Source organism: Callorhinus ursinus, unplaced genomic scaffold (assembly GCF_003265705.2).
Source record: "Callorhinus ursinus isolate GAN/ISIS: 27379988/994484 unplaced genomic scaffold, GSC_fseal_2.0 scaffold9, whole genome shotgun sequence".
Lineage (NCBI taxonomy): Eukaryota > Metazoa > Chordata > Mammalia > Carnivora > Otariidae > Callorhinus > Callorhinus ursinus.
Window position 1 is genome coordinate 31926164 of NW_027397071.1, and position 72089 is coordinate 31998252.

The following is a 72089-nucleotide window of genomic DNA, read 5'->3' on the forward strand; positions in this document are numbered from 1 at the left end:
CAAGAGGCACAGGCCTTATCTCCAGGCTCCTGGAATGTCCTGCCTGATAAGAGTGTCTTTGGCCACCAGACCATCTAACAATGTGATTTATGATTTATGATGGGGGCTTTGGGTCATGTGGTATCAATTCTCACCTCTGACAGGACTAGAAATCAGCCTGACCTCTGGACATTCTGGAGAATAAAGGACAGCCATGTAGGCAGTATGTGGTCAAACCCCAATAAGATCTCTGTACATCAAAGGCTTGGATGAGTTTCTCTGATTGGCTCTGAGTTTCTATGGTTCTCTGTGTATTGTCATACATCATAGCCAGAAGGAATTAACCCTCTCCATAACTCCACAGGGGAAGAAGGAGAACTGGAAGCTCTACACCTGGTACTCCCCCTGGACTCTGCCCTATGCATCTCCTTCCCCTGGCTGGTCTTAATCTGTATCCTTTATTTTGGATAATAATAAATAAATAATAATAAATGGTAATAAATGGTAACTATGAGTATCACAGCTTTCAATGAGTTCTGTGAGTCCTTCTAGTGAATTATGGAAACTGAGGGATTTTGAGAATCCCCCCAAATTGCACTTGGTATCAGAAGTGAGGGCTATCTGAGGGACTGACTAACTTCACAGGGGGCTAAACTGCAGGTGGTATTAGAGGCGAGGGCAGTCCTGGAGACCATGCCTCCCAATTCTCTCCAAGTTCTAAATAATCAGGCTATGTGTTCCTCTGGGCACAAAGGCGGCCTAATCAGTATGATTTTAGTAGAATGTTTGAAGCAAGTCACATTTCCTCTTCCCCTGGATATAACTGAAGTATCATGTCGCCACCAATGCTTACTGCAGTCATCTTATAGGCCTGAGAGAAGCCAGCCTCAGGATATAAAGCCTGGGAGGGCAGACTGAAAAGCCACGGGGAAGCACAGTCAGAACTCAAGTCGTACACCTCAAGTTTCCTCTGCTTCCAATCTTTTCAGTTATATAAAGTAGTGAATCAGCTTTATTACTTTATATCAGTTTGTCTTGAGTTTTCTGTTATCACTGAAAGCATCCTGACAAATCACTAACTTGACTCATCTACATCCTGAAATCATTTCCTAAGAAAGGGTACAAATGGGGTGAAATTTTTTTTTCTGTCTTGGAATGTTTTTTTACTTATTCAACAAAGACATATAGAAAGCTTACTTTGTGCCATGTTGTTTTTTTAAGTGCTTTTATGAAAATTAATTCACTTTAGCAACACTGAACTGGGGGGGCTACTATGATCTCCTTTTGACCGTGAAGGAAACTGGGGCACAGAGAGGTTAAGTTGTTGTCCCAAAAGCACACAGTTATTCATAGTAATCAGATCTGAACACAGCAGCTGGTTCCAGAGTCAATGTTCGTTTTGTCAGCCTTTTGAGCTACTGCTCAAAGGCTAACATGTCTTTACTCTTTGCTTCTGCTCTAAATGCAGTCTTACCGATGAAAAGTCTGATGGCAGTCTGGTTGTTGTTCCTTGACAGTTTCTGGTGGTTGTATGTTACTTCTCTCCTCCAATCTCTGTTCCTTTCCTGTGAGTTGCTTCTAGGATATTCTCTTTATTGTTAGTATTCTGAAATTCCACAATAAATTGCTTAAGTATGGATCTCTTTTTCATTCACTTTGGTCATTATTTACAAAGTCCTTTGCATTGGAAGATTCATATCCCTCTTCAATTGTGGGAAATTATTTTTGTTCTTTTCATTGAAAATGTTTTGCCCTCACTGTCTCTCACATCTCCTTTAGAATTCTTATTAATCACGTATTGAATCTACCATGATCTTACATCTCTTATCTTTTATCATGTTGTCTCTGTTTTTTCATTTATTTTATTTTATTTTTTTATTATGTTCAGTTAGCCAGCATATAGTATATCATAAGTTTTTTGTTGTAGTTTTCAATGACTCATTAATTGTGTATAACACCCCGTGCTCATCCCAACATGTGCCTTTTTCATTTATTTTAATCCCAGAAATACTGTATGAGCACATTACATCTGAGTGAGGGACACAGAAATTAGAGAAGTAAGCAAATCAATAATCTGATTTTAGAAAGAGGTAATTATATAAAGAAAACAAAGCACAATATTTGGGGTCACTTGTATTTTTGTTTTACCAACTGTGAGATTTCCTATACCTTATCCATTGCTACGTGGAATATTTTACTTTGACAATCATAGTTTAGTTTCCAAAAGTTCCCTTTTGTTCTTTTTCAAAGATACTTATTTTTGTTTTATAAATGTAATGATTTCTTGAATATCATGATATAAAATCTCTAAGGATAACAATTAAGATATTGTGAAACCTCTTTTTAATTCCTAAATTATCTCCACTTACTCTATTTTTCTCCCTTCTTATTTTTCTTATCATGGTACTTCTCTTTCAGATTTCTAGCTTTTCTCAAATGTCTTGACTTTCCATTTATTTAAAAATAAGGCTGCAGAGAGGCTGCCTGGGATTGTCAACTGGCAGGCCATGGTATAAAGTTAAGCATGAGTGCTAGGATGCCCAAGAGTTTTTTTCTGGGACACTGGGACTTATGCCATACCCCTTGTCTTTTCAAATAATGTGTTCAATTTATTTCAAGAATATCCCTCCAGTTTATGATGACTGAGATATAATCTTGTAGCTTTGAATCGTCCTGTGTGTATAGGTGAGGAAGGGATGTCAGAGGTGGTTCTGTTCCAAATTAACCCCATTCTCTACCTCTCTTTTCACTCCTGCCCTCAATTGTAATGACTACCTTTGCACATCAGACCTCATAAGGATTCTGCTAGGCAGGTGGGCTGCCTCTTTGCTGTGCTCTGCCATCAAGGAACCACAGCTTCTTCCACTCTGTTCCAAGATTTCCAGCTTCTAGACCATTTGAAAAATCTCTCATTTTTTATGGGCCTCCCACTTTTGTTATTTTTTCCTTGACCATACAGGTATTGGGATTTTAGAAGTGATAGGATAAAAATATCATCAGCTTACCATCAAATTCTCATAAATATTTTTAGAAGGTGGTGTTCCAAGGGTGGGTTTTATGAGTACAGGAATATGAGGGAATAGTCCTGGGAGAGGAGCTTTTGATGAAAAACAAAAGCATAGAAAGTCAGATCTGAAGAAAGACTTCCTGGGAGGGAGAAGCTGGTTTTAAGGGGTTTTATGGTTCTCAAGGAGCCAATGGTTTTCCACTGAACTGTGTCCCTCCAAGTTTGTATGTTGAAGTTCTAACTCCCAATGTGACTGTATCTGGAGAAAGGCTCTTTAGGAAGTAATTAAGGTTAAAGAGGCTATCAGGGGGGTCATAATCTGAAAGGACTATGGCTGAAGAAGAAGAAGTAGAGGAGGGGGTGGAGGAGAAGGAGGAGGAAGAACTAGAAGGACTCTTTCTCTACCATGTACGGATGTAGTGAGAAGGTACCTATCTGCAAGCCAAGAAGCGAGCCCTCACCAGGGACCCAATCCGCTAACACCATGCTCTTGGACGTTCCATCCTTCAAAACCACAAGAAAATAAATTTCTGTTGCTTAAGGCACCAGACTCTGAAATTTTGTTATGGCAGCCTGAGTTGATAAACATACCAATGATTAGCACAAAGTTCTAAGGAGAAGGCACAAGAGAAGTTGTTGACATGTTTATTGAGGTTCAAGGTACTCTTAATGAAAGCATTGAATTTGAGCCAAGAGACCTGCTGAACAAAATTCTGGCTCAGCTATTAACCTGAGTAACTTGGGCAATCACTTAACCCACTTGGCCATAATTTTCTAATCTATAGAGTGAAGCTAATAATTCTTATCTCCTGAGCCCTGGCATGAGTATAAAATGTTTTATTTTACCATAATCATTTATTGTACCTAATTATTTATTCACAGTTGGTTTCCTTGACTGATCTCTAACAGTCTTGGCAGTTGAGTCTGTGAGCTAGAAAGGACAGACAAGTATTAATGAGCATGGCCAGCATGGTGCTTAGCACTCAGTAGGTACTCACTAAATTCAAATGTAAAGTCTGTGTGTAACTAGGTAGTCATAAAAGTCTGTGGCGTTATGATGGTGATTTTCCCCTAGGAAGGCTCATGGAGACCATGGCAACCATTCTTTGGAAGGCTTGAAATTCCTGTCACTGTTTTGCCCTTGGCCAGGCCAAGGCAGCACCCTTTGCATCACCACTGCTAAATGTCCTAACTCAGCCTTCTGCATTCCTGGGAACTCTGATTTCTATCTAATATTTAACATTTTTAATCAAAGTGGTCTAGTTAACATTTACGTCCTCCTTTCTAGATCTTCTAGATCACCCTTGAGATCTTCTCAAGGGTGTGAACTATATCTGAATTATTTTTATTCACAGCATGTAGCCCCATTGCCCATCAAACAGCAGGCACTCAACATGTATTTGTTTCACTGGGAATTCTTATCTGGGAGACACCAGGACTTCAGCTTTCAGCTGCTTGCTCTTTAGAACTGTTTGAGGTCCTTCCATGCTCATCCATCTTCCTGTGTGTGTCTAGGACAATGGGTCTCATTTCTAGTTGCATTGACTTAAATGAGATCAGACTGTGTGACTCTAGGGCCATGTTACTGCCATTTTCAACTTTATATTTGATGTGAATTATGGCACAGTGGGGGATTCTGTTGAGACTGTTGAAGAAGCTATATGTGTCATGTGTGGCAGCATCTGGTCCCATTGCCATAGACCACATTGAACACAACTGCTATGTGATTGACCTTTAATCTGAGTCTGGAGAGGAAAGCTATGTTGACACTATGCTTTGTCAGCTATTCTCCCAAAGAACATCCTGGCCTTTTGCTACTATTTCCTACTTTGAATATAACACATAATCTGTCATTGTTCTCTCAAGGAAGTGAGAGCAGAAACAATATTCAAGTCTCTATTTCTAACAGCAATATTGGAACTTTTTAGTGTTAAGTGGTACATGATATTAGTTTCTTAGATAATTAGAGCATGACACTTTATAAGGTCTGCAAGCTGGTTTAGAATGGACCAGTTTGTCTCTGGTGTGTATGATTTCAGAACATTGCAGACAACTGTAATAAACAAACTCTTTCATTTGTATTCCTTTGTTCATCAAACGTTAATAAAAACCCTTCTCTGTCAGGTAGAGTGTGAGCTTCTGACCTTCTGAAACTTACCTTTCAGCTGAGTTAAAAGGTGAGCTTTAGCTCACCTTTTAGCTGATGATGTTCTCAAGCCATTAAGCTGAAAAACATATAGTACAACAACGTGGCTACTTTTAACATTAGCTCTCAGGTTGTTTTCTGGGTAGTAATACTAATATATTGCATTGAAGTATATTTGCATAAGTATATTCATGCACATATATGTATATATATATATATTGCTAATACTAATATCTCAAAAAGTGCATGGTGTTTTTTTGATTAATAAAGTACTTAAGCACATTTTTTTTTTTTAAACTAACCTGATCTTCAGTAACTCTGAGAGGTATTCAGGATGCTTGGCATTTCCACATGACTAAAATAGGTTTCAGAGTAGATAATAAATTGCCCAAGGGTATAGTACCAGTAAGTGGCAGAGCCGGGCGAAGTTGATTATTAAGGTGATCTTTGTTTTACTTGAGGCCTTTGCCCTCAAGCAGGTGATGGTTTAGATGTTATTTAAGACATGCATACCCACACTAATCAGCTGAACACTGCTTGGCAGTATGTAATCACATGCCCATTATAAAATAAATTCAACATGTTCAGAGACAAGGCAGAGTGGTGCTGGCTGGAATAACTGAAGAGCTTCATGGAGACATGGTAGATCTTGAAGAAAATACAGACTCAGGAGAGAGGAAATAAAGGGGGTTAACTACTGAGAAGAGAAAGTACAGCCTTGAATATCAGGCTGAGAACTATGGAGCTTTCTTCTATAATTAGCAGTGATACAGCAAAGGTATTTGAATAGATAAGTAGCTTGTCACAATAAATAGCTTCTCTGTGACAATTTGTGGAAAGGGTTAGAGTAAGAAGATTGTGGAGGGGTGCCTGGGTGACTCAGTCACTGGGCGTCTGCCTTTGGCTCTGGTCAGGATCCTAGGATCCTGGGATCAAGCCCCACGTCGGGCTCCTACTCAGCAGGAAGCCTCCTTCTCCCTCTCCCACTGTCTCTCTCTCTCTCTCTGTCTCAGATAAATAAATAAAATCCTCACACACAAAAAGAAGATTGTGGAGATTTTGAGTTTTGTTGTATTGGAGAGTAATGACAACGCTTGGCCGTCGAGTTCTTAATGTTTTCTATCTTCCTTTGATCCACAACTGGAACCATTTGGGGCCTGCTCTGGCTGCTGAGCCCTGTCTGGCTCTGGTGAAAGGCTGTGTTTTGGGTCTCCACCCTTTGAATGTATTCATTCCCGGTCAGTGAACCAGAGTGAGCCTGTGTCTGCCTGAAATATGACTGTGCCATGGACTTTGTCTATAAATACCAAGACAGCCCAAGTCTCAGTGTCTTGATAAGCTGCTCTAAGTATCCAGGCTAATTTACTAGCTGATAGATTCTTAATCTATCACTACTGACAAATATGACAAGTATACAAGCTTGAACATATTTTTGGTGGGTCTTATTAAAATGAATCCTAGCAGGATCTTTTTAAAATTTAATATTGCTAGATTTCCTCAGTATTACTTCAGTCAGCTTAATTTTCTTTCTTCTTTTTAAAGATAACAATACAATATTCTCAAACACTGGGGGCATTTGTGTTGCACTGATTTGCTAAAGAACAATGTGAGCATATATCTAAGTAATCCCTGTCAGTTCTTCTTGGAAGCCTTAGTCAGCAGAGATCATTTATACCATATAGAGATGTGGCAAGGAGAGGGGCCCTCAAGTAAACAATTACACTGTCACAATCTGGGGTGATGAGCGTTGAATTTGACCCATGTAGGGCCTGTTAGTTTACATGGGGAAGGACAGTGGTAATAGAGGACCACTGACAGGTGTGTCATGGGGTAACAGTGCTATCAGATTCGATTTTAGAAATCACTCCAGGTTGTGTGGATGAGGAAATAGAGAGGGGTAATAAGGAAGGGGTCTCGGAAGCAGGAGATCAGTTAGGGGCTGTATTCATTAGGGTTCTCCAGAGAAACAGAACCAACAGGATGTGTGTGCGCTTGTGGGTGCGTGTGTGTAGGTGAGACTGGCAAACTAGAGACCCAAGGAAGAGTTGAGGTTGCAGATGAGTCTAAAGGCAGTCTGGAGACAGAATTCCTTCTTTGGGAGACTTCAGTCTTTTTTCTCTTAAGGTTTTCAACTGATTGGTCTACTCACATTAATGGAGGTTAATCTGCTTAATCAAAGCATACTGACATAAATCTTAACTTTATCTAGAAAAATACCGTCGCAGCAACATCCAGACTGGTGTTCAACCAAACAACTGGGTACCATAGCCTAGCTACATTGACACAAAGAATTAACCACCAGAATAGCCAGTGAAATTTTATCCTCCAGGTAGGAGAAGAATCATAACCAGAACTGGGTGAACTTGTTGAGCAATTGGATGAGAGTTGTGAGAGAGCAATCTGAGCATCTGGGGAATAGATCCCTAAAACAGACACTTTCCTGCCAATTTATCCATAGAGATGATCCAGCATCCCTTCCCTCTTCCTCAGTTCCCTTATTCTATCCACTTATTGAGCAACAATGTGCTAGGCAGTCTGCTGGGAACTGGAGACACAGGTTGATGGAACACATTGCTTACCTTAAAGGGTGTTGCAGTCTATTCATAGCTCTTCATTGTAGCTTTGCAGACCAGACTAAGAGCCACTTCACACATTTAGCCATTCTTCATGCCACTCAGGCCTTTCCTGGAAATGAGGGCAAGCATGCATGGCAAAACAACAAGAGCAACAACAAAATGACACAAGCAAACCAAAAGCCACTCAACCTTGTTTCCGCTGTTTCCAGTACCTTTCCATATTTCTGGTGAGGGTGGAGCCTACTTTGCTTTGCTCTTAACAAGGTGGTCACAGACTAATTAGTCCTGCAGAGAAGACCTAGGATGGGGTCTGACCCATTTATGCCTCCTCATTCCTGATGACAAAACAGGCTTACTCCCTGAAACAGGGGTCATGATGTAGGGTTCTATGCATTTTCTGTAAAAATGGAAACTCCACAAACTCTCCTCCTGGTCCCTAAGAGGCTGGCAGAAGTTGCAATCAGAATGACAATAGGATCTAAGAAAAAAAAGCTTCTTTGGGGAATGAAATACTTTAAAACGTTTAGTATAATGTTATATGGGATTCCACATCTGGTTTTTCCACATTTATCATACCAATAAAACATGCACCTGTTATAGTTTTTCATCACAAGCCATATTTCTCATCTGTCTTGTTTGACCTTGTCACATTTCCTTTTTAGCACTCATTTGGATTTTTGTACTGAGTAGAAGTTAGAAGTGATTGCAAAAGAAGGTGATTTCTTTTGACATCTAGTGTATGACCCATTTATCTCCTTATGGAATATAGGGGAAGTATTAGAGGGGAGCACTAGAGAATAAGAGATGTTTGTACAAATATACAGGACTCCAGTTTCCTCTTAGGTCTGTCTTAGTGATCTTAGCCAAAAAATATGGTGTAATTGTGTGGACGTTTGGATCTGGAGATTTGGTATGCCTTATGGGAGGGACAGAGTAAGAGGCAAACTGTTTTCTGGATTCCTAGGTATAGGCCTTTTTAAATTCTGTTTTTCATTTTTGTTATGGAAAATTTCAAACATACAGGAAAGTAGAGAGAAGAGTATAAAGTACCTCATGTTTCCATCATATAGCTTCAATAGTCATGAACAAAGGGATAAACTTATTTTATCTATACCCTTTTTGCTCCCGCAATCCCCTTTGGAGTATTTTGAAGCAAATCCTAAATATGTCATTTCATCTGAAAACATACACACACACACACACACACACACACACACAGACATATACATATATATATATATACACACACACACAGACATATATATATATAGCCCTAGAAGATAAATACTTTTTTAATAACAAAACTAAAATACTATCATCACACCTAAAACACAATTCCTTAATATCATTAAATATCTAGTCAATACTCAAAATTTCCTTGATTGCATCATTTGTTCAACTCAGAATCCAAAGAAGTTCCAAATACTGCATATAATTCGTATTTCTTAAATGTCTTTAAATCTAACCCCTAATTTTTTACCACCTTTTTAATTTACATGTTGAAGGAACTGGGTCATTTGTCATGTAGAGCAACTCATACTCCTGATAAGCTGATTGAATCCTATGATGTCACAGAATGTATTTCTCTCTCTCCCTACCGGACCCCCAAATTGTATTTCCTATAAAGTACAACTGGAGGCTTGATCAGATTTGGGTTAGAGTTTATGACAGGAATACTTCATAGGTGGTATGGGGAATGATCTGCCAGCATCACGTCAGGAAGCATATCCTGTCTCCCTACCCCTCTTTGGGTGGCGCTGAGATTGATTGATGGGCTTAGGTATTGTCAGGCTGGTCCATTATTATCAAATTTCCCACTTAACAGTGGCCAATGACCACTCCCTAGCCCTAGATATATTTTCATTAGATATTGCGAAGTGGTCATATGCTATGTCTATCATTCCTTCTTTGGTCAGTGGCAGACTCTTTGGTTGGTTCCAAAGTCTTTTTGATGTGACCAGATTTTTTAACACAAAAATTAAGAGTTAAATGTTTGTAAAGGATGGAAACATACTCAACACTATAACACTGAAAGGGAAATTCAAAAGCATTGATAGTTTCTTAAAGCAGTGGTTTGACTTGCCAGGACTTCAGGGAAAATTCTAATAGTTGAATGTTAAAACCACAAATACAACAAAAGACAAAAAGTGGGAAATAAGATGCGCACTGATAAGAGGAACACTTGAAAAATAGTTCCAAGTTCTAATAGTTCTATGCTACTGAAAAAAAAATTAGCAACTCGAAACTAACTGGTAATTCAATTTCAAGGTGTTAAGCCAAATTAGAAAGATGAACATAAAACTCTTTTTACTGTTTTTCTTTTGATCCAACAGAGTTTGTGTCTGGATAACTCTAAAACAAAGGCACATTTTTATTTTGGTTTAAAAAAATTAAAGGCTGAAATGCATATATTTAGATAGTGATATCATATTTAAATATGATATAAAGGTAAGCATGATATACATGGCTTACTTTTTGCCTTTCTAAGTGATTTCAATAATTGTGGTTTATAGACATGTAATACATCAGAGTCATTTCCCAAGGTTTATTATCCTGACTTTGTAAATTTTCCTTTCAATATGGCAGCTGTTTACAAGATCTATCTGTGTCAACTTTTGCTAAAATGGAACCAAACCTTATCTGAATGTTCTTCTTCTTACCTACATTTATCAGATGTGAGGACAGCACTTTAGTTTGCCATTTAACACATTAGGCACTGGTGGTCACATCTGTAGTGTTAAGAAACTTGACTTGTTCACTCTAATGTTGTGTAAGTTGGGGAGAGAGAGGGAAAGACAGAAAAGCTGTTCAGTAACTTTGAAGCTCCATGCATGTTACGTATCCATTTAATCTCATATTTGGGTGGTTAGGATAACATTTTATAAATACCACTGAATTTCCACTCTTGTTGGATATTTTCACCACGACTAAGTGTTGAAGTCATCATAGAACCATATTTGGTAAATATTGTTGTAGTCATTTTGGAGACAAGGAAATTGAGACTAGGAGCATAATCTGTGCAAGTTCAAACAGCTAACAAGGAACAGAGCCAGAATTTGAAACCACACATCTGTCCAATTCACAAGCGGGCTTTTCCCCGCTATGTCATCTGCCTGCTAGCCATGTCCAAAAAGGGGGTGACAAGCAAACTAGATCAGTTTTCAGAAAATATGCTCTATTAATCATTTAGTATAGATTTTATACTTACTGGATGTCACCATAAGCTTTTTTCTTTGTGAAGAATACACGGTCTAGGAGATAGGGTCTGCCAAGAAGGTGCACACTGCCTGACTTGTGTCCTCATTGGAAATATTATAGAATGTAGAATTATATAAAATAGGGGTAACTTGGTATGGTGTTAGGTGAAATGGAATTCTGTAAGCTCTGGCTCAAGCAAAAAGTCAATACATTAAGAGCCAGGAATCACCAAGGAGCAATGTGCTTGGAAACTCAATACAGTAATAAGTAACTCAGTATTGTGTCCATGAAAGATCCCTTATTGTCCACCAAAAAATGTTAATGCACTGTTCCTTGGTGTCAGTCCTGCATCTTAAAATATCACATAAAAGATAACAGTGAGAGAATTTTTTCTTCCTTGAAATTTGCCACACAGCCTTGATCAAGGCAAAAACTCTATGGGATTATCTAACAATTCTGGATGCTTTGTTGAAAGATTGAAATTACATTGAGTCTATTCAGGATATGCATTTTTGTGTGAGGCTTATAATCACACACCCATAATTAAAAATTAAAAGAATAAACAAGAATGGAATCTTGTCATTTGTGACAACATGAATGGATCTTGAGGGCATTTGCTAAGCGAAATAAGTCAGATGAAGAAAGACAAATACTGTATCATCTTACTTATATGTGAAATCTAAAACAAACAAACAAATTAATAGACACAGAGAATAGATGGGTGGTTGCCAGAGGTGGGAGTTAGGGAGTGGGTGAAATAGGGCAGGGAGCGAAAAGGTACAAACTTGCAGTTATACAATAACTAAGTCATAGGGATGTAATGTACAGCATGGAGACTATAGTTAATATGATTGTCTTGCATATTTGAAAGTTGGTAAGAGAGTAAATCTCAACACAAGTAAAAAAAATTCTGTGACTATGAATGGTGATGAATGTGAACTAGATGTATTGTGGTGATCATTTCGCAATACATACAAATGTCGAATCATTATGTTGTACACCTGAAACTAATATAATGTTCCATGTCAATGATACCTCAATAAAAAAATAAAGAAAATAGACTCGTTCTCCCTATACAAAATACTTTGTCGCTATTATTAAGTCAGCATATATGTGGTGATTATGAACATAGTCAATGATAATAGACCCTTTGTGTTTCATAGTTTCGTACAGCCTGGCACTGGCCTACCTTAATCAAGACTCTTGATGATATCATGTGTTTAGGAGTGCCTACTATATGCTAGGTTCCTGCTAGGCTGTGGGCAAACAATGAGGGATAAGACAAAATGCTTCCTGGCCTTGGGTCACATACTACAGCTGAAGACAGCTATATGAACAATCAATTATAGTATTGTATAATAAGTGTTTTGACACTTTCAGAAACATGTAACCATCATCAAATGTAGCCTGGGGCAGGAGTGAAAAGAGGGTTCTGAGAAGGCTTGTAGGAGAGAGTGACACAAGTTATGAGAGAAGGAAGTTTGGAGCTGGTCAGATGAGAGAGTGTAGTTAGAAGGGGCAGGTAGGTGAGGCATGCATGTACCAGACAAAGTAAGTAACATCTGGGAAGGCCTAGAGGCTAGTGAGAGCATGGGGACTGTCAGGAAGGTGGGAAGGAGGGTGAGGGGAAATACATAGGGCGGGCCTGGAAACCGGTAAGTGAAGAGATAATCAAGAAGAGCCTCGTAGACCACATTTTGATGACTGGACTGACCATGAGGACAACTGAAGAGAAGTGAGGAAGGGGATGAGGTGGCCCAGTTTGTGTTTTAGAAGGGCCATCTGGCTGCTAGGGTGAGAATGGAGGGCAGGAAATAGAACCACCTGGGAGGCTTCATAGCAATCCAGGTGAGAGATGATGGTGGCCTCACCTGGAGGACAGAGAGTAGTGAAGATAATGGGCGGAAATGGGCAGGTTTGGTAGTTGACAGGACATGGTGCTTGTTGGAAAGGGTGGTAAGAGAAAAAATAGAGTCCAGGGTGATGCCTGGTTTCTGACCTGGGTGACTAACTGAGGCAGTGCAGCTACAGATAACAGGACAAGGAACTGGTTTGCAGGGGAAGGTGATGAGTTCATTTCTGGACGTGTTAGGTTTGAAGTATCAGCAAATCGATCCTCTTCATTTTCTAGTATTTTCTAAAGAATGAGCTGAGTGTCCCTGTGAAATAACTGGGATAGATAAACTCACCTGACTGTCTATGTAGGAGCAATGGCATTTAGAAAAAGTCCTAAAAAAGCTGACTTTCTGATGCTTCTCTTTTACACTGACCACAGATACATATGTGGGCCCTCAGCATTCATGAAGAATGCATTCAAATGGTCCCTTTGATAATTCTAGGTGGTTAAGAACTATAAAAAGAGAAAAGCTGAGGTGGCAGTGACTGCTAAGGATTCACTTCTCCAGCAACCCATACCTCCTCTGCCTTCCTCTTCTTCCGATCAAGGGTTTGATTGGGAAAGACATGGAGCAGCCCTCAGGTGATTGTGACTCACTCCCTAGGACATGGGAGGCTGTGGGGGCTCCCTGAAGACAGTGACTGTTGGGCTTATTTATTTTTAAAAATAGTTTTATTAAGATTTCATTCACATGCCATACAATTTACACATTTATTTAACATTTATTTATTTATTTTTATTAAGACTTTTGTTTTAATTCCAGTATAGTTAACATGCGGTGTTATACTAGTTTCAGGTGTACAATAGAGTGATTCAACAGTTCCGTACGTTACTTGGTGCTCATCATGGTAAGTGTGCTCTTGATCCCCATCATCTATATAACCCATCCCCCCACCAATCTCCCTTCTGGTGACCACCAGTTTGTTCTCTATAGTTAAGAATCTGTTTCTTGGGATGCCTGGGTGGCTCAGTCTGTTTAAGTGTCTGCTTTCAGGTCAGGTCATGATCCCCGGGGCCTGGGATCCAGCCCCATGTCAGGCTCCCTGCTCAGCGGGGAGTCTGCTTCTCCCTCTTCCTCTCCCTCTGTGAGTGCTCTCTTCTCTCTAATTAATAAATAAAATCTTTTAAAAGAAAGAATCTGTTTCTTGGTTTGTCTCTCTCTCTTTTTTTTCCCTCCTTTAAAAAAAAGAATCTGTTTTTTGGTCTCTCTCTCTTTTTTTCCCCTCCTTTGCTCATTTGTTTTGTTTCTTGAATTCCATATATGAGTGAAATCCTAGGGTATTTGTCTTTCTCTGACTGACTTATTTAACTTAGCATTGTACTTTCTAGCTCCATTCATGTCATTGCAAACGGCAAGATTTCATTCTTTTTTATGGCTGAATAATATATACATTTATATATATATATATACCACATCTTCTTTATCCATTCATCAGTCGATGGGCATGGGCTGCTTCCATAATTTGGCTATTGTAGATAATGCTGCTATAAACATTGGGGGGTGTATATCCCTTTGAATTAGTATTTTTGTATTCTTTGAATAAATATCTAGTAGTGCAACTGCTGGGTCATAGGGTAGCTCTATTTTCAACTTTTTGAGGAACCTCCACACTGTCTTCCAGAGTGGTTGCACCAGCCTGCATTCCCACCAACAGTGCAAGAGGATTCCCCTTTCTCCACATCCTCGCCACCACTTCCTGTCAAGTCACACATTCAGTGGTTTTTATTATAGTCACAAGCATGTGCAACAATGACTGTACATAGTTAAAGGATAAGGGGTTTGTTCTTGAAGTCATGAAAATGTTCTAAAAGTTTTCATGACTTCAAGAACAAACCCCTTATCCTTTAACTATCACCTCTTTATTCCCACTCTCCTTTAGTTTTAGGCAATCATTACTTTATTTTCCATCTCTGTAGATTGCCCTGTTCTGGAATTCAAATGGATGGAGTCTCATGTCATGAGATCTTTTGTGACCAGCCTCTCACTGAGCATAATGTTTTCAAAGTTCATCTATGCTGTTTCTCTTTTTATGGCTAAATAATATTCCATTGTATGGAGGCTCCACATTTTGTTTATCTCTTTGTTGATAGGCATTTGGGTTGTTTCCACCCTTTGGCTATTATGAATAGTGCTGCTAAAACATCTGTGTATATAGTTACTGCTTTTTATTCATCTGTGTGCCTCTAGGCTTAGCGTCAGGAAGAATGAACTTTTCTGCCACTGATATCAACTCAGAGATCCTCCCTAAGGGCAGCTATGGTCTGCAGCTCTCAGGCAGCCTTCAGAACCGAGGCACAACTGTGAAGCAGGAACATTTATTCTTGTTTCTCAATACCTTGATGTATGTGCCCTTTTCTTGCCTCCTTTCCTGTTTCCTTCAGTACCCTACAAGTCGGAGGGAGTGTTGATTGCTTTTAAGAACCACTCTTTAGGCTGCCCAAATGTCTGCCACTCCAGCCTGCTCTAATCCATACTGCCATTCTTTAAGGGTGGCTGAACAGCTGATAAATCCACAGGGAGGTGTGAATGAGGCCTCAGACACAAAAATTCTTTTGCCTTTTCACAGAGGGGCATTGGCCCAAACAAATCTCTTATTGTAAGAGGAGAGGTTTCTTTAAAATTTGAGTTTGGGGAGCTTCTAAGTTCTCTAGACTGCATCCAGAAACTCCCTTACCCTGTTATCTCCCAAACTCTCTTCTTCCTGATCCTTGTTAAGTCTGAGACTTAAACCATGAGGCATTACTTGACATGAGTGTCTCAGTAAATTTTATTAAAAAAGTAAAAACTCAAAAGTCATAGGTCACGAATCTGGGAATGGAAACAAAGTCTTTTACTATTTCAAATAATTAATAAAATGAAAATTGGACAATAATGGACCATGTGTTCGTGTGCATGCCATTATGAAAGTTATGATATACGTCACTTGGAGAATGTCCCATTTACTGAGGTTGACCATCAGCTTTGCCTGAATGTGAAGGAAGAATCTGAAACTGTAATCTGTGTACCAACTGTATCCAGAATCACTGTGAGTGTCAGTTTCAGGGGCCCCATTCCAGCTACTAAAGCAAAATCTCCTGAGGATGCCACCCAAGGATCTGCCCTTTGAACAAGCTCCTTGGATGATTCTTATACACATTCATGTATTAGGGCCATTCAAAAATATCAGGGCTTCAATTATACACATGCTAGGTAAGTAGTGGTTACCATACTATTTTTCATCTAAACTTTGGAGAGTAAAAGGAGGTACTATTAATCATTATGGGGAGAATGTAAGTGTAAACCAGGACTACCCTTGCAAACCAGAACGCAAAGTCATCTTGCAAATACATAAATGCCACCCTGTCCAGGTGAGAACTTATTCTGCTGTCTTACTCTACTTTTCCAGTTCCCCGGGGCTGCATTCTCAAAGCTTATTTCGTGAGTGCATGCCTACAAGCTTCCTGCTCTTGCTGATTGCATGTCCCCTACATGCAGTCAACTTTACTGTGGGTAGTCATCAGTGTTACCCCCTGGTCCCGGGGCCTCTTCTCTTTTTGACATAGACCAGCCTGAACTTTCGGTCGGCCTCGTGGTTGGGTACAGTCATGGATCTGCAATGGAAGGAATGTTGAGTCACCATGGGAAATCCAGCAAAGTTCCCTACACTTGCAGTGCCGAAGAACTAGGGATATGAGGAGCATCTTTTCAGTTCCGCCAAACCTGCTGTACTACTGAACCTTATTTGGTGTTCAGTGTCCACTATATTGCCATTAAGGGTCTAGTAGGACTCAGATGTAATTCTGAATTTGTTATCCTAGAGGCCAAATGTGGTATCCAGTAGTACATACAGGCTCAGAATTGTACCTGTCTTCCCCCAAGTGATTCCCTCTTCTCCCATCTGTGTCTAATTTATAGAGAACTTTCAGATACTTTGTTATTTGGTATTTGTATTAGTTCCCATGGCTTCTGTGACAAATTGTCATAAACTTGGTGGCTTAAAAACAACAGAAATAAGTTCTGTCACTGTTCTGGAGGCCAGAAGTCTGACATCAGTATCACTGGGTGGACATCAAGGTGTCAGCAGGGCCACACTCCCTCTGAAGCTTGTAGGGGAGAATTTGTTCCTTGCTTCTTCCAGCTTCTGGTGGCTTCCAGCCCTTCTTATGGAGCATCACTGTGGTCTGAGGCCAGCATCTTCAAATCCCTTTGTCCTCATCTTCCTATATCCTGCTTTTCTCTGTGTGTCTAATCTGTCTCTGCTTTACTCTTAGGAGGATATGTGTGATTGCATTCAGGTCCCCCCCCCCAGTCCCCGCAGATAATCTGGGATAATCTCCCCATCTCAAGATCTTTCCTTTAATCACACCTTTATAGACACTCTCTCTAAATACGATAATATTTACAGGTTCCCGGGATCAGGACCTGACATCTTTTGAGCCGTGATCAGCTCACCACCACAATCAGCAAGTCTTTGTGGGTGCTGAGAGCAGGCATGCATCATCATCTTCATTTCATAGTCAAGACTGACGTGGAGGTTCAGAGAATTTAAGTGACTTACACAAGGTCATGAGCCTGTCTGATGGCAGACAAGGAAGTAGAAATAGCTGTGCAAGTCCCTCTAAGCTGTGCTGATTCCCCAAGGGGGTCCGGAGGATAGATGGCATGCGGTCCACCTCCTTGCCTCCCTGTGCACCATTGGACAATGTGCTTCAAAAGTCTAGCACAAAAAATGACTCTTGGGCCTGACTCGACGGTGGAAATCTTAGTCTGTGTCAGACTTTCCTGGCATCATTAGGAACCAGGAAAATGCCTGGTGTGGAAATCTAGGTCCACCTGCGCCATTAATGAGTTGTATGAGCTTGGGCAACTTTCTATGACCTTCTGCTTTTCAGATTCCTAATATTTAAGACAAGGGGATTGGGCTAGGAGATAACGTGTTAAAATATAGATACCACTGAATGCCCACAATGTACTTAGAATCTCTATGCTGGGCTAAGAACTTGGCTTAAATCATTTCATACACTCCTCACAAACAACCTGATGAGAGAGACATATAATTATGTACATTTTACTGATAAGGCTTAGAAAGATTGGACTATTTGACCAAAGCCACACTGTAAGCCAGTGGTGGACCCAAATGTGATCTACCTGTCTGACTCCAAAGTCTTCTGACCATCTGCCCCTTCATTCTCACCATACTCCCCATCCATAGGACTGTGATACCATGATGCTTGCATGGCACATTGGTCTGGGCCATAAAATGGCCCCTACATAATATAACTTACTTGTCTCTGATATTTTCCAAGGAGCTAGCTGATGGCTGGAAGCCAGATGCAGCATAGTCCTTTACTCAGGATATTGTGTGAGAGAGATGTGGTTCTGAGCAAAACTAGGAATTTCCAGGGGAAAGTCCCTCATGGGACTGTCACAGAAAGTAGAACTCTGTGGAACAGAGGCAAATAATGGTCTACTTTTATAGGCTCAACAGCTCGTACTCAGTAAGCATTTGTATCTCTTTTGGTCTATAAAACCTAGGTGATTTGTCTCTGTGACTTTTGAGGCAGCTTTGTAGAACCATTGCACATCAGGGTTGCAAGAAGCCCTGGGGGGCAGGGTCGTCTCACCTCCACATTTTGTATTTGAAGGAGTGGAGGCATAATTAAAGGAAATTCATTTATCCAACAGACATTTCATGAGAACCTGTGTTTCAGATATAGCGCTGAACACCAGGATACAGAAACAAAACAATACGATCACTGTTCTAGAATCTCTGTGCTTAGCGGGTGAGGAAAGCTCATAAACATACAATTTCAATAAATATGGTAAACACTGCAATTGTGCTGAGAATTCTAGGGGATCCCGAGGGAGTCAACAGAGACTGATGTATGAGCTAGAAGAAGAAAGTAGGAAAAGACAAAACCGGCAAAGGGGAGAGGATCCCGGAGGGGTCAAGTGTGTTCAGGACAGTGAGAAGTGTGTGATGCTGGGACCCGAGGTGATGTGAGAGGATTCGCAGGGGCTGGCGTGCCACTTGCCCAAAGTCAAATAACTTCTGGTCTGTTGAGATTGAAGTACTTCAGCCTATACCCTCAAGTAGGTTTTAATGACATTTTCCTTTCACTGGGCCTATTTTGTGCATTTTGGTTTTACTAGGCTAGACTTGGCATCCTTCACCAGAGGCACGGGATCACTTTCACATGCTGCAGAACTTCTTAGGGCATCCCCCAGGTCTGCTGACCACATGGAATAGTTTTGTGATGTGTGGGAATCAGCTCAGACTCTTGTACCTTATTTTGTTTCCGTTTCTAGCCTGCAGCAAAGTCAGAGCCCCTGCCCAGCGTGGAGGCCTCAAGTTACACCATGATCCTGAGAGTACCTGGTACATCTGTGTGTGCACATAGTTGAAAATGCCTTCTGAATAAAATCATTGTTTTTTAATCACCAAAGAAGAATAACTGAGAATTCAGATTTGCGAATGTTTTGTCTCCCAGAAAAAAGAGAAGAAGGAGGGACTGCTCCTTCTGGTCATTTCAAGTTTAATCCACTGCCCTTTTTATCCAGCTTCCAGGTTTTTCCTTAAAATTCACTGACCACAAGTTGGTTTCCCCATCCCCATGGTGCCTATGTATATCTGATGTACTTTTACTGGCTGGCTGAGCAGTATGATGGAAATGGAGGTGAAGATCCACGGCTATGAGTGGTCCCATGGCATTCCCTTGTCCCTTAAAATTGGTGGATCCTGCCAAATTCCTTTCCATTAATTATAATAACAATAATAACAAAAGCTTCTTTGAGGGTCTCCTCTCTGCCTTTATAATGCTGTTCTTTCTCTCCTATATTCCCCTTAGGATATTTTCTACTTAATGAGATGCAGTGATACATATTCTTCCTTACTGTTTCTCTTCGGGCTGAATGTGATTTTTTTGTACCTACAAAGGCTCCACAGTTTGAGTCCTGAGTGCCAAAAAAAGATTCCTTAAAGAAGAAGAAAAGCAAATACTGAGGCCGAAACTGTGAACTCTGGAGAACTACTATTTTCTTCCTTTAGCATGTATTGATGACCTATGCTAGATTTTGAGGGCATAAAGATAAATCAGCCTATGTCCACAAGGAAGTGAGTTGCCTGAAGAAAGCTAATGAGTAAATGCCCAGACACACAGAAAGCCCCAAAGGGCTGTGGGAGCATGGGGGAAGGGCCAAGGAGCCTGGGTAGAAGGTGGGAGAACAAAGGGAATCCATTTCCAGAGATATGCTGAGTTGCTTCTTAAAGAATAGAATTGAATAAATACAGGGTGGAAAATTAAGAAGAAGTTGGAGGAGAGAAAACAGGAAAGAGGAGAGGTGGCACAAAGGCTGGTGGAATAGAAAGGAACATCATTTACAAAGACCTGGAGGTCAGCAATTAGGTGGCATGCAAGAGCACATGCAAAATGGCGTGTTAAAGAGAGGATAAAGATTTCAACTCATACTACTGGGAGCCTACTAGATAGCCTTTCATATACTGTCATCTTACAAATGGTTGGCTGAGTACCTGTGGTAGATATTACTGTATCTAGAGAAGAACACTCTAGGCTGAGGACACAAAGTCACTTTTGAAGTCCTACACCCACCTAGTTAAGTGAAGGATCTGGGACTGTGATTTCACTCCTCTTGGCGTTTGGTCCACACACATCACAGCTGCCTCACACACATTTGCAGAAGCCCTCGTCAGGCACCCTTTTCCAAAAGGAAGGCCCAGCAGCGCGATATAAATTAACAACCACGTTCGCGAGGACTTTCAGGAAACTTCTGTAATGTGTGTGGTTATAGGTAAGAAATTGAGGAAGCAAAAAAAGTGGCTCTTTAAAGGAGGGCACTGGATGAGTGAAAAAGAGAAACCAAGGATGAAGGAGGTTAAGGAAAGGAAGAAAGTAATTAGAGTTCAGTGAGCTAAAGATACAATTTGAAGACTTTACAGGAAGGAGCCAAGGTGGGAATGGAAGAGATTAGATTGCAGGGTTTCTATGGGCTGGTGAAAGCTTTAGGGTAAATCAAAGGACTGTTACCAATTCAATAGAATTTTATATTATTTTAGGAAATCGAGTAACAGTCCATTAGCTGCAAAGCCCAGGATCAAGAAGAGAGCTAAAAGACAGGGAAAGTTCTGGAAGCCTCATATATCTAAAAGCTTTGGCCCAGAAATATGTTGATGCTATAAGGGTCTCAGAGATCATCTCCTATGACTTCTTGACTTTGCAGCTGAGGAAACTGAGGCCAGAGAAATGGTGTTAATTCTACATGTGATTGAGCCCACCTCTAAGCAAACACTTGATGATAAGCTTCAAACAGTCAATTCAATGGTCTTTGCAAGAATGTAAATATTTCAGGCCAGGGCGTGGGCTTCCAAAAGTCGTTAGAGCACCAACCCTCTCTACTCACAGACCAATCACAGAACATGAGGTACAGAATCAGGGACCTGAATTGCAAAGAACATTGGGAAGAGATACAGAAGTGTGACCCAGAGAAGCAAGCACTAGGAGGAAATGACATCACCACAGAGGATTGGGACGTGAAGAAAGGACAAGTGGTGGTAAGGATGAGAACGGAGAAACACAGAAGCAAGAGAAAGGGCTGGACTGTTGTTAGTAGACATGTCAGAGAGACTCTTTAGCTTTATGGAGAGTAAGTCCTCACTTATACTTTGTTAAAACATTTTTTAAAAAATAACAAAATGTGGACGTTTTAACAGGATAAGGCAGCATGGGCCAGCGGGGCGGTGGCAGGCTTTGACCTTTGTCACTCCTGACTTGAATGCCGGACTTGGACGCTGTGTCAGTGTTCAGTCAAGAAAACATGAACCACCGAGGTATTCTGACAGAGATAAGTTACTTTAGGAAAGCTGTTAAATATATTATTGAAAGATGGAAAAGCCTAAAATGGAACACCAAGGTAACACCAAGGAGCCATGGCTCCTTGGGCTGGGGGAACAAAATGAAGGGGTTGGGTGGGAGGGGAAGGTGGGGGAGAGGGACTTCAGAACTTAGAAGCTTAAGGGAGGGGCCCTCACAGAGACTTCTGAGAAGGGGTCTGCTCAGCTGGTACTGGGCTGGTGCCCTGCAAAGCTGGGACTCAGACACAGGGGAGGGTGTACCATCTGGTTCTGATATTGGGAATGGGGTTGAGATGACGCTGACTTCAGGATTGGAGGGGAAAAACCACACAGATATCAGAACCAATTACTGCTACTGGGAGCAGCTAGTGTCAGGGTGGGGAAGCCACTGCTGGAAGGTGTCGATAGGAACAGTAAGAGAGGGCAGGGGGTGTGGACCTTATTCCTTGTCCAAGCCTCCGGACTCATTCTTAAGTCCCCTAATGGCAGAACTAAACAAAAAGCAATCTGAAATGGAAAAGTATGGTTTGCAGAGTCTCAGTCCCAAATGTGATAAAGCAGAGAATAGAAGAGTGGGTTTGGTACCCAAAGGCTGTTGCTTAAAACTAACAAGCCCCTCGGTAGCCCTGTGAACCCCATCTGCTTAGACCTCTGATCCTAGAAACTAATCAATCTCCCCTGACGCTATAATCCCTTCTGCTTCTAACCCTTTATCCCTCATTCCCTTTATGGAAAAACTCCTCAAAATTGTTGTCTGGTTTCAGTGTCTCCACACTTCTCTTGAGACTTTTCCAATCGGGCTCCCATCTGTAGCGCTCCCTCAGAACCAACTCATTTTCCATTCCAGAAGACTCTTCTTCCTCCAGTTGTGGTTCTCAGTTTTACCAATGGGATGGTTTTAGGGGTACATTCTTCTAAAAACTCATTGCTCTCTAAAGAAAAGCTGTAGAGGTCAGAAGGTCAGAAAGAAGGTAAGACCTGACCAGAAAAGCTCATGGAGGAAAAAATAAAAGATAAACCCTCCCACTTCTTATTTCATACCATGTTTTTAGATTTGCAGAAAGTAAGTACATCATGTAGACAGAGAATGTTCAGAATCACTCTGAATATTATCTTGAGGAGAATGTTAACGCTAGCCCTGGCTGTTCAAATGGTTCATTTTTGGAGGCTGATTAGGGGTTTAGGGAAGTGAAGAAGAATCTGACCTTCTTTTTAAAAAGAGGGAAAGTATTAATGATGAAACTTGTCCTTCATTCTGCTCCCTTTCTTTGACAATATCACCATCTCCTCACTCTCCAATTTACCAATGCGATTTAGGCTGCAGAGAAATCTGAATAGCCATTCTGATTTCACAAAGAACTGTTGTTAGGGGTAAATCCTACCGTTTCAATCTCTGGTCCAGAAAACCCACCAGAGCTGAGCAGCACTGAAGCCGCTTTTAATCCACAAATGACACTAATCTGAGTTCTGTATTCATGGGGAAAACACACAGGCACCCTGGAACCAGAAATGCAGATATTTTCTTACAAGTAAGTAGTTTGAATATAAATTTTGAAAGGCTGGAGAAGATTTCTTTGGAAGAATCCTTACAAACACCTTTTCTACAAGAGCAATCCTCACCCACCTGCACCCCCTTAAGTCCTCCTGGAAACCTCTTTCAACTCTTCTTCCTGAATTGTTGATTTGATGCTACAGCTCAGATATTTGTCCCAAATCCTGGAAAGCATATCTTGATCTTCATCATCTGTTGGAAATGAGGTTTAATGTAATAAATAAGACTACTGTGAAGCTGGAAGCAATCTAAGTGTCCATCTTTGTTTTTTTTTAAAGATTTTATTTTTTTATTTGAGAGAGAGAGAGAATGAGAGATAGAGAGCACGAGAGGGAAGATGGTCAGAGGGAGAAGCAGACTCCCCGTTGAGCAGGGAGCCTGATGCGGGACTTGATCCCTGGACTCCAGGATCATGACCTGAGCCGAAGGCAGTCGCTTAACCAACTGAGCCACCCAGGCGCCCTAAGTGTCCATCTTTGGATGAATGGATAAAGAAAATGTAATATTATAACAGGGAATATTATTCAGCCATAAAAAAAGAGAATCTTGCTATTTGCAACAGCATGGATGGACCTTGAGGGCACTATGCTAAATGAAGTAAGTCAAACAGAGAAAGACAAATACTGTATGGTCTCACTTATATGTTGAATCTAAACAAGAACAAAAACAAAAGAAAAAAAAACCCACACCCCTTCCCCAAACAAAACAAAAAACCAAACTCAAATAGACTGAACAGATTGATGGTTGCGAGGGGCAGGGTTTAAAGGAAGGCAAAATGGGTGAAGGTGGTCAAAGGTACAAACTTCTGGTTACTAAATAAATAAATCCCAAGGGCCTGATGTTCAGCATGGTTACCATAGTTAATAATACTGTATTGTATATTTGAAAGTTGCTAAGAGTGTAGATCTGAAATGTTCTCATCACATGAAAAATATATGTAACTATGTGTGGTGATGGATGTTAACCAGACAAGCTACACAAGCTAGACTTGTCATGGTGATCATTTCACAATATATACAAATATTGACTCATTATGTTGTATACCTGAAACTAATATAATGTTATATGCCAATTATGTCTCAATACAAATAATGTTATGAAAGAAACTGGACGATTGGAAGCACTTGGTAAATGCTTGTTCATCCTAGCCGTAAAGCTGTACCCTTAGTATATGTATTGACAGATGAATTTTAGGAGTCTGTGTGTTGTCTTTGCTCCCAAAAAATCTTCAGGAAGGCTATTGGGCTTGGCATGACAGCTTCAGCTGAACGTCTGAGGATAGCCTGGCTTGCTCCACATTTCCAGGGAGTTGTAGTCTCTTCAGGGAGAGATGCTATCAGCCTCAAGGCAACCCCTGGCCCTTTCTGTTTTTATTCAGGTACTAGGTAAGCTACCAAAGGGCTCTCCACACTGCAATGAACATTCAGACTCCTAAACTGGCCTAAAATTGCTTCAGAAAATGAGAGCATCAAAGAGGTTCTGATGTCCTCATGGAGGTAAGTGACTGTGGTAAGACGCAAAGTTAACATGAGAGTGTGTAACAGAATAAGAAAATGTATTTATTTCTTCCTATGGCTATAGACACATAGACTTTTAAAAATAGGACTAAATTCTGGCTTGTGAACCATAATGAGAGTAATGTCAACCAGTTACCACTAATATATATAGCAACCAGCTTTAAGTACCCCAGATTAAAAAAGCACTTTAAATAATATGTAAGATTCATCTATTTCATCTTTTAATAATTCTATGTTACAAACAGTTCTATTGTACTGTGCAGGCAACACTCTTTCAACATCTATAGGATAAATTATTTAATCAATATTTTAATTACCACCACCCTCATTTGGGTAGATGGGAATGTAATGTTTATAAGACCCCTTTTTTTAAAAAAAGACTCTTGAAAAAACAGTCTAGGATTGACTATGGTTATTTTGAGAGCCCTCCTGGGCAATATTCTTTGATTGCGTTCCACAGGTATTTTAATCTTGTCATTTTTGCTCAAGGGCCAGCAACAGTTCTCTATTGATCCTTATATTCCATACAAGGGTCTTCACCTACTGCCGGCTGCTCAGCCCGTCTTTCAAATCTAATTTTCATTATAACTGAACACTAACACTCTGATTTGTCAAGTTAACGTGCCTCTTACTTCCTTAAAAGCCAATTACAAAATTAAAGTGTTTCTTTAGAAAGGACATCTGAATCACACACTCCCTTATTTTCAGATAAAGACAGGCTAAGATTGGCTGACTCAGATGGCTAGTTACGAACAGAAGGGGACTTGGGCCCAGGTCACCTTACGCTACACTTAGTTATAATTCTCCCTGACTGTGCTACCTCCTGACTCTTATTTTCACCTTTGTGCTCCTGATCAAGAATGACACTGCCCCAAATGCCATCTATTTTCCTTTTTAAGATGTATGTCTTTCCATTGTTCCAGAACACTGTTTCAAAACTCAGCTCTTCTAGAACCCCTGCCCTTTAACCCCAGGTGGCTCTCACATAGTTTTATCTCATGTCAAAATATCCCCCCATATCCTCCCAGCCTCTCCTACTGCAAACACTTCATTCATGTCAAACTAATATGACTTTGGGTTATTCCACTTCCTAATGTTATTATGTGATTTTTGGTTCTGTAATCATGAACTCCTTGATAGAGTCTTCTCCAACCATACCTCCTATCCTGGTGCCAAACACAGTGGTTCTTTACACGGACAGAGTTTGACATCTATTGACAGTACAGCAGAAGGGCAGGGGGCAATTCCCTCAACTTGTCTACATCCTATTGCTTTTAGAACACATAGAATTCTCTATTGATGCAGTGTCTGTTCAAAGCTGTCCATACCGGGCCAAATATATTCTATGTCAATTCTTCTTGGCCTTGGAGTGGTGACATGGTTGAAAGGTATATGTGAGTAAGTTATCATTAATAATAATTATAGCACTGACATTTACAAATGATTTACATATTTTTTGAACACAGAAAATTCAAAGTTATCTCTATAATATTACCTTTACCACTTACATTCTTTTTTTTAAGAATTTATTTATTTACATAGAGAGAGAAAGAGAGAAACATAAGCGGGTGGTGGTGGTGGTGGTATAGAGGAAAAGTGTGGCTCAGCAGGGAGCCTGACATGGAGTTCAATCCAGGCCATGACCTGAGCTGAAGGCAGACACTTAACCGCCTGAACCACCCAGGTGCCCCATCACTTACATTCTTGAATGTTTATAAAGGGGTAGAGTTACAGCTTGAGATTAGCCACTCTTTTTAAAGGTAACCTGATAGGACACCTGAGTGGCTCAGTCATTGGGCATCTGCCTTCAGCTCAGGTCATGATCCCAGGGTCCTGGGATCGAGCCCCACATTGGGCTCCCTGCTCAGCGGGGAGTCTGCTTCTCCCTCCCTCTCTCCCTCCGCTTGTGTGCTCTCTCTCTCTCAAATAAATAAAAATCTTAAAAAAAAAAGGTAACTTGGCATAGTTCTGCTTTGATCTACCATACATTAATTTCTAGTCCAGTTTATTTACCATATTTCTCTATTCTTGGAAACATATAGTTGGTCAAGAATAGTGGAGGTGCTGAGATTCTGCCCTGTTTACAAGCTACCAAGTTAACCTGCCACAGTTTCATGGATGCCAGCAGAAGACATGAGATCCCTGAGGCAGAGACAAAGAACAGTTGATTGCTTACAGCAATAGCAGTAGCCAAAGTATTAGCATTTTACCAGTTCCCAAGCTCCAAAGTACGACATCACAAAGGTTAAGTGACCCCTGTGTATGTAGTGTGGTATTACAGAACATGGAACTTGGGAAATCCGAATGCTTTATAATGGGCTGCACTGATCCACTGAGAACAAACCTACCCAACCATTGCCCTCAAGGGAGACACTGTCAGTATAACATCATCCTTGAAAAGATAGTCCAAACAAAAAGCCATCAATATCTCTGCTCCTGATATATGAAGAAAAAGGAGAGAACCATGGAGAATTGTCTCCCAACTAAGGTCACTGAAACCTTTGTTCCAAATACATGGTTCTTGTTCATAGATCAGAGCCATGGAAATGACTATGGTAGGCAAGAATGGTGACATGGAAGGTGTTATGGCCATGACAAGAAAAGGACTCTGGCTAAATCTTTGCAACTGAAGGGAAGGAGGCAAGTGATACCTTGCTTTTTAAAGAGGCAAAAGAAAGTCAAGTATGAATGAGTTGCTATGTATAAAGGCTTATTTCACATTCAAATGAACAGGACCATGGTCCATGGAGAGTAAGTGTTAGTAATGAAGAGGAATGGTGGACTAACCCAGATGGAGAACAAAAAGAACTTTGAGGAGAAATGAGGAAACGCAGAAGGTGAAGTAGGGGACAGGGGAAGAGATTGGGGCAGAGGTAAAATGTCGATGGTTGACAAAGCAAATGAAAAACTCATTAGCTCTAGTTTTGCTTCCATCTCTCTCTCAAGGAGATTGATGCTTATGGTAGAATTGATTATATCAGGGGTCAGCAAACTATGGCCAGTAGGTCACATCCTTCCTGCTGCCTATTTTTGCAAATAAAGTTTTATTATAACACAGCCACCCCCACACTTTTTTTTTTTTTAAATATTGTCTATGGCTGCTTTTGTATTACAAGGGCAGAATTGAGTGGTTGCTACAGAGACCAAATGGCCTCAAAGCCTGAAATGTTTCATATCTGTCTTACTATAGTAAAATTTGGTAACCTTTGACTAGATGAAATTACTCAGCTGGATTTGAATCCTGAATGGTTTGGACAGATTCTATGGCAAAAACCAATAACTGACTCCCCAAATCTATTCTCTTCTCTTTTGGGCACACAGCCAGCCCATTTTCCCAGATTCCCTTGTTGGTAAGTGAGGCCAGATTATAAAACCTCTACACATAACTGCTCTTTTATTTTCCTTATTTTGGCTTCCTGGGACTTCAATAGCCAGTATGACCTTATGAGCCACGTTGAAGGCAGAGCCTGGGTCCCTGAGCTTCACTGTCATCCCAAACACTCTGCTTGGACTATTAAATGAAAAAGAAGTCATCTTCTAGTTGACTATGCTGTTGTTGACTATGTTGCTGTATGCTGCTGAAATGTTGATATGTATTAGTTATAGACATAGATAATTTGATATATTACTGCAACCTACCCTAACCCTAATTGAGAGAGAGCACCTAGCCAAAATCCATTCTCAGTGTACCTGTGGGAATGTTTTTTTTCCTAACATTTAATCTGACTATGGGGCATGGGTATTTGTCTTTGTTGTTATCCTGCAGCATCCAAACAAACTTCCTACTTTAAGGGAAAATCCCCAAAGAGATGGAATAAAGGGTCCTGTCTCAGTCCATGGACACCAAAGTAGGGCAGATATTTCCTTTCCCCCATCTCTGGCAGCCAGCACAGGTGTGTGACCACAGCTTGACCAATGAGATAACTGCCACTTTGAATCTTGAGCAGGTGGTACAAAGATGCGAGGGTCCTCAGAGGCTTTTCATGGCACTAATGGTGTCAAGAATATTATTGTGTGCCAGTGAATGGCCAGTGGTGATGAGTAGTGTTGCACTAGCAGTATCCTTCCTTCTTCTGGAATGTTCTTGACCATGTTTTGCTTCTGTTTTCCCTTTTCTTGACTGTAGTAGTTTAGTGTTTACTGTTAAACGAAGCTATGTTTTGTAGAATCTCCTTTTCTGTATGTAGCAAGTTATAGTTGACAAAAGAGGAATTTGTGTAAAACTGTGGATGTGCAAGGTAGAAGTGAAACAACAAACATTACTCTCTGAAAGTCTTCATGGCTAGATGCAGTCATTAAAGGTGCTGACAGGTTCCAGGCTGTACATGCTCTCTTACCTCCTACCTCCAGCTCTTCATCCTAACTATTGACCTTTTAACGAACAGCAGCCTCAGGACCACCACCAATCATTCGGTGTGTGGCCCACTGAAGAGAAACCCGGCTTCCTTAGATAATCCCACAAGGCTTGCAATCCCACTTTGGTGGCTGAATGTGCTTTGTGGCTGACTCCTTTCTGAACATCCTATTTCCTGTTGGATGCTCACTTGCCCAGCAACTCGTATAATTGTGTTTGGTCTAATTTCCATAATAAATCCCTCATCATAAAACACACAATGGTTCTGCTTCTAACAACTCCCTGTTGATCTCTGAAACCCACTCTATTTATCATGGCCAACAAGGCCTTCTGTGACCAAGGCTCTGACTATCCAGCATCATCTCGTGAAGCTCTGTGCTTCAAATTAAATTTTACTCTGGAATACTCTAGCCTCTGCATATCTTACATAGTTTCACACCTCTGTGTTTTTATGCTTCTTCTGTTTTCCCCTCAAAATGCACTCCTCTTGTACTTCTGTGTAGTTAATTTCTGTTCATGCCTCAAGCTTAGGCCCAGGTATTATCTCCTCTAAGAGTATCTGGCTGTCACCATAGACCAGGTTAAGTGTCCCTCCCTTGTGCCTCCATTGCGCTTTCCATGGTGTTCCTTATACATTGTTTTGAACCCCCCTCTTTCCCGTCCCTGGACTCTATGTTTCTTGGAGCCAGAAACTATGTCACATTTGTTTTTATATCCTTAGTGTCTGTATAGAGCCTAACACAAAATAGGCGTCAAAAATGATCATTAAAGTGAACAGAACCGGCTGTTCTAAATGAGTTTGGCTTGATAAATTACATCTTGGTATCCTCAGAAAACCTACACAATGGGAGACACCATGTTTAATAAGAACAAGAAAGTGGAGGCGAATACAGTTGTAATTTCTGAAGGAGAGAAAGGTAGATGGCCCCAAACTATAGATAACTGGGTGGTAAAGGAAACTTTTAGAATGGGTTGGTACAGTATTAGATTTTATGCTGCAGTAGATAAAGAAATAGTAATCACTAGTAACTGGCACAGGGTCCCCAAGAAAATATCTGTTGGTTCACAGTCATTTATGGAACATATTCTTTGGACTGGCCACTGTATTAGACACTGAGCTTACAAAGGGTGGCTGATCCTAGCCCTGAAGAGATTTCAGGTTTCATGGGACAGCCATACCTGAACAGCTTCTGAAGAGGTACAGTAAGAGCTACCTTCATGACTTAAGGAAAACTCTACCCTAGAGCTGGTGATTAATAGATCAGTGTTTACCTAAAGATATATTTAAAGTAACATGCATTGATATTTTTCCTTGTTTTATCTTTATCTACCTTTTTGTTAGTGATATGTATCATGATAATGGAGAGCTAATTATCCTGGTGCCTAAATCAAAGCTCAGAGAGATGGTAAATAGGATCTACAATTCTTTGTGGTTGCAATAATAAAAGTAAAATTCAGTAAGATGAATGCAAATTTCTATACATAAGCCTTAAGGCCCAATGTTACTAGGTAGAGGTGACAGCAAGACCCATTCCAACACAAAGGAACTTTTTAATAATCAGAGCCATTGTTCAGAAATGGAACAGACTCTCCTGGGAGATAATGTGCTGCCCTCACTGGAGCTTTTGAGCAAGGGCTGGAAACACCCGTGGATGCAGTGAGATCTTACCATTGTATTGTTTCACACACTCTGGCCCCAGCCACATGAAGAAATCTTATTTGTCTGTTGTTGGGTCAAATGATGTTTCCTACAGCTGTTGAGAATCTTGCTGCCTGGGTAAAATAACAGGGCATATTTTACAGGAGCATTAATACGGGCTGTAAGTGTGTCGTGAGGCACAAGGCCAACAGCTGGATGGGAATGGCAGGTTCTGGGCCAGCTGAAACTCTGCTTTCAAGTTTTACATGTTGTGCACACACGCATAAACACACACACATGTGCGCACACGCATACACACAACCAGCTTGGGAATGTTAAACAGCTCCAGATTTATTTTTTAATATGAACTAAAATGTGGAGTGTGGCCTAGAGGTTTGGCAGAACCAGGCAGGCCTGCTCCTTCACACCACAGGCAGGAGGCCTCTGGCCCAGGCCTAAAAGTTGGTGGCGCTCTGCGGAGATGAAGGGCTTGGAGAAGCCTGCCCTACTCCTCAGCCAGGTGACCCAGCACAGAAACCACAAAGCAACTTAGGCCCGTCACAGCGCTCGGGTGGTTACCTAGTCCAACTGCCACCACACAACAGTGAGATCTTTCTTTTACAGAGAATCGACGTCCCTCAGTGAATCATTAGAAAAATGAAGACTCTACCAAGAGTCTACATAAAATACAAACATTTGTTTGTGCCATCCTTCAGCCATCATGCCCCTGTCTCATGAAAGTCACAGATTTACTCAAATCATGACCCAAAGGAAAGGGCAGCAGGATGGTAACACCTTGCTTTGCAGCTTCTGGGATGTTGTCTTAGGGAAACAAGCAATATTTTAGGCCAGACTGCTGTTCCCAAGCTTTCAGTTTAAAATGATTAGTAAGCGGATGTGGGAGGCAGGAGAAAGAGGTCTCGTTTTTTGCCTCCGCTATTGTTCCATGGTTGTGTCTGTGATGTTAGTAAAGACACTTAATCAGTCGGGGCCCCTGTTTACCAGCTAGCCTGAGACAGGCCATGGGATTTATTTTGTCAGTGAGCCTTGTTGTCTTTCAGCAGCCTCCATTCCAGAAAGGAGAAGTTACTACTTGGCTCTTTGAACGCTGTCTGGTAGCTAACTAATAGCTTGCAGCTTTTTATTCGTATCCACATTTTCTATCTCGCCCACATTTTTGAAGATTGAGCTGAGTGAAATGTTTGCACTTGCTGAAAATCTGAACTCAAACAAGGCATCAGGATTTTCTTACTGGGACCAAAGACTGTCAAGCTAATTTGATAGGGTGCTATTTCAAAAATCAAAATACATCTGAACAGGTATTTTTAAGTCTTCATTGAAGACTTTTCTCATCTTTCTTCAACGGTCTTGATTCAATTCAACGAAAACACAAACAAAAACAAAACTCCACCTGGCTCCTACTCTGTCAAAACCAGACTTATTATTCCTCTACAATGGTACAGTACTTGCTAGTTGTTCTTTGGTTTTTCAAGCTGTTCAGCATCTGAGCACAAAAATTTATTGTTCTGCCCCAAATAACCTCTTTATGTTTGGAAGACTCAAAAGAAACACAATTAGCTTATGCACTTTGACTCTGCACTTAATTGTGTATCAATTTTTGTCATTTTCAAAATAATGTCACAGTAAATCTGAAATGATATTATCAGGAATTTGTTATTTGAGATCCTATGCTATAGTTCAGTAATTATGCAAATTAATGAAGTAAGACAATCTTATTTAGAAGCAATTCATATGATAAATGGAAAATAAAACACCAGAACATAGTTAAACTCAATCCTCATTTTTACAAGCTGTGTCTTATCATATTACTGGACTGAAACGCAGGGTTTCATTGTGAAATGCTGTATCTGTAACAAGTAAGATCATCATTAAAATTAAGCGTTAAAAAGTATATTCTTTGCTCTTTCTTTATGCAGCTTGAGAGTATAATGTGTTCTTCAAATTTGCTACCATATTGTTTCAGAAATGCTTATCAATGTGAAGTGTCATTCAATTTCATGGAGTCCTCTGTTCCCATTCCCTCAATTGTAAACCAAACAAGAAAACAGATGCGTGATTGTAGCTCTTTTGAGTATTAACTTTCAAAAAGATGTGCCTTTCCGCCAAATTCCAAATATTTTTGTTTTGTTTTAGATTACTCTCACTCCAGATAGCTGCTTTCTATGACTAGGAGAAGCAGTAGTCAAAGCGGTACCATGAGAACTCGTCTTCAGAATTATCGGCAGCTCTTGCCTTTGGAGGCATATGCCTCTCCTTGGTGCCTCCATCTTCGGGAGCTCCGTGCTGTCTCCTAATCTCTTCCACCTATTATAACTGGTGCCTAGCAAAGAAGCTAACATCACTTATTCCCTAGTTGGGCTCCATATCTGTGATTTCAGGAATACTTGCACTTACTATGTAGAGAATTAGAAACCCTACGTTAGAAGGGATCCTAGCAGCCTGATATGCCCTTTTCCTTTTGTCACTTCAAAGACAGAAAGTTTACTCTTTTTCTGCCATTGTTGATGAGCGTTTTCTTTCTTTGTTTTGTTTGTTTGAATGTTCTTGCTTTTGGTGAGCCAAGATCTGTTTCTCTGTACTCTTTAGTCGCTAACCTTAATTTGCCCTCTAGGGTCACACAGAACAAATCTAACTACTTTTTCCACTTGACAGCTTTTCAAATATCTGAGGAGAGGAACCACAACTTTCCTTTGCCTCTTTTAGTCAAGTTAATCATTCCCGGTTCTTTCATTTGTTCCTCGTTTGACATGGTTTCCAGATTCTGCCAAGCATTTCCCCTTTCCGTCACCCATCTTGATCGCCAACTGTGAATCAACTCTAGTTTCCCAATGCTATAAAATATGGTATCCAAGACTGAACACAACACTCCAAGGTTCCGGAATTGACATAGGGACAGCACATGACCTCTAATTTGGTATCTACGCCTTCCTTAATGAGGTTTGCTAGAAGCTGGTTCCAGAAGAATGAGGTTCCAGAAGCTGGAGTCAGCTTCCTTTCAGTTAACATTTTTTAGATCTACTGTGCATCAGGCATGGCACTGGAGAGACAATAATGAACAAGAAAGACCCAGTCCTCACCCTTGTAGAACCTATAATAGAGATCCACTCATGTAAACAAACAATTATCATATGGAGTGAACATGCAGAGACAGGCCCACGGATAAGGTACAGGAGTGAGAGGTTAACAGTGATTGACTCTGTGGGCTTTGCAGAGAAAGTAGTACTAAGCAGAGATTTGATGGCTGCCAAGCCAGATCGTTCCTTCTGATAGTAGATTTTCATATGTAAGAGTGCCTTTTTTTGGCAGCTGTTGAATGACAGGCTGTTCATTTTTAGAGGAATTTCAGAACTTCTTCTTCATTGACTCTGGAACTTCAACACCTTCTCTGTGATGAGACTAGCACAGCCAGTGCACCTGGAATTCTCAAGGCAAAACACAGATCTGCTAGTAGGTATCATTTTGTTACTTAAAAGGTCTAGAACTTACACTTAAAATGGTATTTTTGGCTGGTACCAGCATTCTGTTAGTGACCTTAGTCTTCTTTTTCCAAAAGGTGAGAGCAAAGACTCTAATCCACAAATTCAACCATGTCATTAAGAGATATACACTTCCAGATGCCACTTTGGAGGAAAGGTACACGTGAATTTATAGCAAAGATTTGTCACCAAATTCTGGCCTGGTTTCTCACCCCAAGAATTGGATGGCTGTTACTAATTCTCTGCTCTTTTCTCTAAGCCTGAAAGCAGACATAAACCGTGGCAAAAACCAAACTTTGCACACTGAGTAAAACAAAGCAGAAAGATGAGTTTAGTACAAGGCTTTTGACCTGCAAGCGAGGAAACTCAAAGCTACAGGAGCAATGAGTGGGTTGTTTTCAGACTAAGGAATTTTTATGGGATAAATGCAGAAGTTATTTGGCTTTTTCAGCTAATTAACTGGTTGCCTAGTGGTCTTCTTTCTTATTTGGATCAAGGTAGCTAAATAGGTGAACAAGGATGTCCAAAGATGGTGTGAATGGATTTGGCATTTAGGGGGACACCTGGGTGGTGTCCTCTGCTGGTGTCCTCTGCTGATTTCTGAGAAGAGTCATAAATTCCTGTAAGGTTAGGTTAAGTTTCCTTTAGGTTCCTGTGTTGGCCATCTCTTGTCTTGTCCCTGACATAAGTGACTCCACTTAAAGTTGGTCCTACAACAGATAATCTTAACCTATCTCTATTGTGGATCCTTTGTGGAAAACAGGAATCGTTCCATACACATCTTATCATCTCACTCTTATTGACTTGCAGCTTTTTTGCTTTTCCCATTAAGTCTCCAGCCCTTGACAGTGGTTCATTTTGTTCTCAGCCTATTTCATTGCCCCTTCCTGCTAACGGCTGAGGGTGAGTGCCAAGGGAGGGTTGATGAGTGTTGCAGTGAAGGGGGAGTTGGGGCTGGAAAGGTAGGAAGTTGGACAGAGGACTTAAAATTTCCTTGAGGGTAAATACTGTGTATAAAAACATTTCTGGGGATTGAAGCCCAATTTATTTGGAAAGAAGCAGAAAACATTTGCTTATTCTGCTTGACAAGGTCTAGCTTATGTGAAACACCGTGAGAAAAATGACTGGTTGGCCACCTTTCCCACCTATAGTTTACTTTCCTTTCTGTGTATACTACTGCTGACAAAATGTAGATGACCATTATGGATCAAACAGGGGGATAAACAAAAACGCTCAAGGAAATGCTTTATTTATGTTGCCATTTACCTCTGCAATCATGGGCATAGATCTTTCCTTATGTAAGGGTGAAATACAATTTCATCTTCTATTGTTAATCTCTGTGGGATTGGAGTTTTATGTCTCTAAGCTTTAATTCTTTAGCTTCAGAGATGACCTTGACGGTGCCAAGTTCTTATTATGAGAATGGCTTAAATTTGTGCAACACTTTACAGTTTAATAAAAACACCATCAGTATTATCTTTACACATTATCCTACTTTGAGTTAAACAGAAAACTGTTATCTCTATTTTACAGGAGAGGAAACTGAGGCTCAAGGGGATCAGAGTTGCTTCAAGGTCACTGGTGGTAAGTTATGGAGTTGTTGGTATATGCAAGTCTTTGCATTCTGGCTCCAGAAATTTCTCTACTGAACGACACTGCCTCTAGTTGTAGTAGTGGTTACCGTTTATAAGGTCCCAGCGCATGTCTTAACTGCAAGTGATCCTCACAAGGTCCCTTTAAGGGAGATTAAGTGGGCATTATAAGGCATATTGTTTCCTTTGCTCAATTGATTAACAGGCTAACATAGAAAGAATCGTGCTTGATTAAGAATCAAAGAAACCTTTTGGTATCCATAGTATTTTATTTGGCTTTCAAATCTCTAAGGCTTTTTCACACCAACATTCATATAGCATACCTACTCTTCAGGGAAGTTCTTATTGTTGAGTGTAGTTGAGCAACTGCGGCTATTATCAGTTTTGATTAAAAGAAAGAGATGCTACTAAATAAGAATTAACACTCTGTGGTCTCTGGGTCTGACTCCTGGATGGACGTTGGCTGGCAAAATGTAAGGTCACATTGTTAATCTTCTTTCTTTTCTTCATCTTTCACGTCTGTACTTTTCTATTTCTAATAACACTTAAATTCAGGCACCATTGGCAGCTGGTGACTTGTCTACACTTTGAGACAGTCACTCATCATCAGACCACTCTGGCTACCCCTGCATTTTTCCCGCTGACTGCTAACTTCCCCCACCAGATAAAGCTCTCCATAGATCGGCTTCATGGGCATGTCACCTGTGCAGTTGTATGGGACATCATCCTTAGAAAGGTCCCATGCTTGGTTGAATGCCCCACTGGCCCTGGCCCCCCAACTAAACTCACTGCAACCTACACAGAGGTTCACATTCTTGTTCCTTTCATTTAGTTCAGAGAAGTAGACTTCTAGCTAAGAGACCAGAACTAGTCTTTGGCTAAATTTTATCTGAAGCTGAAAACATTTTCTAAAATACAGGGACTTCTGGTCATATTTTCTTTCTTATAAGGAAATAGAGTTACACAGCTATCTTTAAAAAAGTTCTTACAGTAAAACTCAGTTTCCTGTTTTATAAGAAAATAGTCCATTAAATAGATGTCCTATTTGACAGAGACAGAGACAGAGAGAGAGAGAAAAGAGAGAGAGAGAGAGATAAGAAGAGAGGAATCACCTACAAGTAATTAAAAGTGAGTTTCAGACTCCTATGCCTAGGGACTGAAAAGCTCAGAAAACAGGAAACTGATATAACACTGTATGTTAACTATATTGGAATTAAAATTTTAAAAAAAGAGAAAAAGAGAAAGCAGTTGAAATTTTTATACATTCCCATGCCTTTTTTTTTTTTTAAAGCACAAGCTGAGGAATAAAAAAACTAAACTTGAACTACATTAGAAGGAAATACTTAAAAAGTTGAATATGAAGAGTTTATGATTTTCTTTGTTTCCTCTTTAGAGAATTATCCAAACTCTGAAATTATTAATTGCATATTTTTGTATAATTCTTAATTTTTTTCTTGCCAGTTGCTCCTACTTGGTTATCAAGTTCTCCAACCCAAATTTACTTAACGACTATATGGGCATATTTTACGACATAAAACTGTCTTGTCATTACAGGAATTTGACTACAGAATTAGTTTAAAAACCTTAAACATAGTGCATGGTTATCTAGGTACTATATCCATCTTTTGACTTGGAATTTACATCTTGCTTGTCTTTGTAGGGCACAAAGGGAGGCTTTAGAGTGAAAGAAAAAAAAAAGAAAAGGCACGATCCCTCACTCAAGAAATTTACAAGAGTAGCTGGGGAGAAATGCACCTATAATTATGGTGCAGCGTGAGAGTAGGTAGACTGGGAAGGAGCCACAGTGCAGTAAGAGGGCCTTCAAGGGTGTGAGCAGCACTGAAGTCTTGAGTGAGATCAGAGAAGGCTCTGGAGCAACACAACTAGCAAACAAGGGAGGCATGACTTTCACCAGTTTTCAAAGTTACGAAAAATAAAAATATCACACTTAAATTTTGATCAAAATGGACTTTTCCTCTTGCTAGAAGTTTAGGGAGGTTTGATAAGCCCTGGTTTGTAAGATACTTTTGGGAGAGCGATGGAAGGTAGCACAGCTTATTAGCTCTCTCCTTGGATCCGTGACAAATATTAGTAACTAATATGACTTAGAGTAAGGTACCTAACCTCTCTATGCCATGATTTCCTTATGTGTAAATGGGTTTAAGAAGAGTATTTATCTCATGTAGAGTTGCTATGAGGATTAAGGGAATTCACATGCTTAGCAGAATAAAAGTATAGTCAATATTAACATTATTATTATCTTGACAGTTTCAAAGAAGTGTTCACACTTAGAGGGATTTTCTTCATAAGCAATCGAGCCAGATACAGATTTTTTTCCTCTTCATTCATCTTTTAAAGCTGAGTGTCTGGAAGGCAAATTAGAGGACATTTTCTTAATCGGTGGCATTGATTTTCACTTTCTCAATGTATGATTGCTCATTTGTATTGAAACATAATAGTAAATGCTAAAAAAAAAAAAAAAAACCTGTCAACCATTGGCTTGGTTACGACAGCAGGAGTCGTGGAAAGAAGGCCAGTAATTAAGGAGGCACTGGGCTTCACTGGGGTGGTGAATGGGGCCATGAAAAGGGCATTTTCTATGGTTCACACATGAGTGAAAAGCATGGACGTCAGAGCCTAGGAGCTCTCCACACTTTCTAGCCCTGTGACCTTAGGCAAGTCATTAAGCAGCTCTGAGCCTCAGTTACAGATCGTGAAATGAAAAATGCAATTTACAGAAAAAAAATGAGAGAGAAAGAAAGAAGGAAAAAAAGAAAGCGTCCTCTGCTTTTTGCACAGCATTATGCTGAGCTTTAAATGGAAAGATGAGTGTAAAAGTAGTGTATAATTTGGCATTCAAATTTTAATTTTGATTTCTTTCTTTGATCAAAATGAAACATGCATGTGAATGGTAAACTTATGTTTACCTTTTCCTATGCTAAGTGTTTGATTCTTTCCCCTGCTTACTTCTTAGTCAGTGATATTCCAGGTCAGGGTTCTGCTGCCCTGGCAGCACATCGGAATCACCTCAGGGACTTTGAAGAAATGCAGATGCGTGGGCCCTGCTCCTGGATATCCTGACTTTGGTCTTCTAAGTCCAGCTCAGTCACTGGCAATTACGGGACCCGAGAAGGGATAAAAGATGTATTTGCAAACCATTTATGAGAGAGACAGAGTTGGAAAATGGCTGAAACTTATTTTATTTTTAAAGATTTTTATTTATTTATTCATGAGAGACAGAGAGAGAGAGAGAGAGAGAGAGGGTCAGAGGGAGAAGCAGGCTCTGCGCTGAGCGGGGAGCCCGATGCGGGACTCGATCCCGGGACTCCGGGATCATTACCTGAGCCGAAGGCAGTCGCTTAACCAACTGAGCCACCCAGGCGCCCCATGGCTGAAACTTTTAATTAAAGAGGAAGGAACAACTCACTCTGCTTAATTTTCTAAAGCACCGTTTTAGAAGCATGACCTAAGAATGAAAGCAAGTTAGCGGTGGACCTTTCCACCATTATAATGTCGCTTTGGCTTCTTTTGTTTCACTTTTCATAGCTGTACTGAGAAAAGGCCTCCCCTTTTCTATATACTTCATTTCCATAGGTGAATTCAAGGAATGCTCTATTATCTACTTGCGGCGCATGAAGTCTTTTCCAATTTCTTATTACCTGTTTTTTGTTTTTACTTAGACTCTCTTGCTCTTCCTCTCCACTGATAAGAACGTTTGCCTTCTGAGGTGTCTGTATGAAACTTTATTAATCCCCCTTGGGCAAAATTCTTTTTCATGCTCCACATTTTCCCTTCTGTGCACTCTGTCCTCTTCTCCCTGCCTGTTCTTTGGAGGGGGGGGGGTGCCTTGAAATTTCCTCTGGGCCCAGGGGTGGGCCAAGGGCAAACAGAGAGGTAATAAAGGAGAGTTTTGTAAGCCCTGGTTCTGGCTCTGGTCATCTTCCTTTATGAGAAATCCAGAGGTCATTTCCCAAGAAGGGATGGCGGTCTCCTCAGGGTATAGACCCTTGGAAAGTGAGTAGTCAGCAATTCATTTCTGGATTTGGATGCCCAGGAAACCTGAGCAGCCTGCTTTGACCAACATGATTTGTCATCTAGCGTAAAGGGCCTTTTTTACAGCCCTCGGTTCCCTGTTCTGAGAGAATGGCTATAACTTTCAGGAATATCTAGTTTGTGGCCAAAAGCAGGTCATTTTTGACTTATTAGGAGAAAAAGAAACTTGGGGGAAAAAAACAAACTGCCTTTGGAAGGGAGAAGAGTTGCTTCGAGCTATAAAAGTAATCCATGCTCATTGTAAAGGTTTTGGGAAATGAAAGAAGGCATATAGAAATAAAATCAGCTGAATATTCACCAGCAAGAGAGAGAAGAGTTGTTAGGACTTTGCTACATTTTATAACCCATCTTCCCTATGCATGGAGAATATTTTACAAAATTAGAAAATATAAATATGAAGTTTGTATACTATTTTCTACTTAACATGATCTTATTAGCATTTTCCATATCAATAAGTGTTGGCTAAAATTTGTACTTTCTTTTTCCTTAAGTAATCTCTACAGCCAACACAGAGCTGCAACTCACAACCCTGAGATGAAGATTGCATGCTCTCCCAACTGAGCCAGCCAGGTGCCCCTAAAATTTTCACTTGTAATGACTGCATACTATTCCACTGTGTGCATACTCTTGTTTTTAATGATAAAAGCCCTTATTTTTTGAATATTTTGTGGTGTTTTGATTTAGTATAAGTGAAGTCTAAAATATATCTCTATACACAAACTTTTTATGGGCTTCTCATTTTTTAAAAAAGATATATTCCATAAAATGGGACTCTTGCAAAGAAGGATTATGGACTCTTGGTACATGTTTCCAGACTGCATTGAGGAAAGGCTGTTCTTGCTTACACTTGACCAGGGGCATACAGAGCGTGTGTTTCAACTTACCTTTGCTCAGCAAAGCACATCTTACTCCAAACCACATTTCTGGCTCATTTCCCTATAATAGATTATAGAAAACTGAGAATGAACTACTGTGTTACAGCCAATCTAAGACTCCAGCAGTTGTGAGATGCACCATTATATAATATAGCACTGGGAAAGAAAAAATGCCACTGGTAAAAGTAGGACACCCCATCAATTGTAAGACATACTCCAGTTGTGGAAATGTTGAAGTGTGAAAAAATGCACAACTCAGAATGAAAGAAATATGCATTTCATTTTATTTTCTTTGAGAGCATTTCTTTGGACCTTTTGCAAGTGGGTCAGGATGGATGTGACATCAAATGCAGGGACAATGGCACTAACATAGCCTCTCTGCCTTCTCTCCCTCACTTCCCCACCCCCAACCCCTCTCCAAGATTGTCCCCACCATACCTATCATTACAGTTCCTCTGATGACCCACCTGAGTTTTCTATTCTTTTCATTATGCTGCAGAATCATCTGGCTGAAGTAATGGATTCATCTTTGGGGTAGGAGTAGAGTTGACATACTGAGTTCTCTTGGAATTTTAACTGACCTATCTCCTACAACATATTGGTATTACCCAGTTATTTTGTATGACCACCCATGCTAACCAGTTCTTTCTTTTTTAGGTCAATTCCTAACATTCTAAAAACTTACTCCCAAATTTTGTAACCGTTCTTCCCTATTTATGTAGGGAGAGAAATGCACAAGTACATACATAATTTATAACACCTTCCCTCTTCTCTTTGGAGTATGTGTGTGTGATATATAAACATTATATATGTACACACCATATATACATATGTGAACATGCATGTACATATGTGTATATATACTTTTATAAAGTATATATATTTTCAACTTATATATATTTTATACCATACACTTTATACTTCTTGGAAGAAAGAGGGCACTCATGTATATGTCCATATTGAGAAACACATATCCATGCTTTATTAATCTACATATTTCATAGGAAAATATAATGTATATATTTATCTATAGCCAGTACCATGGAAAAGACTTTAGCTAGATCCTTTTATTTTGTTTTATAAGTGGGTCAGTATCTAATACCCTTCTTTTCCCCCCCAGAGTTCTTAACCAGTTGAGATAAACAAAAGAATAGGTAGATGAAGATCAAAATATCATTCTATTTCTGACAAAGGATGAGCTGGAGAATGCAGTATAGGCATGAGGTACAATAGGTTTACTACTAAACACAGCCCAGAACTCAGCCTCCAGCCACACTGGAGCACTGGACCACTATAACCATCCCTCTCCCCCAAGAGGAGCAGGTATTTAATTTCAAAGGTTACTGCATGGTAATGAGCAGATGAGAACATGTGCTTTTCCAGGGTCATTCAATTCCCAAACATAGTGATAGGGAATCGATGAGCTGGCCATGCCGGGTTTCTCTGTGTACCTCATCCATTATCCATGTCACTCTGCCACCATGAGGGATGGTACAGGGCACAAGGAGCATTAGAGAAAAAACCCTCCTCTTGGAAATCTGATGAGTGGAAAAGACAGATTTCTCCCCTCATCACTGGCTTTTATTTTACAGAGGAGAAAACTGAGGCCAATAAAATTTCATCCTCTTTGTCAGAATCATGTAGCCAGTTAAAAGCAGAATCAGTCTTATATTTTTCTTCTCCTGGCTCCTACTTTGGTGTTCTTCTTCAGAGGAAAGGGAACCGATGGGCTAGTTCATAATAAAAATAAAACCTATTCATTCATTCAATGAATATTTATCAAACACCCAGTGTGTGCCAACCACAGCCTGGTCTCCGGAATTAGTGCTGAACAATACAGAAAAAGTTTCTGCTTTCTTGAAATTTACCTCCTAACTGGGGAGACAGACAATAAACAACCAGCTGAAAGTAGTCTGCATGCTGCAAAGACAAGCACAACAGAGTAAGGGTGACAGAGGCTACTCTTAACAGAGAGCATCCTAGGAAGGCCTCCATGGGCAAGTGAGAGTTGAAGAGAGGAACCAGCTATAGGATTTCTGTAGGAAAAGCATTCAGGCAAAGGGAATGGCTGATATCTTAAAGGCCCACTGAGTCCCAATGTGCTTGGCTTTGAATTTATATTTTGATCCTTTAAAGAGAGGGGAAAGGACAGAGAGGGTAACAATCAAATGAGTAGATACTTTGGACCTCACATGGAAGATGACTACTTTCCCCTATTCCTGACGCTAATCTTGCCAGCAGACTTCAGCAGATTAGACTCCTGGGTGAAACATCCCTAGAAGACCCTGTAAACTCTCCCTTTTAATTCTCAGCTGAGCAGTATTATTCTAGCTTACTCATCTGGAAGAATGGCTTGGAATGATCTTTATTGTCCTTGGGTTCTCCCATGCTAATAATAATGCAGCACCCTCTCTAAGTAGAGAATGCCATACACATTAAGGGTGAGAGTCTCTCAAAATCCTGAAGACTGTTGTATTGCTTGTTCACCGTCATCCCTTATTAGTGAAGTTGTCACAGTCCCGACTCATATCCTGTTGGGCATTTGGTATGTTTCTAGTGAATGCTTATATTACATTGATTTTGAATCACCAAAGGCATTAAGTGGGTGAACAACACAGCTTTAGAAGAAATCCTCTGAGCTTTTGGATATTAAGATATTCTTAACTCCTGCTCTATTTTTGTTACAGCCAAGTCTCTGGTAAGTTCCAAAGGATTGTATAGCCTGGCTCATCATTAGGCTCGGGATCCATAAAACTTATGTTTCAAGCTAGTTACTGTCGTCACTACAGTGTGACACGATAGGCACCCACAGTGGTGTGAGATTTCAGGGAAACTGCACATTAAGAGCCAATCCATGCAGTTCACCTGGAAGAAAAGTCGTTGGGCAGAAGTGGGAGGGTAGGAATGCGTGGGAACATTAACTCACTCAGCATGGTGCTGAGCTAGTGTCTGCCAGGGGGGCTACATCATTAAGGTACATGGACTCTCCTAACTATGGGAGGGGAGGAGAGGTATTGGGGACTGGAACAGATCTAGAAAAAGCCAAGCTGTGTGTGTGCATTAGTGTCTTTAAAAAGTGCAGTTGAGGGAAATGCCTCTCAGAAGTAAGGAAAGAGAATTGAGGTGGCTAATCATATTTCTCTCTCTGTTCCATCTCTCTGTGAAAAGCCAGGATAGAAAAGACGGGGAGATAAAAGTGTGCCGTGAATTAACAGCAGAGGAAGAGCAGGATGGGTGCAGGGTGAGTGTGCCGTGCCCACCATGGCAGTCTCCCCTCCCTCAACGTTCTCCAATGCACTGCCTGGCTACAAGAGGGGCTTGGTTCTTATTTGTGGAAAGATTTGACAAATGAGAGAACAAATGAATGAGTGTGGTACCTTGAATCAAAGCCCAGTGTGCTTTTCAGGGCCTACCTGATAAATGGGTCTTTATGTGAAAATGAATTGTATAAAGAGAGGCTATTTAAGGGAACTCCAAAGTCACATTGTATCTGACAGGATGACTCTGAATGTACTCATCTCAGGTTTTTGTAAAGTTTATAGAAGACCGTGACATGAGGCAGAAGCATAAATAAGAACCTGTGCCTAGACTTACTATAACACAGAAATATTTATATGAAGCCTTCCATTGTAAGGTTTGTCATACCACTCAATTTACTCTGGGCAAAATTTTACTATTTACACACATAATTCACTTCTGCCAACTTTAGCGGGAAATTCAGAAGTGCCTCAAAGACCTATGTAGGTTACACGTGATCCTTGAGACAATGAAGGTCTTATCTTCAGTTTCTCTCTGCCCAGCGTATTACTTAATTGTGCTCAATTATCTGAATATTTGTACATTTATTCACATCTATCCATCCAGCCTTCATCTTCTTATCAATCCACATACATCCATCTGTCCCTCCACCCATTTCTCAAATTCTCCATTCATGCATTTAATCATGCATCTATCCACACTTCCATCCATCCATCCATCTATCCATCCATCCACCCATCCATCCGTCTGTCTGTCCATCCGTCATTTTGGTTATGAGTTACATCTTGGGCTGACACAGCATGTGGTTTAAACTTCTATTGCATTTTAATGTTGGTACACTTGTCCATTTGCGCAACTACAAAATTAGCATTTTGAGACCATGATTTGTTTCAACTTCCTAATCATATTGATGAGAAATCTGTGTATGGGGGGGTATGCAATTTGCCTCAAGTTCTCCCAACTGTTGGTGGCAGAATAGAAACTAAGACTTAGGTGTTCTCTGTGACAACTCAGGGTTTTTCTATCACCTTCTGTGCATTCCCCCTGTTTGTGCTCTCAGGTAGTGTACGTCTGGGACTAAAGCTGAAGTGGGTACTCACTTCCTGAACAGAATGTAGATTCTATGGATAGTCTAAAGTCTTGGGTCTAGCTATTATTCAGGAAGACCCTGCAAGCCTTGGGAACCTGGACACTGAAGAGTCTTCAAGAAGCCAAAAAGAGATCAGTGCTACTGCATCTTTTAATTTCTCAAAGAATATTTATGATGTGTCATTAGAGGCCTTCAAGCCTGCACAAAACACTGCATTTACAGATGACACCCACTTCAGTAAGAGCCTAAGGGGGGACTCATTAGCAGACAATTAGTTATTCAACTTGTTAAACATTAATTTCTCTTGTGCCTCTGGTCGGCCTAGCGAAACATAAGGGGGGAAATAGAGCAAACTCAAGTTACTGGTCCTTGTCAGCAGGTGTCCTTTTTCTCTATAGGCCTAAATATTGCTTTGGTATGTCCTTCATTACCCTGAGAGGTAAGGGGTTCCTGGGGGAGGAAGGCTTCTAAAGTGTAGAGTAATGTTTCCTCTGATTTTTTTAAAAGTTATGAATGGATGGTCTTTTGCATACAAGTAACATGGTAGTCTCAAGCTCCCACCATAGAGGACAAGCCCCAGATATCTTGGATGCTAAAGTTTTTAAGGCAGTAGACATTGGCACATGGGGCTGTGGGTGCCCACTGACATAATGCCCATACTGTGGGAGAAAAGAGGACCCTGTTGTGAGGATTTGACAAAGGAAGTATGGGGCAGAGAAAGGGAACAGGGAGCACAGATTCTAGATTGTCAGTATCTAGGAATTTTGGGGCCGGAGAAGGAAAGGAGAACATTCAGGAAAAAAGAGAGGCATAAAGCCAGGAGACCAGAGATGCTGCAGTCTGAAATGGAAAGCTGCAAAGCCATGTCTGAAGAGCCGTGCCAATTCTTCTGAAGCATGGCACAGTGTGGGGCTAATAGAAGTCAGGCAAGGTGTTAGGGCTTGGGGCAAGTTTTCCGAATCAGCAGTTCCCTGCCATCCACAATGTGGCTGAATAGTCAGGGAGGGTTGGGTGGAGAAAAACCACCAACTTACAGGGCCAGGACATTCCCAGACCTGCTCCTGGGTCTCAAGCACCAAGGTGGTCTGCAGGGTGAAGCCTCACTCGTCAGAAATGGCTCATGTACTAGGTGGTAAGCACAGTGTAAGCCTGGGTTTCTTAGTCTTATGAAAGAAGCTAACAGTTTGGGGACAGAAAGATGTTGACATCTAAAGAGGAGAACCAAGAAATGAAGGAATGGGGACAGCCCTGGTGATATCAGTACGAGCCTTTACTTAAAGTCAACTGTGTCCCTAGATTCAGTGGTAAATGAGCCAATTCTTGCTCTCCTCCTGCTTAAGTGACTTCAGGTTGACCTTGTAGCATTTGCCACAGAAGGTGTTCTGAGCTAGCTAGCTCTGGTTCCGGGTTAGGGCTCACCTTAAGCTAAATCTTAGGAAATAATTGTTGTCATTCTCTGAGCAGTTTGCACCAGGAGTCTAGGACATACAACTCCTCACGGTAGAGACCCTTCTTATGTTATAAATAGGAACACCCAGTCTCAGAAAGGTGGAGTCCTTACCCAAGGCTACGAACTTGGTGAAGTTGTAAAGCTGATACCACAGACTCTGAAGTTCAGGTGTTTTCCTCTCTGCCATGTGGCCCGCCCCACCCCCACTCGGTGAAGTGAATTCCCAAGATCTTCCTGATGATTCCTTCAGGGCTCCAATCCACCTTCCTGCCTGTAGCACCGTAAGCTTTATTTCTTTCCCTTTCTCTACACCCATCGACACATATAGGTCTCAGAATAGGACCCTTGCTCATGGCTGGGGACGGCTAACTAATTATCTGTGCATAGCAGGCTAATGAGCAAAACACACATTTTATATCTATATCTATATCTCTCTCTCTATATAAATAATAGAAGCTGCTATTATATATATAGAAGCTCTCTCTCTCTATAGAAGCTGCTGCTCAGTAAATGTTCATGATATAACTCAGGAGGAATACATATTTTCCCTTGGAAGGCACTGCTAATGCAGGCGAGGCCAATAGGGTTTGGAGGGGAGGCCTTTTTCCTCCCCTCTTTCCCTCCCCGCTTCGTCCCAGGGATCTGTGCCGTGCTCTGCATGCCTGTCTGTCAGCCTGCCAGGTGGGTCTTCCCTGTTAGTGCCAGCCTGCTGCTTTAGGTGGCATTGTGTGACTGATTTGATGACCTGTGACCTGACTGTCCATCTGGCCACTCAAGAGTTCGCCCGGCTGTTTACCTTTTTCTGCTGTGACTGAATTTCCATTGCCTCTCTCAGCATCTGACTTGCAAACCACTCTGTTAAATGGATGAAAAGAGAGAGTGACCTCCTGCTGCCAGTTCCGCCCTGTGCCCTCCCTGTCTTCGATCAGAATGCACCTGTGCCTCGGAGGCTTCTGCTTTCTCCTGAACTTGCCATTGCCACCACAGCCGCCACCCCAGCTAGCCATGTGTGCGGGGCTCCGTGAAAGGAGAGACGTTTCATTTTGTACTTGGCAGGCACTGAACTCAACTGGACAGTGAGACCCGGGAAATATGACACCATCTGCTTCCTGCCATGTTCTGGCTCCGGCACTTGATGTCAGGACATCAGCTGGTACCTGAGTGTGCTGGGTCCTGTGAAGTCAGCCATTCTGGAAACGCCTTCGCTGTCACTTTCCTCAATAGCACAATTTACACAGGCCAGCCTGCGTTGCTGAGCATGTTTTCCTTCTTGACTCCCAAAGTAAGAATGTCTTCCTGCTTTCTAAGTTTTCCAAATTAAAAAAAAAAATATATATATGCATAAATATATAGATAGAGAATAGAAAATGTTAGCTTATTTGGCCATCTTTTCGTATACATGGGCTTTTTTCTGCTATAAAGGTAGCTTTCTTACATCAGTCCCGGACTGCCTTGATCTGTATCAAGGGTTGTGTGCTTTGGTTGCCTCCCCATTCCAGGTGGGAGCGATGTCCTTAACTAGCGGTTAACTGAGGATTAGGTAGTCCAAAAGGAGGATTAAGCCAAAAACTCTGTCACGGAAAATAGGAAAGACTGGTTGGGCCTCCTCCGTGCTGGGAGTGCCTAAGCCAGCTGGCAGCATTCGGGGCCATAGGAAGGAACAGGAGCTGTTTCCCTCTTGCCATGCCCCTGCAAATCTTAAATTTCCCTGAACCTCTGACCTGCTGCTCTCTAGTTCTGGAAGCTGCCAGGCAGGTGGCATGGGCAAAGCATTCAAGGCTGAGTTCTTTCCTGACTCAGTGGTTATAATCCCTTTGTGGACAGACAAATCAAGCCACCTGTGCAGAGTATTAAAAGTGAAACAAAACGCAAAAAACAACACTGCCGATCTGTTAATGAATTTTCAGACTCAGAGTATGCCATCTGGAACAGACACAATGGCTTCTGGAATCTGTGTTGCTTCTTTCCTCTGTCTTACGATTTTGACATGGTTTTGGTTAGCCATTTCTATTTTGATGCTTAAAGAGTGATATTACACAAAATCTGAATCTTAATTGAAAACGTGTGCTTTTCTCATTTAAGTTGGTTGGCTCTTTGAAGAATTATGGCATTGCAAAATTTTCCTGGTGGGGTTCCTGAGAAAATTTTGGTCACCAGATTGTTTCCTAAATTAGCTGAAGCCTTGAAGTCCTAGGTCATAAGGAAGATGAAACAATTTGTCACAGTGTTGAGTATGACGTTACAGCAAATGCTGTGTTTGAATCTTAAGAGAGGCATTGGTTTTAGCGAAAGACTGAGAGAATGGGTGGGCTGCTCATGCACGTACACATAGGACATGACAGCTGGACCATTACCATGACTTTAATAAGAGCCATGGCTATACTCAGCCAGCCTTACAAGAGACACAACCCACTGGACTTTCTTCTGGGATGATCGATGAAATGCACCTGTGCATACATACATGCTTGCGCGTGCGCGCATGCACACACACACACACACACACACACACACACACACACACACACGCTCTGGTCCATGCCATTGTTGTTACACCTGCTAGAACCTGTGGACAGAATTGCTGTTCTCCCTTTGACCAGATGAGGTAATTCAGAGCCCCTTCCCACCCACCCTCCTCTGTCAGGCTAAATTCTCCCCTGTGTGGTGTGGTGAAAACTATAATCTATACTCTGGTCCTAGAGGTGGCATTAAAAATTTGCTCATGTTTTCAACTCAGAGGGTTGTATGATTATGTGGCTTGTATCATCACATAGACTATAGTTTGTTTAATTACTAATTTCTGGTGAGCCATGTCCTTTTGTTTAAGATTCTATTGTTTAATACATCTGCCCCGTGGACATTTATAGGAATATCAATGAGAACAACATGGTAGTTCTTCATTCTTCTCATTCTCCCTCCTTCATGATTGATGTAGGGTTATGGGGAAGGCCCATTCAGCCCTTTAAAGGATCAAGAAGCCTGACTGTGCACTCCACTAAGTAAATCCTGGCTAGAATGTGGGTCTAGTCAGTGGTTAGCAAGCTGAAAAGGCTCTACAGGCATGGCCTGGTCCAGCATTGGTCACTTTGTTGGCACTGAATGATAACAACCTTGGGCATCTTAGAGGATGCTGTGTTCCCGGCAAAGAGCCCAGCACACACAGAGAGCAAAGGATTAGAAGTCCCATAATGGAGATCCATTAAATGTTGTAGTGTTAGTAATAATTAAGCAGCGTTTTATGATTGCACCAGCAGGCTAGTCAAGTGAAAAATTCTTTTCAGGGTTTGCTCTTTCTCTCCATCGGTAAAGGATTTAGATGGATTTATGACATTGGCTGAAATGAATCAGTGGATGAATGATTACAGGATGTGGATGTGGTTAAGCCAAGATTAATGCCACTGGTTCCTGAGAACGAAGGAGATGACTGTCACCCAAGTAAGTGAACTTGCAGTTCAAGATGTACAGGCTTCTAGCCAGCAGTTCAAATTCTCGGCACATACACATGCATGCACTATCTCAACCCAAACCCAGCATTCCTGTGTCACACTGTGAAGGATGGTAAGCAAACAACAATAATGATAGAGAGCTTGAGATATGGTGAATAAAACACTCAACGTGAGTAAACTGCTGCTTACTAGGATTCCCGGGTCACCAGGGTACCATTTAGGCCGGGGCCTTAACGAGGTCATTTACCTTTACCTACACCAGAACCATTACCTTAATTGCTACTCAGCCTTCATGAAAGTGTTTATGGGTAAACAGTTTTCACCAAGGGAGTTATTAACTACCCCCTGGATTACCATAGGATCAGGAATCATAAAAATAGTAGCAATTGTAGTCATAATAACCTATGTTGTGTAAGTATCCGTTATAAATGTCTTAAATTTCCACCACCACCACCACCACCCAGAGCAGCTTTAGGGTGACGCACAGCATAAGAAACAGAGCACTGGTTATTAAAAAACATGGATGGATGAGAGTGTCCTCCTTATTCATCAAGTCTGGAAAGCATAAAAGAACAAAAGGGCTGCCATACCTTAACCTACCTAGTATGTCTATTGTCTCATACTTGTGCTGAGGAACATGTGAATTGTCCTCACTGTAATCCAGGGAGGAAGTGTGCTAAGTAAATATATTTCACACGCATGCCCAAGGTCAAGGTGGAGCCAGAGTTTTGCAACTAGTGTCAGTTCCATTACCATTGGCTCATTCAATGGCTACATGACACCCAAATAAGTTGAAAACAGATATTTCAATCCATACCCAACATATTTAACTAAATTAAATAGATTTGGGGGCTGTGGAGACCTAGCTATCCCATTTTGTGGACTGCTTCTCCAGTCCCTTGCCATGTGTCTACCCGATAGAAGATTTGCAGTAGACTGAGAAATACTGAGACTGAATCCTTGGTTGAGTCAACCTGGAAATGCCTCCCACATCAGTCCTTGGGTGTCCTAAGCTGATGTTCCATCCATATGGTCTCATAAAGTCCCTCCTGCTTCTGGACTATTGTGATATGCCTCCCCTTTCTCCTCAGTTGTCTGTAAAATAACATAGAACTACAAAATAAAATTCAACCTGAAAGAGTTTCATTCTACGCACTCTGTCTTTGGGCCCTCACCCTCTTCTCTAGCTGTCTCTTACAACTTCTCTACCCTCTGGATCATTTATGCCCCTGGATCATTTATGCCCCACTCTTTCTGCCTGCCCTGCCAGCAGGAAGCAAGAGGATGTTGTTACAGTATTTCTCAAATTGATCAATCAAAAGACCATCTTTAAATGAAACAAATGATCGTAGACTTCCACACGGACATGCTAAGTATAAATAAACAAGTCGGTATGGGTTTCTGCAAGGACCCGAGAGACTGAGAATGATTCTCTTTCTTGGTCAGTAGAGAACAAGTTTCTTCTTCCAAAGGGGTGCCTTTGAAATATTTGAGGAAAACAGTCCTAGATTCTTCAAGCCTTTTTCTCATCAGGGTAACATTTCTTGTTTCTTCAGCTGTTCCTTACAGGAAATAGTTTCAAATTCCCTTCCATTCAGCTTACTTCTCAGATGAAATCCAGTTGTTTAATGTCCTTTTTAAAGCATCAGCAGTACGACACACAGACACATCATTCCCTTGATCTGGATCCCACACTTCTAGAGTTGTCATCTCTAATTGTTTAAAGGCTTTTTTGCAGCCACATCCTATACGATTAATTCATGTCGATCTCGCTGTCAACTAAAAAGCCTATATCTTTTAAAACACATGCATGACTATTATGAAAGCATCCCTCCTTCCTTCCGTATTTATGCAGCTGGTCTACTGAGCATAAACGAAGGCCTTCATGTTTATCCCTGTTAAAATCCACCTTGTTAGTAAGCCCAGCATTCTAGCTTCTCCGAGTCTTTGATGATCCTGATTCAGTATTTTGATCTCCTAACTAGTTCTCTCAGATGAAAATTGATCTACATACCATTTTCATACTTGGTAAAATGTTGCTGTCACAGTCCTATCCTCGAATCAAAAGAGACCTATCTCAGTCTAGGTTATGAGCTGAAAATTCAACACCTACAAGAATGAAGAGGTAGGTAATAGAGAGTGGTCAACCAGAGTGTATTCAGGTGTTTCAGTTCACACTGATGAAGAATATGAATAACAGTAACAGTATGCTGACCAACAATACCGAGTGAATCTTGGCAAGTGGTGGATAGAAGCCGCTATGTTGCCGTGTGGTCACACTCCGGTGGTCTTTAAACTAAGGCTAAATAGCTCCTGCTGTTTTTGAGAACTCAAGCTGCAACGATGTGCAGTATATTTTTCATCTTAAGATATTGCTCATAACACAACCTAATTAAAATAGGGCGCAACAAAGTCATGGACCGATTCTCCTCTCATGCGAGGACACATAACCTTGCTCCTGCCCTGGGGAAATTCTGCCTAGCAACAAGGAGATCACACAAGGAAGAAAGCCCTCTTCCCCCTAACCCCCGACCCGCCGCCCACAAGAGATCACAGCCAATACTTCCTACACTGCTAGTGGTAAATGCAGCCTAGAGAAGGGGCAGAGCAATTTGCTTGTGCATCACTGATTAGGTGAGTGTCCACACACATGAACAGAGGGGTGGTTTCTCAGGAAAACAATAACTGACCCACTCTGTTGTTGTTTTAGTTCTCTTATCACACACACGCACACACACTCACACACACACACACGCTGAATGAAAGAATGAATGAATGAAGGAGGAAAGGGCCTATCCAAAGTAATCTGGGATAAACTCACTGCTGTTTTCCCAGGTAATAAAGATGGCTATCTTTGTCCAGAACAGATGCTATGAGATCATGTCTCCAAGAGATGAACTGAAAATGAATTCACTTAAATTATGGTGCTCACAGAGAGGATTTTAGCTGAACATTTGTTCATATGATTTATGGCACCCTCCATCCGGTGGAGTCAATGCGAAAAAATGAAACTTAATTACAGCATAGAGACAGCAGTTTGCTTAAAAGAGAGCTAAAAGTTTGTGGGTTTTTTTTTTTTTTTTTTTTTATGAGACAGGAAACTTATCCTAAAAGAAAAAAGAAGAAAGCTTTATAAAAAAACATTTGCAACTCATCAGAAGCGTGGGTCTGGCCCTTAGTGTTGGGGGAGGGGAGGCTGTGGTTCTGCTTGGCCTCTAAGCAAACTACCCCCTACCCCAGGTCCCTACCCAATTCCTACTCCAATGCTAGCCTCTCCAGGATTCCTTTTTATTTTAGCCCAGGCTTTCCCTTTAGGGAAGAGAGTAGTATTATTGTCCTTTCTCCTTGGCAGCTCAAGTCTGGAATTTTAAATTTATAGTCTAAGAACTGTTCCGGTGTTTATATGGCTCAGCGGGTGTTATTATCAAATCCAATTAAAAACATTCCTTCTGCTAATAAAAAAGTCAGCACCTTCCCATTAAACTAGGACCCACCCTTAAGTTAATTAATGGCTGTTAGCACCTTATTTGCTTTCAAGGGTCTCTCGGGGACCGGGCTTCTGAGGCAAAGCAGAGTCTAGTCAGTAGGTCAGTGGCTTAGTTTGAGGCACACGCCTGACCCCCAACTTATTTTACACCTGAAGGTGAGTCTCTTAAACTCTTTATATCTTGAGATCTCCTCCTGAGAACCCATCCAGAGAGGCCAGGTTAAGGGTACTTATTTGGCTAAATTTTTTAAGATCGGCAGATGAACCTGTCTGGTGAATAATACTAATGCTTCTGATACTCAGTGAATGATAATTGGCCCTCTTTGGACCATTTAGGATTCAAATGCCTCCACCCAAATCATTTCATGAACAGTAGCCAGCCTCTGAGGGCTAGATTTAGCTTTTTCACTTAAATTTGCAAATGGGCCCTGGTTTCATCAAGAAAGAACATATAGCAACGCAATGATACTACCTAACATTTGGATAGCGTTTTGTATTTTCAGCATGCTTTCAGGTAATACATTATGTAACTCACAAGCAAACAGCATTTTATTTTTTTCAGGTATGCGAAGACAGCAGGATTCCTGAATTCTCAAAAACTAATCATGAGCACCTCTGAGACCAACTGTTGGGTCTATTTTCAAGAGATTTTGCAGTTAAAAAAGTGATCAGTGATTCCATTTCCTCTCCAAGAGTCAAGTGGATTTACGGGCTTCTGAGTCCTGCTTTCACCTAAATAAGGTGTTGGTCTGGGCACTCGAGCTCAGATTCGGGGGGCGCCCACTCAATTCACCCTCTTTTCCTTACTACTCTCCTACCAGTTCTTTCTCACTGCCGTTGCTGCTCTGGTAACTTTAATGGAGGGCATCAGCCCCGAAGAGCAGCTCTACAAATGCGAGTGTCTTGCCTGTGCACGGCAGAGAGAAACCTCTATCACTGAAGCCTCACCTACAGACAATTTATCTAACAAATTCCATTTCCTGCATGCCATTTGCCAGTATTTATCTTGTGTGTGGGATCCCATGGAGGATCGTCATAAAGGATTGTTCTGTTCTAACCCAGAGTCATATTTTTCCATCTAAATAATGAAGAGGCTTCAGCTCCCTTTCTCTTTTGTTTCCTACTGCTTAGATAAGATGTCCATAATCAGGATGCTTCATATGAAAGTTGCCATTTGGGTTATGTTGTTTTTTTGTTTTTTTGTTTTTTGTTTTGTTTTGCCTAGAAAGGGGACCTCTTTGTATTTTCTTTCCTTAAAAAAATGCTGTTGAATTTGACAAGCATCCTTCCTTCCCCCTCTCCTCCCATCCTCCCTTCTTTCCTTCCTCTCTTCTTCCTTCTTTCTTATATATAAATAGCCAGCTTTTTCTACGTCAAATTGTCTTCCTTTAGAGATTAAAATATATAATAATAAAATACCATTTATATAAATCACTTGACAGGTAAACTGTGCTTTGTCTGACAATGTTTTAAATTAACAGTAACCTAAATAGCATAGAGGACTCTCCATAGGGACGTTGCTTTCTTCTCCTTCATTTTTTAATCCTCCAATTGCAAGCCATTCATTTTTACATTTCCATGTTAAAGATAGGACACTAAAAGTGCATTACCTTAATAATCAATAACTCAGTGGGAGGTCCTAATGGGGAGAATTCACTGGAAGCTGCATTCCAGTTGAAGTAGCAAAGGACCACCACAGGCCCGCAGGCTATAATTAGACAACCATAAAACCAGGAGGTAAAGGGTGGCAGACTACATTAGCAGTAAAATGCTAACTTGCAAGTAATAAGTCTCGAATCTTTCATGTCTACTCGAGTGTCACTTATACTTGAACAAGGAAAATGTTATGTTAAAGAACAAATTTACATTTAGGATCCCTAAAGCTTAAGGACTGGTGAAGGTTAGTGTGGCAATGAGAAAACAAATGAATACAAATCTGCACACTTCACAATTTTCATTCAGTGCTCCCTTCCCTCTCCCTTTCTCTTCCATCCACCGGTTTTCCATCCCCCTCCAGGGTCTGAGAAACATCACAGAATTTAAACACAGGAAACCAATATAAAAACCCTCTCATGCAAAGAAACAGTGCGGCTGACTTTACATTGTTTCTATTCATGGCTCGCTAGTTTTACATTTTCTGATCAGTGACTGCCACTGAGACCAGGAAACCAGTTTCTTCAAGAGCATGAGTGGATTGTTTGAAGGCCTTGCATTATTGATTTTCTGCTCGTAGATTCCAGTTGCTCTGTCAATCATGGGCCAGAAATACAAGATGGCAGTCAATAAGCAAAAGGACTGAGCTCCCATGAAGACAACAAAATAATTCAAAAGATCTGATGGAAGCAGAAAATGCCAAAATCCTCAGGAGAAAAGAAATCAGATAAGCCTTTCTGGAAAAGAAAGTCCATAGGGCCCCCAAAGACACATTATCTTCGAAGGGAAATAAGGGAAATACGTTCTTGCCAATGAGTCTGGAATTTGTTCACCAAATTAATTCATTAATGCAAATACTTCTTAAGTGTCGGTTGGGCAACATTATAGGCGTGGATGTCACAACGAGGAATATTATTCTCCTGCTATTGGATAGAAATGTATAGGGTAAACATGAAGTTGCAAGAACATGTGCTGAGTACTATAGGAGGGGTAAGTACCATTGGCTTTGTGACTACAGAAGAAGGAGATGTGGCAGCCTGGGCAAGTCAGGAAAGATCCCGGGAGTGACAGTTGAGTTGTATCTTGAAGAACATTTAGGAGTTCTACACACAAAGCGGGAGCAGAACACTCCAGGTTGAAGACTTAGCATGTGGCAATCACCTTACACTTGCTCACTTTTATTCATACGGATTAAACAGGCATATGACTTATTGAAAGGGGCATTCTTTAGACTAAAGCTATGAACTGAACACTGTTATGTTGGTTTTCAGCTGTTTAATGATTTTTCCTCTTATCTTCTATGAGCTGTAATCCCATAGTGTCTAACTTATGCTTTGTGCAAAGAAACTGCTCAATAAATATTTATTAATGGATTGATTAGGGAGAGGAAGGCTGAACTGAAGGAGGGAAGCAAAATATCTTTAAGGAGTTATTAAATGTCTTTAGGATCCTTTAATGTGACTAAAAATATTAAAATTATTAAATGATGCAAAGACAACTATGAAAACTCACGAGTAAAGTATCCACTACAAATTCAATGTTTGGGTAATGGGATTTTCTGTTTGATGGGATTCTCTGGTAAGGAAAAGCTATCTTTAAATCTTTTAAAGTTGTGTTTGTTCAAGTTACTACCATACCTACTAGATAGTGTGCTAAAGGTTCTTTCTATTGTTTCCTGAATAATCAGACCCCACTGCTCTCCCACCCGTCAATCTCATTGGCTCCAGCCACAGTGGCTCTTCTAAAAGCTGCCAAGTGTCTTCCCACCTCAGGACCTACTAATGTTACTCTTTTTCCTGGGACACATTTCTTCCCTTACAAGGTATGAGGGATTTACGGGTCCTGGGTGAAGGCTGGGGCTCAGTCTCACTGAGTTCAGCCTGTAGCACTAACCTCCAGGAAGTTGCCACTAATCCTTACAGCTGCCTATATAGCACCGAAGCAAATGATTTACAGGAGCTCACCTCAAAACGACTGCAAACCTCCTCTCTGCAGTCTGGCCACGAATCTTTGCAACTGCCACTGGAGAATACCACCTTCTCCTTCTCTTCTTTTCTGCCTTCCACTCATTGTCGAACTCTAAACTGGGACCACTGAAAGAAGAGGATTCTGGGAAATGTAGTTCCCCGTTCTTCTGCTATGCAGTGAGATTGCAACAGAAGAGGGGGTGGTTAGGTTGAGTTGACTATACAGATAATCCAGCACCCTGGCCAACTTCTACACATCCTTCATTTTCCCAGACTCTTTCCTGACCCCTAGACAAGATTGTGCTTCTCTGTCATAGTATTTTTCTTAATAACACTGAGTACAATTGTAATATTATGGTTAATGTATAATTATGGATTAAGTATTTCTCTTACCCACTAGAAGCACTAGTTCTTTGTATTTACCTAAATATCCTGTCACCCTCAGCAACCTATTAGGCTCTCAATAAACATTTGCTGAAGGAACAAATGAAGTACTTCAAAATTTTTTTCAATGATTTATACTCTTGCAGTGCCTGAAAGTCATCCTTCCTGAATGTTGTACAGAGGTGAGGTTTTGATATAGATGTAACAAGTTGGAAGGGACTGACTTAAATCAATGATTGAAGGATAAACTTGGAAACTGTTTTAAAAGGTTAATAGCAGGGAGGACAATTTGGCATTCTCTATCAAAAGTTTTTAAAATATGTCTATCCTTTGACCTAGAAATTCTAAGAATGTATTCTAATGACATTTTAAGCTGTGAAAGAGATTGATGTATAAAGATTATTCATTGCATTATTCATTGCAGCTTCTGGAAAGAGTTGTCCTTACTCTGTGTTTATACTTTCACACCTCCCACTCACTTCTTAACCACGATTGTATGGCTTTAGTGCCCATAAACCCACTGAAAAAGTCTGCCTGATGCCAGTAATGACCCCCTTCTCATCAATAAACTCAGTGGATATTTGTAGTTTGCATCTTACTGGACTTCTCAGAGCACTTGCCTGTGGATAGTTTTCTCCTTTTTAAACATCCTCTCCCTCTGACTTCTAGTACTTGATTATTCTTCTGCATCTCTGGCCACCCTTTCTCAATGTCTTTCGTGAGTCCTTCTTCCTCTGCTTTGTGGTTTTGCTCTGGGTTCTCAGCCGTATCTGCTCTCTCTGGACAAATTCATTCTTTCCTATTATTTCAATTACCTTTCATAGGCAGAAAAATCTCAAGTCTATCTCTAGACTGAGAGGATTTCCATACATGCGACTGGCTACTGGATATCTCAATTCAGCATGTTAAGTTCAACTTACCTAAAACTGAATATGTCATCATTCCCAGCAAATGTGCTTCATTCAATTACTTATTCAGCCAAAAGTGTGAGTGTGTGTTTGTCTGTGCATATGTTATGGAAATGGAGATGAAGAGTTTTTTACTTACTTTCAGGTAGGCAAGTGAACCAGCAGCAGGGCTTAACTAGTCCATGATAATTCTTTTCAATCTAGTTCTATTTACTTCACAGTTAAGAAATTCATTCCAGATTTTGGCAATACAATTACCATCAAGTCCTGATCGAGAGGGTTTTGGGTTTTAGACTCCCCCTCTTTTTTCCGAATCTTTTAGGATATTTTAGATAAGACTAAAAGAGGGTGGTACCATTTCAAACCAGAATCCATAAGCATCACCTTTAATGGTTGCATAATTCCATCTACTGGAATTTATTTAATGATTCTCCTATTGCTACATTCTAATAAATAATGATTTCAGAAATATTCTAGTGAATTGAGGGCCCAGGTTGGTTAGGTGCAGTGAGTGCAGGCTTCACTATATACTAATGCTCATGAGTCTGAAAATCTTTAGAGTTTGATTTGAAAAAGGAATTCTTAGCAGGGGTATATTGACCAGTATTTCTGTGTTTCTTTAAAAGAGATTTGCTTCCATATTCTGAAATAATCTGCCAGAAATAAAATAGAATGCCATCTTTAAGAGATTGGGGGATTACTGTGTGCTCTATGCAAGAAAGACTTTACATTTTACATAATTATGGGAGTGTTTGGCTCTGCCTGGGTTGAAGATTACAGAAGAATAGTTTTCAAGATATTTTTGCCTTATCGAACTTTCATAAGTCAATTCAAATACAAATAAATCTCTGCAAGCGTGAAGAGAGAAGAAAGATGGCAGCTTCTTTTCCAGAGGACTGTGACTTTCATTTGATTCATTTGAATAGTAAGTGAAGTTTTAGAATGGTTTTTAGTATGCTCAGATAGCCTTAAAACTGTCCCATGGCTTGTCTTCATGTAGACTGAGAAAACACCAACATATAGTATAAGATTTAAAGTGACCCTAAGCTCTTGCTTGCCCCCACTAGCTCTCCTTAATGGCCATATTTGCTCCTCAGAAAATCTCTTCTGGCTTGTTATAGTAACTTAATCGAGTAGCATGAAAATAATAAAAGTTTATTCTGTCACCCGGGCTAGCCACTTGTTATAAAGTACACAGAAGTAGAAAATATGGACCATTCTTCAAGAAGAAAATAATGTTATTGAGAAGAGGAACTATGTGTTTGAAATAAGTGGAATATAACTTAAATACATTGGTGATCTTAAGCCTGAAGAAGGAAAGACTTAAGTGGTAGGGGGTAGGACGGCTTGGCAGAGTAAATATCGCAGTGGTGGCCGTGTGAAATGAGTGATTCAAGATGTTCTGCTGAATACCAGAAGGTGGGACTGGAAAAGGAGTGGGAGTTGGAGCAAATCATCTTGGAAATTTAAGTCAGGATTGACCTGAGAGGAGAATGGCCTGTGTTGAGAGAGAATGAGTTTGCTATTACTAAAGTCATCCAGTAGATGCTGGATAAGCACTGATTGATGCTGCTATGGAAGGGGTCCAAGAGGGAGATGGGAAGCTGCACAGGGGAACTCCAAAGATCCATTGTGACTCTAAGATTCTATGCACTGCTTACAAAGCAGAATGATGGAGCTTTCTAGCAATTAGATAGTATATTACACAGACAATGCAGAAATGAGACATTGTTTTAATAGACTTGAGTGAAGCATTTCTTCTCTAGAAGTAACAGGTTGTGAACTTGTCAGTATATGCATTCTTCTGGAGTATTATCCCCTGGCTTCATCAGATTCTCAAAGCTTCTACCATCCCAAACACATTCTGACCACAGCAAGAGAACACCCTGGTTAAAAGCATTTATGCCCACCCCTCACTGTGTTTCAGTGAGTGAGACTTCAGTGGTGAGGTACCTGTTGTCTAACAGAAAACAAGATCCAAGAGACAAAACCAGAGCACTGATGGTAGGAAAGAAGAACAGAAGGGACCTAGGGAGAATAGGAGTGTCAGGGGGTGAGGCAGAGCGGTGGATGGGGTATGACTCTTTTTTGCATTGGCTTAAACTGAAATCCTTTTCCTTCCTCAGGCAGCTCCCATTCCATTTTCACAAATTGTACCACTGTCATGTCAGGGATCTCCAAAGAAACAGAATAAAAAAGATATGTATATTTATGTTTATATATGTATATGCATATATGTGTATATATACATGTATACAAGTGTGTGTGTGTGTATATATAAATCCTTAAATAAATAAATCTCTTAAAATATGTAAGAGACTTATTTTAAGGAATTGGCTCATGTGATTTTGGGGATTGGCAAGTATACAAAATGCGTAGGTCAAGCTGGCATGCTAGAAACCTGGAAGAAGTTGTTACTATAGTCTTAAGGCAGAATATCTTCCCCTCCTGGAAACCTCAGTTTTTGTTCTGATCTTCAACTGATCGGATGAGGCCCACACACATTACTGAGGCTAATGTCCTTAAAGTCAACTGATTGTAGATGTTAAACGCATTTACAAAAGACTGTCACAGCAACACTACGTTGAGTGATTAAATACCCAGGTGCTGCAGCCAAGCTAAGTTGACACCTCAAGTTAACCATCACAACTGCTATGCTAATATCTTCCAGGCCAAAAAACTGAAAGTGATCATTCTGTCTCATGAAATGTCATCGTGCTTTTATCTTAAAAAGGAACGCAAGGAAAACCTGTTTTCAACGCAAGTGGAATGAGGTGAATGAATACCAAGAAAACACACAGAGCCTCCTTCACAGTTGTGTCTAGGGTCAGCTTTGGTAAATGGGGTTAGCAGTTGCTGGGCTATTTGTGTTCCTTTCCAAGTGGTAGCAAAAGATTTGCTCTGATTCATCTTATTTTGTCTTTGTGAGATGGATGGCTTAGACTATGCCTAAAATTTCTGGGTGATGTAATCCGACTCTAACCCACTTAGCTGTCTGGGGAAATAGCAGATATTAGCAAAAACCCATTAATTGTGTGCCTTTAATGTGTCACATCAATATCACAATAATATTTGCAGCAGCTAGTTGTTGCTGCATATCCAACAATTGCAAAATCCCTTAGTTTTGCTGGTGTGTGTCTGAACTTGCCTGAGTTTGGCTGTAGGTCCTGGGTTCACTTCACATCTGCTCCATGACTACTGGGCCATCTGAGACATGTCCATCTCACAGTCAGAGCAGAAGAGCATGCAGGAAAGCAGACACTTGGGATGCCTCTGACACACTGTCACCTCTACCCACATTTTACTGACAAAAAAAAAGTCACATCAGTGGGGTGGGGAAAGTAGATTCTGTCTCTGGGAGGGGGGGAACTGCAAGGTTACATGGCAAAGATCACTGATACAGGGAAAGGTGAAAAGTTGGACCAATAGTTCAATCGATTAAATTTATGATAGTGTATTAGTTTTCTCTGATCGCTTTGACGGATTACCACAAACAGTAGCTTAACACAACAAAGATGTATCCAGTCACAGTTCTTCAGGCCAGAAGTCGGAAATTAGTTCTGGGCTGAAATCAAGATGCCCCAGGGTTGTGCTCCCTCTGGGGGCGCTAGGGGAGAATCCATTCCTTGTCTTTTCTAGCGTTTGGTGGCTGCTGTTATGAGCTGTGGCGGCTTTGTTCCCATCCCTGCCTCCAGGGTCACGTGGGCTCTTCTTCTTCCGTGTACGGGAACTCTCCCTCTGCCTCTCTCCTTAGGGACACATGTGACTGCACTTAGAGCCTATTTGGATAAGTTAGGAGACTTCTCTCTATCTCAAGATCCTTAACTTTATCATAGCATTTACATATAAAGTAATATTCAAGTTTTCAGGAACTAAGTTCCGCTGTCTTTGGTGATATTTTTCAGCCTATCAGGGAGAGGAACAACATCCATAGAAGGCTCACTATATAGAAGATTCTAATCCAAGCTTTTACATATGCTAATTCATTCTCAAAACAACCTTTGATGTAGTTTTAGTTATTGTCCCCACTTTCTAGATGAGGAAAATAAAGGCAAGGAGAAGTCTTGCCCAAATAGGAGAGCCAGAAGTTGAGCCTTCTGGCTCCAGAGTCTCTCTGAATCACTACACTTTACTGCTTTTCAACTTTGCCTGTAAATCCATAGAAACATAAATGGGAACCATAGCCTCTAACACTGGGATTTTAGTGCTGGACTTTCAATTTCATTAAGTGGATTGGTTTCTTATATTGAGAAATATGGAATGAGCTTTGGAGAAGTTCAGGGACTGACAAAAAAGAATGCCTTGGATGCTGTCAGCAATTGTTCCAGAACTATTGGACTGGGAGCAATAACCATATTCCTGGGTGATATTCCAGTGGCCAAGTTCTCAGCAGAGCTTCTCAGTTCAGAACATTTCTGCTTTGTAAATGCTTTTGTTTCTTCTCTTCAAAATTACTAAGATTGTGATTAATGCTTGACAGAGTTTGTACTCTCACTTCCTGCAGAAAGCTGAATCTAAGGAGTCTTAAGATGCACAATTTCATAGGAAACAAAATTGAGGGAGGATGATGGTTAGGTTATTTTGAACCAGTCATTCAACAGAATGATGTGCTTTTTAAATACACAGGCATTTCTCAGGACTAAAATGCTGAGTGTTCTCAGCTTAGCATCTGATCTACTTTGCACAAGGGAGGCACTTGCTGCATATATCAGGATGTTTGTATCTCGGTTTAAATACTCATAAAATCTAATTTATTGTATTATGAAGAACCCTCACATTGCACAAGGAAGGGTGAATCCAACCAGATGGGGTGTGAGCCAAATGTCCCCAGAGATTTTTCTATCGTTTGTGCTTTACCAGGACTTTCCTCCCTTCACTCTATAGCGCACATGTTTTTGAAAGTCATTAATTGGCACATAGTTTAAGCATTTGTCCCCAATCAATCAAAAATATTTTATATATAGGTGAGATATTTATTTCCAAATGGTTTTGTTGGCTCTTTAGGTATGCTAAAGATTTTTCTACTACACATTAAAAGCCACTATTATTTTCTCCACAGTAAATACATTTAGATCCAGGAGCTTTAAATAGATTCCAAGCTTATCAAAACTGTATCTTTAAGTCTGCCAAAATGCCTGAACAGTAAAAAACGCATTCTCACTTAGGCTTCTTTAAGTTAAGACAAAAATCAGTTTCCAATGCATAAACAACAAACTCAGAGCAAGACCTTTTTTCTTCAAATTTTCAGTTTCTATCACTTTGTAGAGTACTACCATTTGGATGAATCTTAAAGAAAAGAAGGAAGATCAAGGCTAACAATTAAGTATCTGCCATAAATGGAATTGCCAAAAATGAAACATGGTGCACGAATCAGGGAAGTACAAGGAGTTTTGTAGCTATCTTTTCTCTGAATATTACTGCAGGCCCAGAGGCAAAAAATACCTAAAATTTTGGGAGGTTTAGGATGTTTGTGTGCAGTGGGAGGTCTATTTAGGAGTTTCAGGAGAAACATGAACCCTGGAGATGATAGTAATACATCAACACGAAACTTGTTCCCATGTCAGATGTCAGCACCCACCCTTCTCCCTGGCTGGAATGAGCTCATGTATGGCAGTCACCTGGCCCTGTCCCTACTTCAATCAGATCTCCACCCAAACCCCTCTCCTCAAAGAATCCTCTGAGGAGTTGACAATCCTATCAAAAGTAGCAATCCCCCTGCCATTCCACCCTTGTCTCTGTTTATTTTTTCTTCTTGATTTTTATTACTACTTCAGTTTATTATATGTTCATTTGTGGTGAGCTTGTTTATGTTCTGTCTCCATCCCATCCTATACACACATGTAGAACAGTGCCAGGCACAGAGTGGCGGCCTGGGACCTAGCTGCTATTCCTGGTTCTTGTCGAACCCCCATCCTACACTTCAAGTTACACACTCTATTTTTTTTTTTTAATTAAGTGCTTCTGCACAGACACTTTGGAATTCAGAAATATCCATTTGAAATATTTCTACAAATTCAAAAACAAAGAACCAAGGGGCATAAGATGTGAGAGGTCTTTTTATAGATAATGAAAATGAAGCTCCAAGGGGAAAAACGAATAGTTCAAGGTCACATAGGTGTCAAGAATTGGGAAGTTCTGAGGTTTTATCCTACTGGCAAACTAGCAAGTTAGCCTTCCATACTCTCACGGATGCTGGCAGAGATATGACACTCCTGGGTTGGAAACAAAGGACTTTATTCTCATGGCCTAGCAAACTTCATGGACATTATATTTGCATTATTTCTCCTTGCTCTCTCCACCTACCCACCAGCCTCATGGGAGTGATGTGGAGGCTGCACAAGGGGATACTATGCGTACACACAAGGGTTTGTGTCATAGCTGAGGAGCCCTGAGTTTAAGGATTTGTATATTTTATACCAAGCGGTAAGCAAAGCTGACCTTTGTTCCAGAGGAGTCACTATCTCTATCATTCAGTGTTGTATAACATACTTGAAAAGATAAAGAAAGGTCATACTACTGTTTATGAGACATGAAGAAATGCTAGAGATCTCTGGGGAATTGTTACCCAACATGGGCTGCTTAGTGAGAACAACTGGGAGCCATGTTCTAACTCTTAATTATTAAATTTATTAAATAAAATAAATTAATTAAATATTTATTTATTAAATATTATTTAAATATTAAATAATTAATATTTAAAATATTAAATAAAATAAATACATTAAATAATTAATAAATAAATAAATTTATTAAATTACACAAAACCTGTACGGCCCTTAGTACAATGTTTGGCACATAGTAGATACTCAATAAAAGTTTACTATTCTCATTTCTCATACTGTCTTTTCATCTTTGGGTTAATATATAAAGTCTCTGCTTTATTTCTGATTATGTGTACCATAGATATTGGAGTAGGCTTGACTTGGTGAAAGGATGCACTAGAAAAAAAAAATCAGCCATAATCTCATCAACACTGAACTCTATTCTGAACACATTGATGTAGGAAACCAACTACAAGAAATTATTAAATGAATATAGATACATCAGAAGTGTTGCATACCTTGTAAACATAATAAATACACGGAATCTTAGAGTGGGGACCTTAAAGATCATCTCCCCCAACCTGCCTTCTTTCCCCAGATTTGCCCATTTACTAGTGAGGAAACAAGCTGAGGGGCTGGTTGGCTTGTCCATAGTCGAGTTAATAGCAGAGTGGGGAATGTAACAGTCTTGATATAGTAGTATGCCTGTAACAATAACTTGAGTCTTATCTTCTCATACTGCTTTTTAAAAGGGCATTCACAGTATGAATGCTTTGAGTTAATTGCCTCTTTAAGTACTAATTCAGAAGAGTGAGGGGCTGCTGGGATTTGAAGGTGATGAACTTGGGATAGATTGCAAGAGAAGCCAGAGGTTGCAGTGAAGTTAAGAGTACCGATTAAATGCTGTGAAAAATCTGAACATCAGTTAATCAGTACTCATCTATTGAGTAGGAGATGTAAACTCCAGTCAGATGTGGGTGGAAATTCCTACTTCATTTAGCCCCTTAAAGTTATTTAACATTGCTTTGCCTCAGATCCCTCATCATATACAGTCTGAAGATAATAACTGTATCTTTCTTGTAGGATTAAATGATAGAGGCATGCACAGTATTTAGCATAGTACAAATATAGCAAGCACACAATGGTATTAGGATAACTTACATATTATGTACCCTGGATTTTATAAATCATTTGGACTGGGTATTATCTGTTGCATCTTCTAGATTCTTTCGCCAGCCTTCTCCACCCTGCTTTGTACACTTGGAGAAAGAGCCATATGTGCCACTTCAATAAACAACCTTGGGTTCAGCCGATGGAGAGTCCGGCAGGGGAATGGAGAAAGTTCCCACTGTGAGCTCACTGGAAGTCCACCAAGAGCCTTGACTTCTGTCAGACTGCCCTCTCCATATTGTCTCAGTACTTCAGGGTTCTGCCAACTGCCCTCACCTCCTTGCCTGTCACCTACTAATACTAGTCATGGGTATTGCATTGTCTCTTGTGGTCTCCTAATTCCTTGCTCCCGCTTTTATAAAGAGTCCCTTTGTTCAGTGTTTCTCAAATTATCCTAATCTGAATGTGCCCTTTAATTCTTGCTGATTCATCATCTGCCCATTTGATCTTTACAACAACTCCACGAATTAAGTATTATTTCCATTTAACATATGAAGGTATAAGGCTCAGGCAAGTTAAGCTAATTTCCCAAAGTTAATTGACCATTAATTAGCAATGTCAAGACCAGAATCTGGTTTTTCTGGCTCCAAAGTCCATGGTCATTCTAATATGCCATGTTAATGTGCATCTACATCATGCCCTAGATCATATTCTTCAAGGGCAGGCCCAGGGTTGATTAATCTCAGTGTTAATTCCCACTTCATTCCAAGTACATAGCATGTACTCAATACTTTTAAAATTTTCTATCAAATATAATTTAAATTTAAACATTATTTTTGGGGAGGTGTATACTACTTAATCTATATTACATTTCACATAATATGAACATATTGTTTTATTATATGATAATAATGTTATTACTTATTGACTGCCAAAAAATAGCACACAGTTGATGAAGGAATGCTGTTGGTGGGTGGTAGGGGAAAGAGGGGGATGACTTCACAGTAAGCCTGGGGAGTTGTTCTGGTTGAATTCTTTTGTTTTTTTTTCTGGGTCTCACTCTGAAATGTAAAGAGCTCTGGGACTCTGGCTGCAGATGAAAGATCCACCTCTTTTTTTGATTTTGTTTTGAGAGAAGCTGATGGAGGTGGGTGTGTTTTTCTGTGTTTGAATTTAGTTCTTTTCCTGCATTATAGAATCTAATTTCCTACAGAAAAGTTTAGCATCTGTTTTGTGATTTGATGAATGGCTGTGAGCTGTTAATTTAATTGCTTCCTAGTAAGATACTAATGACCTTTTTTGTTCCACTAAATACTAGTGTGTTTAGTTATAAATTAACCATAACTAAACACTTGGAGCTCCAATACTTACAATCATATTGCTCAGGTTTATGTTGCAGCAAGCAGAGTTAGAGATAAAGATGGCCTGTGGGTTTTGCTTCCAAAATCTGTAGTAGCTAAGAAGGCCATTGACTTTCTCATAACAGCAAATTTAGGGAAACTCCCTGCAATATGAGCAGACAAAGGAGAAGAAAAGAAAGAAACACCCCAACACATTTCTAAGTCTAAGATGTTTTCATACTAGGAGTTGGAGCCTGGAATTTGGATCTTTCCAGTCCCAGTGACCCGAGAATTACTTGTTCTCTGGGTGGCCACAGGTAAGGGATAAGGGTAGGGAAATTAAGTTAAAAGCTGACTCTCCTATTTACTTATTGATCACCAGGTTTCAAATGTTCTTTTCAGAGTGAGGACATCTTTATATATTTCATGGGAATAAATATTAATTTGGCACTTCTCCAGGTCTTCTGTCATGGCCACTGAGTGTTGCTTTGATTGGTAACTGAAAGTAGGGCATTGCAGCTCCCACTGGACTTTAATCAGCTTCCTCTTGGAATACTGCCAAGTAGAATCTTTTCCTGAAGGGCCCCAACTAAACAGGGAGGCCACGGAAGGTTCGAATCTGCCTCTAGCAACTGGAGTAATGCAATTGCTCGGGACGTCTGTATCATCGAGAGATTTATTTCCTGCCTTCTTTGAAATAGCACTTTCTCACCAACTAGGAATTCTCCCAAAGCTCCAAGATAAATATTTTTGGAAACCTAATGATATTTGATTTTCTCAAAACTGAGACAAAGATAAGATGCATGTTCAGGAAGGAAATAGGCAAGAATCTCAGTCTCCACTCTTAGCTGAGGCATATTTAGTTTCCAAAATGGAGTCGTTGAAAGAAATTCAGAATAAACTGTAGCTTGAGTGAACGGGTTTCACTGCTCCTTCAGCTCCAGGATGGAGGGAGGGCTGCTGCATGGAATGTGGACCTCTCAGACATGGAATTGATTTTACATCAAGGCTGGTATGAGAAACCAAGGGACACTTCCACCAGAAGGAACAAGAATTCTTTAAAATTGAAGATTTGTATGGTGATGTTAAGACAATGGAAGAATAAGTCGGTAGTGCATAAACCATATCTCGATATCTTTTTTTTTCCTTAATCACCCCTACATCCAAACTAAAAACATTTTATTCAGCATTTCAATGATCATATTATGCTTTAGGTAAAGTGATACCTTATTACTGAGATAAATCTGAAGCCTTTTAAAGGAAGCCTTAAGGATTGATATTGTTAAACCTTAGGCTCCTTACCTCCTCACCTATTAGAAAAGGTAAATACACAACCACATTTTGAAAGAGTGATTTAAATTTTTGATTTTTCTGGAAAGATGTGTTTCTAAGCTTAGAATTCACTCATAGTTCTTCATGTTAAGCACAGACATGAGGTTCATATTAAGGATGGCTTTTAATGTCTCTCAAGGTGAAACTCTACATTGAACATGTGAATCACCATCAAATCCATCAGCAAATATTGTTAGCTCAACCATTGGAATCGATCTAGAATTAAACTGTTTCTTACCACCTTGCTGCTACAATTCTGGTCTGAACTACCATAACCTCTTACAATCACTTCCTGGCTGGACTCCCCGATTCCAACTCTGATCCCCTTTAGTCTCTTCCCAACTCAGATCTGTTTTATCAAAATACATAAGATTACTTTTTTGCTCAAAATCTTCCAAGAGCTTCCTACACCGCTTGGAGTAAAAGCCACAGTCTTATGCTGGCTTTCAAGGTCTTACCTGATCTGCTTCCTCCCCCTACCTTGTTCTCTTCCATCTCTTACCAGGTTCCATCCAGTTACTCTGGTCTCCTTGCTATTCATCAACTGTGACAGGAAAAGTCTTAGCCTTAGCTACTTCCTTTCAGAAACACTTTGCAAGGTGCTCTTTCTCTCTCATTCTTTTCAACTCTTTACTCAAATGTCACTTTCTTAATATGGCATTTGGTTATTATTTGATTTAAAATTGCAATCCTTCCCATAACTGCTTGTATTTCCTTTGCCTAATTTAAATTTTTCATAAGATTGCCACTTATAGGGACGCCTGGGTGGCTCAGTCGGTTAAGTGGCTGCCTTAGGCTCAGGTCATGATCCCAGGGTCCTGGGATTGAGTCCCACATCAGGCTCCTTGCTTAGCAGGGAGCCCGCTTCTCCCTCTGCCTACTTGTGCGCTCTCTCTCTGACAAATAAATAAATAAAATCTTAAAAAAAAAAAGGTTGCCACTTATAGAAACAAATGAACAAACAAACATCTTTTGTTTATTGTCTGTCTTTCCCAGTGACAAGATAAGTTCTATGGGGGTGTGCCTAGAACACTGTGGGGTTCATAGTAGGCATTCAGAAATATTTTTGAATGAGTGAGTAAGACACTATGTTTTTACTCTTTGCAATTCTGCTAAAGATTCTGACTCCAATCCCACTTCTTATCATCAACCTAATTCTAATGTGTATGTAGGGGGGTGGTTTCCACACCAATAGGCAGTCTCTAGCCCCAGCTGGGTGTCCTATAATTCAACTCATTTCTGACACTATCTATGGAAAGATAGCATGAGATTCTACATGTTAAGAACTCGGTCCCACCAGATGGTCCCTCCCCCCTGCAACCCTCCATACCAGATGAAAGAGATACATAGGGAAAAGGTGCAAAGCCTTCCATTCCTTCTCCAGGCATCCCACTCTTCTTGAATCTCCATATGTTCACCAACACGGAAGCTCTCTAAACCCCCCCTTTTGGTTTTTTTACGGAGGCTTCATTACATAGGCATGATTGATTAAATCATCGGCCTTTGGTGATTGATTCAAACTCTAGATCTCTCCCTTCTCCAGAGGTCAGGTGGGTGAAACTGAAAGTTCCAGTCCTTTAATTACATGGGTGGTTTTCTTGGCAACCAGCCCCCATTCTTAGGTATTTTCCAAAAGTCACCTAGTTAACATAACAAAAGACATTTTATCTCTCTTATCACTTAGAAAATTCCTAGTTTTAGGAACTCTGTGCCAGAAACAACGTTGAAGATTAAATATATATCTATATATATAAATATATAATGTATATAAATATACATTATATTTTTATTATTATATAATTACATTATATTATGTATAAAATTATATTTTTATTATAATAGAATTACCTTTATTATATATTTATATATATATGTATATAAATTACACTACCACACCAGTGAAGTGTTCTCAAGGCCCAGTCTAAAGAGGAAGACAAAAATACGGGGTACATGGGATATGTAATAATAACACAACTGAGCAATTCTCCAATAACAAACACCCACACCTACTCCACACATAACTAAGATCAAGCAATACCTGGGGTTTTAACAATACTACTTTTTCCTGAATGTAACTGGATTCTTGAGCTTCTTGTCATCTTAGTTCCTATCCCAGCAAACTATGACATCTCAGGACAAACCACAAATCCAACTCCAGGTGCATTAAAGAATAATCTAAATATTTTACTGAAGATTTCTTAGAAACACTGCAGAATATAACATTTCATATAATGATAAAATCTCCTAAAAAGTATGCTTAACTATCTTCTTTCTCCAAGATTCTACTCTACGGCTTTCCACATACTCTCTTTCTCTTCTTTTATGGTTCCCAGCAACTTCTTAAGATAATTCGGAGCTCTGACTAGTACCTAGATCTAATCACCTTGGCCAGATTCTGATCCTAATCATGTCATTATTCTCCACTTTTTCTTCATTTGTACATATACAGGACAGTCCCCCGATTAAAACTTATTATCCTCCTTTTGCCCAGAGTATATAGTGCCAATTTTTATAACAATCTTGACACCGCTAAACTTACCAAATTTATATCTAACAAGATTCATCCCAAATTAAGCTCCAGTCATACTGGATTGCATTCAGTTCTGCAAATATGGCAGCTCCTTTCAGATTTCTGAGCCTTTGGTCAGTTTTCAGCTCCTTCCCTCCATAGTACCTCACTTCTCATCTATGTGATGGATTTAACTAGAAAAGCACCTCGCCTATGAATTTTGTTTTGTTGTTGCCATCTTTCACAGATAGAATTGGTCAGACTATCCTAGCTCTTCTTCAGATACACAAAGCCTACTCCTGCCTTAAGACATTTCCATGTGTTATTCCCTCTGCCTGGGATACATTTTGCTCACTTAGCCACATGGTTTACTCCCATAATTTCTTCAGATCTCTGCTAAATATTATTTTAATAAGAAACTGTTCTTCAGTGGATCTGTAAAAAAGAGCTAAGCCTACCTTGATCCTCACTTTGGTACTATCCATTCTCCTACCATGCCTGACTTTTTCTCCAAAAGCACTCATTTCTATATGGTATATATGTACTTATTTATTTAGTCCCTCTCTTCTGCCACTAGAATGTAAGCTCTAAAAGGGCAGATTTTTAAATTGTTTTCTTCACTTGTTTTCCCATAATCCAGTACACAATGTTAGGTATAGATGCTCAATAAATATTTGTTGAATTAACTGATGAATCAATGTTTAACTCTCTCTCTTACTATCTGGTCTATAGACTCCGTGAGGAAAGTTACTAGGTGCATTCTATTCACAATTTATACTGCATAATGCTTATTTAATGACTGGAAAGATAAATAAATGTATTTTATCTGGAGCACTTAGACAAGTTCATCACATTGAATACATTTATAAGCCTATATGAGGAAAG

The 72089-nt window shown here is 40.3% G+C and overlaps 1 long non-coding RNA gene across 1 annotated transcript; it reads left to right on the forward strand.

Annotated features, from left to right (window-relative positions):
* Positions 1 to 27453: 27453 nt before the first annotated feature.
* LOC141373361 (uncharacterized) lies at positions 27454 to 44042 on the forward strand. The gene is made up of 5 exons (XR_012379265.1): positions 27454 to 27594; positions 34071 to 34182; positions 34289 to 34368; positions 35745 to 35795; positions 43900 to 44042. It is a non-coding gene; the product is annotated as an uncharacterized lncRNA (long non-coding RNA).
* The last annotated feature ends 28047 nt before the right edge of the window (positions 44043 to 72089 follow it).